Source organism: Anolis carolinensis, chromosome 5 (genome assembly GCF_035594765.1).
Source record: "Anolis carolinensis isolate JA03-04 chromosome 5, rAnoCar3.1.pri, whole genome shotgun sequence".
NCBI classification, from domain to species: domain Eukaryota; kingdom Metazoa; phylum Chordata; class Lepidosauria; order Squamata; family Dactyloidae; genus Anolis; species Anolis carolinensis.
The window spans coordinates 180099124-180156649 of NC_085845.1; the positions used below are offsets into that span (position 1 = coordinate 180099124).

General features: G+C 39.2%; 2 protein-coding genes and 1 long non-coding RNA gene across 6 annotated transcripts; 2 read left to right on the plus strand and 1 right to left on the minus strand.

Annotated features, from left to right (window-relative positions):
• The first annotated feature begins 7168 nt into the window (after positions 1-7168).
• On the plus strand, positions 7169-31329 carry nup37 (nucleoporin 37). Of its 2 annotated transcripts, none has more exons than XM_003220898.4 (10): positions 7169-7300; positions 10798-11009; positions 15169-15293; positions 17150-17222; positions 18801-18895; positions 25470-25560; positions 27529-27710; positions 28582-28632; positions 29551-29644; positions 30811-31329. In XM_003220898.4, the coding sequence occupies exons 2-10, from the start codon at positions 10854-10856 to the stop codon at positions 30922-30924; spliced, it is 981 nt and encodes a 326-aa protein (XP_003220946.1). In that variant the 5' UTR covers positions 7169-7300; positions 10798-10853; the 3' UTR covers positions 30925-31329. The 2 variants fall into 2 exon arrangements, with proteins under 2 accessions (XP_003220946.1, XP_008108774.1); XM_008110567.3 differs by having other exon boundaries at positions 7238-7387.
• A 6821-nt stretch (positions 31330-38150) lies between these two features.
• washc3 (WASH complex subunit 3) lies at positions 38151-56315 on the plus strand. Of its 2 annotated transcripts, XM_003220897.4 has the most exons (7): positions 38152-38329; positions 41960-42058; positions 45897-45962; positions 46292-46420; positions 46552-46659; positions 52874-52938; positions 53800-56315. In XM_003220897.4, the coding sequence occupies exons 1-7, from the start codon at positions 38279-38281 to the stop codon at positions 53882-53884; spliced, it is 603 nt and encodes a 200-aa protein (XP_003220945.1). In that variant the 5' UTR covers positions 38152-38278; the 3' UTR covers positions 53885-56315. The 2 variants fall into 2 exon arrangements, with proteins under 2 accessions (XP_062839123.1, XP_003220945.1); XM_062983053.1 differs by lacking the exon at positions 41960-42058 and having other exon boundaries at positions 38151-38329.
• Positions 39764-44958, minus strand: LOC134299644 (uncharacterized). Of its 2 annotated transcripts, XR_010006880.1 has the most exons (4): positions 44830-44958; positions 43161-43265; positions 42092-42159; positions 39764-40864 (listed from the first exon to the last, which is right to left on the minus strand). It is a non-coding gene; the product is annotated as an uncharacterized LOC134299644 (long non-coding RNA). The 2 variants fall into 2 exon arrangements; XR_010006881.1 differs by lacking the exon at positions 42092-42159.
• Positions 56316-57526: the final 1211 nt, after the last annotated feature.

Below are 57526 nucleotides of genomic sequence, written 5' to 3' on the forward strand. Positions count from 1 at the left end.
TATTGTAGACAGTGGATCCCCAACTACGCCGTGTTGGCTAAGCCACTGTACCAGGCTACGAGAGGTGGAAGAGAAGATCCATTTGAGTGGACAGAAGAATGTCAACAGGCATTTAAGGCATTAAAAGAAGCATTGATGTCATCTCCAGCATTAGGACTGCCCGATTTGGAAAAACCATTCACTCTGTTCGCTGCAGAGCGGGAAGGAACAGCGGTTGGAGTATTGACCCAACCACTAGGTTCATGGCAAAGGCCGATTGCCTACTTGTCAAAGCAATTGGACACAGTGGCTCGTGGATTGCCACCTTGCCTGAGGGCTGTGGCAGCATCAGTAGATTTAATCAAAGAAGCGAATAAATTGACCCTAGGACAGCCACTGACAGTTAAGGTGCCCCATAGCGTTAAGGCACTGTTAGACATTAAGGGACCGCGCTGGCTCACAAGTGAGAGGTTAATGAAATATGAGGGATTGTTGTGTGACAACCCACTGGTGACCCTGGAGACTTGCTCCACTCTGAATCCGGCCACCTTGCTCCCGACTCCAGGAGACACCACGATCCATCAGTGTGCCCAGGTGATGGATGAGGTATTCTCCAGTCGACCGGATTTGAAGGATGTGCCACTAACTAAGGTGGACGACACTCTGTTCACAGATGGAAGCTCCTTTATGGAAAATAATCAAAGACACTCAGGTTATGCGGTTGTTCGGTGGGGGGGAGAGACGCTGGAAGCAGAGTCACTGCCCCCGGGGACGTCTGCCCAGAAGGCCGAATTGATTGCCCTGACCCGAGCGTTGGAATTGTCAAGCGGAAAGCGGGTTAACGTCTACACAGACTCAAAATATGCCTTCACCACCCTCCACGCACATGGAGCACTGTACAAGGAGCGCGGGCTCCTCACGTCTGGAGGAAAGTGCGTGAAACATGCTGGAGAGATTGTGGATCTCCTGGAGGCGGTTTGGAAGCCAAGGCAGGTGGCTGTGATGCATTGTAAAGGGCACCAACGTGGAGACGATCCCGTAGTGCAAGGAAATAGGCAGGCTGATCTGGCAGCCAAAGAGGCAGCTAGGCTGCCCTATATTGAACATCAGGTAATGGCCCTACAGGTAGAATTAACTGAACATAACATTACATATACACCAGAGGAAGAAGAATGGGCCTTAAAGGAGAAGGGTCAGTGGTCAGGAGAACTCATAGTGATGCCAGACGCCCGTGTCTACGTCCCTAAGGACTTGGCATGGCACTTAGTCCAACACATGCACCAAAACACACATTTAGGAAAAATGGCATTGGCAAATCTGCTAGGACGACAGTTGTATATCGATGGATTACATAGCCTAACGGCAGCAGCAGCCCGAAGATGCTGGACATGTATCAAAAATAACCCCAGAGAAGGACCCCTCAAGCCACCAGGAGTCCAACATGTGGGTGGGGTACCCTTTGAAGCTTTAGTCACTGACTTTACAGAAATGCCCCCATACAAAGGATACAAATATTTACTGGTGTTCGTGGACACATACACAGGATGGGTGGAAGCTTACCCTACAAGAACTGAGAAGGCTGTAGAGGTGTCAAGAGCTCTAATGAAAGATGTTATTCCCAGATTTGGCATACCCTTAGAAATTGGATCAGATAATGGCCCCGCATATATTCAACAGGCTGTGCAAGGATTATGTAGAATTTTGGGCATAAAATGGAAGTTACATTGTGCATATAGACCCCAATCTTCTGGAAAAGTGGAAAGAATGAATAGGACATTAAAGGCTCAGCTTGGGAAACTTTGCCAAGAGACAGGATTGCCGTGGACGGTGGTTTTGCCCATGGCATTATTAGGAATCAGATGTACACCACACAAACGGACAGGACTCTCCCCTTTTGAAAGACTCTATGGACGACCCCCTTTGAACTTGAAGGGAGCCTTAGAGACAGGAGCTGAGCAGCACCTCATAGGAGAGAAACAGACATTGGCCCAGGTTCAGGCTTTGGGCAGACAAATGCAGCAGTTAGAAAAATACATTTCTGAATTGAACCCACCATTCCCTACCACACCTCTACATTGTTTTTCACCAGGTGACGAGGTTCTGGTCAAGGATTGGAAGATTGAGCCATTGGGACCCAAGTGGCGAGGACCCTATGTTGTGCTCCTGTCTACCCCCACTGCAGTGAAGGTGAAGGAGATTAAGCCGTGGATACATTACACCCGTGTAAAACTAGCACCTGAGGAGTGGCGGACGGAGCGAGTTCCTGGTGAGGACCTGAGACTCAGGATCATCCGGCAACTCCCTAAGGGGTCAACAAGGCCATGAAGCTGATCCCTTCGGGTGCAACGGAGCGTCGGTGGTCAAGTATGTCGCAGCATGGCCCAACAAAGGCGCTCTCCGGGAGATGGTGGCTAGACATTTTGAGAGGAAAAAGTGGGAGACAAGCTATGAGGAGGGGAGGAAAGCGCACTGTGTTTGGTATATTATTTGTGCTGAGTTTTATTCTCTCTTTTGGAAAAAGAGCACATGGGAATTGGATAAAAGAACATGCCAATTATATGTTTGAGCAGCACGGGAAAGAGGTAGCATTAATATATGAACACCCCCTCACCGTAGGAGATTTTTCATTTCTTCCCGATTTAATTGATGAACCACAGATTGTGTTGGAGGGATTGTCCAAGGCTCAGGAGGGTCCACCTACCGTGTTTTCTAGCATACCGCAAAGGATAAATAAAACTCGGTTTCGACGGTTTAGATACCATACCTCCACCAGGGGTTTGTGCTTCTGTTGTGGAGGATCGGGAATATGGAATTCTGAGTGGAAACACTGGGGAACTAGGCAGGCGTTCTTTTCCCGATTAGGCAATTATTCCCATTGTCGAGACCGGTTCTATCTACATGGACGATTTAATACATCTTATGTCTCACGATTAAATCTAACCGCAACCGAGTGGGCTAGCATGTATCCAGATTATCCCACATTTAGTGTGAATGATTCTATTGAGGGCCTAAAATCTTATATGAACATACTGCAACAATTAACCCAACTGAGCCTAGGTAAAAGCCTCTGTCCGTTATGGCAAATTAGGGATCCAAATCTATGGTTTTTCTTTGATAAATGGGCCACAAATTATCACCCCGGCAACTACCAGTGTGTCGGTGTGGGTTATTTGACATTCCCAGTTCAGGTCTTACACAAAGGGCATCAGCGCCTGAAACGGGACATTGTGCAAACAGGCCCTCTAGGACCAGAATGCTCGGATGAGGTCATTATCAACAAGGCCCTGTCAGGTTCAGAAGCCTCCCGTGTAGGAGGAGGCCTGATCACAGGCTTGTTGACCCTGGGTGCTTACCCAGGGATTGTAGCTCAAGCAAACCGTAGAAGTGTTCTAGGCCTGACTTGCCGCCTTGAAAAGTCCATAAATGCCACTGGTAAAATTTTCCGGGAAATCCAGTCTGAAGTAGAAGAAATCAGCCAGATGGCCCTACAGCATAAGTTGGCCCTTGACTACCTACTGGCGGCCAGGGGGGGGTTATGCGCCATGGTTAGAGGACGTTGTGTAGTGAAATTTCATAACTTGAATAATACTATTGAAGATGACATCGAGTCATTACAAAAGTTAATTTACAATAATGTCCAGGAGATAGAAGGTTGGTCTCCCTTCTCCTGGGTGACTAGCTGGTTACCCTCAATAGAATGGTTGAAGAACATATTGTTGGTAGGGATTTTAGGATTGTTCATTGTTCTCATAGTTATGTGTTGCACTCCAATAATGATGCAAATGTGTACTAGGTGTGTCACACAATCTTTACCTGAAAAAAAGATAGCCATACTCCAAGCCAAGCGGGATTGGATGGAACCATAATGCTTTGCTTCAGCTTTTGTACATGCGCTTCGCAAAAAGAAAATGGGGGAGTGAGGCGGGGGGGGTTAAGGAACCCCAGGAAATACCATATATGGGCAGAGATGGCGACAGCTAGCGACCCGGGTGCATAAACTCACAGAAACATGTGACTTCTGGGAAATCATGTGTTTCTGAAGAAATGAAAGCTAAGGATAAACAAACAGAGCATGCGTACGCAGGCGCTCTGAAAGATTTGTGAGCACGGCACAAAAAGGGTGCAGCCGGCCTGCTGGTCAGCACAGATTGGGCAGCGTCACAACTCTAAGCCAATGAATTTGCTTGTGGGCGGGCATAACCCGAACCCTGTAGTGTGTATAAATGTTCACTCAGCATGCCACTGGCCGGTTCCCCTGGAGAAGCACTTACTTTGTGCTAGGGGGACCCCTAGTGGCCATTAGCGAAATAAAAACTGCTTTCTGGGAAATTCCTTCAGTTGTCCGTCTTCAAAATTCCTCCACTGCGCCAACAAGAACCGTAGCACGAAGGTTCCGCTACACTGCAACTGATAGCTGCAAAGCCACCAGCATGGAGTCTATACTACATACAGTCGTCCTTTCAGAATCTGAATATAAGCGCCATTCCTTTCGAAAACATCGAATCATATCCAAGATTCTTTGCTGGACAGATGACATGATCCTAAAAAAGAATGCTACAAATAAGACAAGATATAAAATAAACACAACTGAGAGAAAGAATCTGTGAACATTCAAATGGAGAGGATGGATTAGAGCAAGGGTCCCCAAACTAAAGCCCACGTGCCAAATGCAACCCTCAGAGGTCATTTATCTGGCCCACAACCCAACTTTAGACTTAAAGTTGCCCTAGGTCTTAAATGACTTCAAGGCACACAACAACAACAACAATTCTAAATAACATCAGCTAAATGCAGGCCCACACTTCCCATTGAGATATTGCTGTTTATGTTGGTTAAAAATCTTCATTTAAAATATTATAATGTTCTTTCATTTTTTATTTTTTGCATGTAAACTGGCTAGAAGACCCCTAGATTAGAGCTTTCCAAACTGTGTGCCACCACATGTTAGTGTGGTGGCTGCAGTTTGTAGGTGTGTTGTATGAACCTAATGCAAAACCTCAGAGTCTGCGTGCAATAAGCAGTAAATCATATTTTAAACAATAAATGAAATGTTTTCATGAGATGTGTTGTATCCACGCATATTTTGTTATTATAATTTATGTGTCCATTATCTATATATATAGACTAGCTGTGCCCGGCCACGCGTTGCTGTGGCTAGGACTTAATTTTTCTTTTCTTTTTGTTGTATGAACGTAGAGGCGTGGATGAGAGGTTGTGCTGTCAATTTTCGAGGTTGTGGGATGTTTAGTTTAGTTGTTTTGTTTGGTGCCGTGATTCCATTACCCTTTTATATATATATAGAAGGGTAATGAAAGTTCAGCCTAGGACAAAACAGCAAAACTACACATCCCAGAAACACCAAACTTGGCAGCACAACCCCTCATCCATGCCTCTACGTTCATACAACAAAAAGCTCCAGCTACTCCAGAAAACGGCCAGGCTTTGAGACTGCAAGGCTATTCACTGCTATTCCACCTGGCCAACAAAAAATTCCCATAAGCCACAGCAACGCGTGGCCAGGCAAAGCTAGTTACTTATAAGGGGTTTGTTGACTCTCTGGTTTGCAAGTGTGGTATGCTCTCTAACTCTCGCCCCAGTTAGTAATCTGGCTGCCGATCTTCCAACTAACTGCAGCTTCCGAGTCACCTTCAAAGGCAACCTCACGCAGAGTGCATTACAGTAGTCCATTCTGGATGTAACTAAGGTATGGACATTGGATACTTGGCAATTGGATCCAAGGTACATTGGATATTTGGCAATAGCCTGTATTAAAAAAGCAGCTCCACTGGCTTCTGACAAGTTTCGAGGTCCAATTCAAAGTGCAGGTGATTACCTATAGAGCCCTATACACTTTGGGTCCAACCTATCTTCGAGACTGCATCTCCTTCTATGAACCGGCGTGGACATTGAGATCTGCTGGGGATGTCCTTCTCTCAGTCCCACCACCGTCTCAAGTACGGTTGGTGGGGATGAGAGAAAGGGCCTTCTCAGTGGTGGCTCCCCAGGTCTGGAATACCTTCCCTAAAGAAAGTAGATTAGCCCCCAGTCTTCAAGCCTTTCGGGCAAATTTAAAAACATGGCTCTCCAGACAGGCCTTTGACCTTGTGTAATCTATGATCAGCCCGATGATCCACCAATTATGTCACTTTGCACTTTGATTTTTTGATTACAATATACCGTTTTCTCCCTCTATTTGCCTTTTATCAATCAGTCTGATTGCCATAATCTTGGTTTTTCTTTGTTTAACTGCAGCCCAGCTTTGGCACTTTCTTTTTTCACCTTGGTTATAAGGCTCCTCCTCGCTTTCAGCCATCAATTGAACGTATTCCCTATTCTTGCACTGCATTACTTTTCTAGCAGGGGGGGGGGGGGGGAGGGGGGGTGGCACAGTGCATTAAAGCGCTGAGCTGCTGAACTTGCGGACCAAAAGGTCCCAGGCTCAAATCCCGGGAGCGGAATGAGCGCCCGCTTTTAGCCCCAGCTCCTGCCAACCTAGCAGTTCTAAAACATGCTAATGTGAGTAGATCAATAGGTACCACTCCGGCGGGAAGGTAACGGCGCTCTATGCAGTCATGCCAGCCACATGACCTTGGAGGTGTCTATGGACAACGCCAGCTCTTCAGCTTAGAAATGGAGATGAGCACCAACCCCCAGAGTCGGTCACGACTGGACTTAACGTCAGGGGAAGACCTTTACCTTTTACATTACTTTTCTAGCCAAAATCTTTGTCCCACAGCCATGTATTTGTTTTCAAAACAAATTCAATGACATGAAGCAGCAGATGAAATCTACACCAGGCCTGGGCAAACTTGGGCCCTCCTGGTGTTTTTGACTTCAAAGTTCAAGTCCAAAACACCTGCAGGGCCCACGTTTGCCCAGGCCTGGTCTATACTGTTGAATTAATACAGTTTAAGCTCACCTTCACTGCCATAAGTCAATGCTATGGAATCCTGGGAAATGTAGTTTGGTGAGGCACAGTACTCTTTGCCAGAGAAGGCTAAAGACCTTGTAAAACTACAACTCCCAGGGTTCCATAGCATTGAGCCAGTCCAAGTGGAGTCAAACTGCCTTCATTCTACAGGGGAGAGGCTCCCTCTGCCTCTCAGCCCCACTGGAGGCCCACGGCCCTCACCTGGGAGACGCTCACTCCAAGGAAGCTCATCCACAGCGCCAAACACGCAGCTGTCCACGGCAGTGGTTTGAATTCGAACGCCGCGCGACTCAACCAATCAGAGCGCGGGACCCGACGCAAACCGGAAGAGACTCTCTCCCGGAAGCGGAGCTGCCTCATGAATTCTTCGCGGGAGAGAGAGGGACTGAGGTGAGCGAGTGAAAGGGCTCTTTCCGTGGGAATCTACTGGCATGGGTCTCTTTCCAGAGAAACCGGCGAACGTTTTCTGAGCCCGAGGTTTGTGAGGGGCGTTTGGGGTCCTGCTCAGGAGGAGGAGGAGGCCTTCTTTCTTATTCCTCCGTCAGGCTGTACTGTAAAATTAATGCAGTTTGACAACACTTTTTAACTGCCATGGCTCAACATATGGGATCCTGGGAGCTGTAGTTTGGCGAGGCACCGGCACTCTTTGGCAAAGAAGGCTAAAGACTAGGTTGGTGTGAGTTTTCCGGGCTGTATGGCCATGTGCCAGAAGCATTCTCTCCAGACGTTTCGCCCACATCTATGGCAGGCATCCTCAGAGGTTGCGAGGTTTGTTTGAAACTAGGCAAGTGGGGTTTATATATGTGTGGAATGTTCAGGGTGGGAGGAAGAACTCTTGTCTGTTGGAGGCAGGTGTGAATGTTTCAATTGGCCACCTTGATTAGCACTGAATAGCCTTTCAGCTTCAAAGTCTGGCTGATTACTGCCTGGGGCACTCCTTTGTTGGGAGATGCTAGCTGGCCCTAATTGATTCATGTCTGGAATTCCCGTTTTCTGAGTGGTGTTCTTTATTTACTGTCCTGATTTTAGAGTCTTTAATAAGTAAAGGTAAAGGTTTCCCCTGACGTTAAGTCCAGTCATGTATGACTCTGGGGGTTGGTGCTCATCTCCATTTCTAAGCCGAAGAGCCAGCGTTGTCCGTAGACACCTCCAAGGTCATGTGGCCGGCATGACTGCATGGCGCGCCGTTACCTTCCTGCCAGAGCGGTACCTATTGATCTACTCACATTTGCATGTTTTCGAACTGCTAGGTTGGCAGGAGCTGGAGCTAACAGCGGGCGCTCAAGCCGCTCCCGGGATTTGAACCTGGGACCTTTGGATCTCCAGCACAGTGCTTTAACGCACTTCGCCACCGGGGCTCCTTAGAGTTTTTAATACTGGTAACAAAATCAGTTGGTGTTATCCACATATCTGAACTATATAGTGGGATTTTTGGTGCTGTTTCTAGGGCTTGTTTTTCAGAGTGTTCCATGTAGACATTTGATATCAACCGGGCTACTTCAAGCAGACAATAATTCTTTCTCCCACCCTGGACATTGCACAGATATATAAACTCCACCTGCCTAGTTACCAACAGACCTCACAACCTCTGAGGATGCCTGTCATAGTTGTAGGTGAAACATCAGGATATTTTTTATGTCAATAACGACTTGAGAGACTGCAACATCAGGAGGTAATGTTTCTGAAATATGGCCATACAGCCCAGAAAACTCACAGCAAACCAGTGATTCCAGCCATGAAAGCCTTCGACAACACAAGGCTAAAGACCTTGCAAAACTAGAAATCCCACGATTCCATAACATTGAGCCATGGCAGTTAAAAAGATTTCAAACTGCAGTATTTATTATCATCATTGTTTTATTTATTATGTCTGCTGTCCTCTCTTAAAAGAGACTCCAAGTGTCTAATGATGTTTATTACATTTTCAAAAAATGCAGCTTCAGTCCCCCAATTAAAAATAAAATCACAGATGCTAAAATGCAACAAAAAAACAATTATGTGTCACTAAAACAATCCCCTAATTTATTTATTTATTTATTTATTTACTAGCTTGGGTACCCGACATTGCCCGGTTTATCAGAAGAGGTCTTTTTTATTTTACAAAGCGCATAAGGTTGTGGGTGTACTACAACTCACATCTTGCCAGATTAACCCCTGAAACTATCAATACTTAAAAGTTTGTCATGTTGGGCAGATGTGTTCTAAATTCATCATCAGTGGGGTTCAGTATGCTCTCCAGCTGTAGGATGAATTACAACTCCCACCATGGTGTGTCAATCCCGTCAAATCCCTCTAGTACGTTCGGTTGGTCATGGATGTTCTATGTGTCAAGTTAGGTCCAGGTCCATCATTGGTGGGGCCCAAAGTGTTCTTTGATAGGTGAACTATAAATCCCAGTACCTACATCAGCTATAAATCAAGGTGAATTCCCCCCAAACCTCTCAAGTATTTTTCTTTGGTCATGGGGATTCTGTGTGCCAAATGTGGTCTGGGGCCATTGCTGGTGGGGGTCACAGTGCTCTGACTTGATGCAGGGTGAACTACAGCTTCCATCATATGAAGTCAGTCCCCCAAACTCCTCCAGTAAGTTTAGTTGCTGCTCAGTTCTGCTCTGTTTGTTATGCAAACAGAGTTGTAAAGAGTAGGAAAGGGTTAAGGAAGAGGCAGTGGGTGGGGTCATGCAAATTCCACACCAATTGAGTGAGTAAGGAACACTGGTATGTTTGTGCTGGAGGAAACATAAAATCTAGGATGAAATTATCCCTGAATGAAAGCATTCCTTGGGTAGTGGGCTGTAGTGTTTGGGAAGGACATTGGCAGGGTTTGGGCTACGTATTCACGGTGCTCACGATAACCTGAAATGTCATTGGAGGGAGTGCTTTTGGTGGCTCCTCAGCACTGTGGGTTATAGCTGTTTATGGAAGTGGGAGGCTGTCTGTGGATGTGGGCACCCCAGCCACGTACATGCGTACTTATTTTCACTTTTATTATGTGTATAGATAGATTTATGAGATTTGTATCTCACCTTTCCTCAATCAAGGCCCAAGGTGGCTTACAGCCATTAAAAACATACAATATAAAAGTTAAGAACAAGTTAAAATCATAAATATTAGCAAATGCTATAAAACCCTTATTAAAACCCCAACAAGATAGATAAAACTACTCTTATAATACGTAACAAAGTTGAATTGCCTTCTTAACCTTCAGATATCATTATCTTTAGTTTCCCCCAAAAGCTGGTCTCATTCAGTAGCTTCCTTTTTGAGAGCTTAGAGATGTTTGCAGGGAGCAATTTTAAAGAAAAATGGGATATACGTAAATTCAATAAATAATTTGTGAAAGCCCACTGAACTAAGTTTTCTCTACAAATAATTCCCTCTCTCCATGCCATAACAGATTTGGTTGAAGAGCAAAAATGTTAACTACTACTGCCTTAAAACAGAATGGCTAAAACTGTAATTTCTTATTATGAAGTTGTTGGAACTTGCAGTTATAATAACTTGCACTTGTTATTATGCTGGCCAGCACACATTTTTGTGTTTCAAATGTTAGACCTGTTTCTGAATATATTTGATCTGCTGATTCCTAATATGGTACCCGTTTCCCCCCATTAGCTCTAGTTTTTGAGATACAGAATATATGCCATATTCTCTTCTTCATCTTCTCGCAATAGAAAATCATGATAACCATATGTAAGAAACTGGAGCTAATGGGGGTCTATCCAATGCAATTTTCTGAACTGGCCCCCTAAATAACCCCAGAGACATTCCTAAAAATCAAGACATCAAAAAAACATTTTGGGGGCTTTGTTATTATTATTACTATAATTATTATTATTTGGAATAATGAGACTTAGTTATCTAACTGTGTATATGTTTGCTATTTAGCTCCTTGTCCAGCTGAGGAGTCTGCTGTCAGGTTACTTAGAATACCTCCACTGAAGATGAAACAGGAAGCTTCCCGGAGTGCATCTTATACTGTGGAATGTGAAGATTATGTGCATGTGGTGGAATTCAGCCCATTTGAGAGCGGAACTGCAGAGTCTCTGATAGCCTATGGTGGCAATCATTATGTGGTTGTTGGAACTTGTAGGTTTCAGGTTAGTGTGCATTATAGTTAACAGTGACAAGGTACCCCGTTCACCATTCAGCTTGTTTCCAGTGTTTGTTAATAGAGATGTGTTGGGAAGGTTGTTGATATATATCCATTCCACTGCCTAATAGTGTATCTCTCTACATGATCTGATCGCTATGTTGGAAGTGATATTAAGAACTCCTCTTCTTTGATATCCAAGCAGAGAGTAACATGAGAAGCAGCACAAGACATCATGGCTGCCAAATCTCATGTATTACAGCTCTGATCCCATTATATGAACTACTTTGTGACTGTCATGGTAATTTTTTAAATGTTGTATCAGTTTCACTGATTGCATCTATATGATGTTGATCAGTAGAGGTCTTGTGACATAAATTAATCTTACTAGATCAAGACCCTAAAAGTTATCAGTAAGAATATCATCAGATTGTATTAATTTGGCAAATAAAATTGATCATATTTCTGGTTATATGTCTGCCACAATTTTAACAAAAATGAAGATGGACTGTTGTAGACATGGCACCTCTTGTTAATAGTACTTTTCTGCTTGTGCAAGCAATGTCTTGCTTTTTAGACCCTTCACCTTGGCTAGTAAAATTTGCCAGAAAATAGTTTGTGAGATATAGAAAATAGATAACAAGTTCTGGATATAGGGAGTTGTTGCACTATTGTTGCACTGTTTGATGTGTTTATGGGCATTAAATGTTTGCCCTATGTGTGTATAGTGTGATCCGCCCTGAGTCCCCTTTGGGGTGAGAAGGGCAGAATATACTGTAAATAAATAAGTAAATAAATAAATATTTCGTATTTGCAATTTCTGAACAAGTTCTTAAATCAGGTGGTATCAAATCAGTTCCAGTTAGTTTGGGATGACAGGTTAATTAGATGCTTTGTTTTTGGAATTTGTCCAAAGCTGAGAACACCTGCACCATGAAACGCACACTTCCACTAAATGATTGTGGACAATAATCAGTTTTATCAAATGTGCCATTTTGACCAGGACCCTGAACCAAGTAATAATAGGGTCATAGCATTGGAAGAGACCACATGAGCCATCCAGTCCAACCCCCTGCCATGCAGGAAAAGCAATCAAAGTACAGTAGAGTCTCACTTATCCAACACAGTCTGCCTGATCCACAGCTGTTTCTCTAGTCAGCAAGGACTGTAAGTTCATTTTAAGCAATTCTATTTTTATTTGTAGTCAATTTGTTAGTAGCCAATGTTTTGGTGGTCAGTGTTTTCAATACATTGCGATGTTTTGGTGCTAAATTTGTAAATACAGTAATTACTACATAACATTACCATGTATTGAACTGCTTTTTCTGTTGATTTGTTGTTTTTGGTGCTTAATTTGTAAAATCATAACGTAATTTGACGTTTAATAGGCTTTTCCTTAATCCCTCCTTATTATCCAACATTCTGTCGGCCCGTTTATGTTGGATAAGTGAGACTCTACTGTACCCCCAAACAGAGGACCATCCAACTTCTGTTTAAAAGTCTCTAAAGAGTGAGCCTCCACCACACTCTGAGACAGAGAGTTCCACTGCTGAACAGCTCTTACAGTCAGGAAGTCACTTCCTGACTAGAGTTTCCCAGGTTTCTATTCAGTCTTCTCCCAAATACCTTTTTAGCATCTACATAACCCATTGACAATTCCGCATATAGATTTGTGTTGAGGTATTAAACTAATAAACAGTATTGTCCCTTCCCTACTTTTATCACCATTTAATCTCCGGGAGGCAACTACAACCTTGGATTTCTGAAGGAAGGACTAGAATGAATAAGAAATACAATATGAAATCTAATGTTAAGGCAGAAGTAGTTTTGGACTGAAAAATGTCCTAATCTGGGTAAAGGTTTAAAATTTGATCTAAATAGTCATACATTGACCTTGTATTCAATCTGGAAGTGCTCTAGGACTTGTTTTTACCCATGGAGGCACATGTGTCATCATGCGTTCTTTGGACCAGTTTAAGCTAACTCACATGATCACAGCAGCACATGCCTTAGTTATGATTCAACTTAACTTACTTTACCGTGCTCTGTTGCTATAGTGCTGCCCTTGAAAACAGTTTGGAAACTAACTGGTATGGATTGCAACAGTAAGAATTGTATGAAAACTAGGCACTTGAACTATATTACTTCCACCTGTTACTTTGGCTTTTAGTTTTCCTTATCCTGCTCATTTGCCAGAGGACAGCTTGGTCCTTGAACTCAATCATTATCTAAATAGCCAAGGGAAAACTTTAACTGCTCAAACAGAAATTCAATAGCATTTTAAATAAAATACTCTAATCAGAGTGAACTCTGACTACACCCTTTATGAATTGTTTATATTATTTGCCTTTTAGTTTTCAGACACAATTCAAGGCGGTGAATTCAGCTTTTAAATTTGTAAGTCATCATTGGGCAAGGTGCAGCCTACACATTGCATGTGAGTCCATCCCCCTCCCTTTTTTTTTGCACACACACACAAGCTCTCCAAGATCAAGAAATACAAAAATATACACAAATATTTTGCTGTCACGATTCCGCAGTGCAGTCAGGCGGTACTGTATTTTGCCACTGAACCCATCTAGAGCAGACTAGGCCAGGAAATGATATCATTTGAGGAGGAGGCTATGACAGCTGAACTCTGTGCGCTGGGGCCAGCTCTTTGCTGTGTAGATCCAGTAACTTCCTAAATGTATTGTTGAAGTCTTTCACGGCCGAAATCACTGGAGTGTTGTGTGGTTTCCAGGTTGTATGGCTGTGTTCTAACAACATTTTCTCGATGTTTTGCCTGTGTCTGTGGCTGGCATCTTCAGAGGATCTGAAGATGCTAGCCACAGATGTAGGTGAAATATCAGAAAAAAATGCTACTAGAACAGGCCATACAGCCCGGAAACCACACAACACTCCCCTACTTCCTAAATGCTAGTTTCTGGGCCTTTGGGGCAGGCTTTATAGAAAGAGCAAGGTTGATTAAGGAAATAACCTGTGCTATAAATAAAAATAAATAAACTTTGTTTACAACCCACCCTATCTCCCCGAGGGTGATTTCCAAACAAAAAGGTGGCAAACATTCAGTGCCATAAAACAATAGAAATAAGCAAACCAAAATAGAACAATAAACAAAACGCATCAATAAGAACATATAATAGCTAATCAAAAAGTTAAATAATTAAATAGATATAATAAATCCCACTAACAGCATAATGAAAATTTAATCAAATAAATGCATTAAAATTATTACATTATTTTCTGCAGCTAGGACAGTTTTTTCCAATATGACAGTTTCTAGACATGTTAAATTAGCAATGTCCCTTGGAAAACACAGCCACTTCCCCCAGTCTCCATGCTACTCTCATAGTTGAACTCTTGTAGACCACATTCAAAATGTAGCCATCTCAGCACAGCTGCTGCCAAATGCACAGAAGCCTTGGCTGTCCTTTGCATCTTCTTTTCATCTTCTATATTTGTATTCCTTTCCAGGAGGGGTATTCTGTAACACTGCACCCCCATCCCTGTTATCTATGGTAGATAAGTAAATGAGGAGTCAAGTAAATAAACCTAAAACAATTTTTTTAAAATGAAAAACTATTGTTTTCAATCTTCTTTAAAATAAAGAGTTTAAAAATATGAAATTGACAGAAGCAGCACATGAAGTTGTTGGAAATCTGCAAATGTATATGTTAATGCATGAATCTGGCCCATTGAGGTCACGAAGAGTCGGAAATGACTGAGTGAATGAAGAAGAAGAAGAAGAGTGAAAATTGGAGGCATAGACAAGTTTATCTGCATCTATTTAGCATACAAATACTGGCACAGACCTATATGATCCTGGATAATCATTAAGATCATGGTTAGTGACTGGACACTTTGATTCACTAGCAAATGTAGTTAGGGTGGTGGATACTGGCATTTGGGCTTTCTCAGTGACCATTCTACACTTTCAAACTGTATGTCCCTTAAAGAGAAGGTAAACATAAGTTGTCTTGAATCCCATTTTAGAAGAAAGGTAAGGTGTAAATCCAATAAATAAAATAAGCATTTTAGTAAAATAAACCTAAAGCGTTTCTGAAACAAAAATGATAAAGTGACTGCTTAGTTTCAAATCTAGTGACCAGGATGCACTTAATATATATTTATTTAGCTTATTTAAGTATTGTGTTCTTTTGTAGGAGGAAGATGCAAAAGTGGAAGGAATACAGTATAAAACCCAAAGAATATTTCATCATGGAATTAGAGTTGACGCCATTGGGTGGAGTCCAGAAAGCAGACTTGATGCTTTACCTCCTCAGATACGGTAATTCTGCTAATGAAATAGTTGTTTTATTGTTCCAAGAGGAAGTCTTTCTGATCACTTTTCTTTTCCTTTGTCTTGGGTGGAGTTCTTGAAGGCAGCTTGATTCTGGAACATCTGAAGTAAATTAAGTTTGAATTCACACAGTAAACTCTAGAGCAAACTGGAAGATATTACACAGAGCAGGAATTCTTACAGAAAAGGTCATTCTGTTTTTCGCCACTTTTTGAACAAACTCCAGCTCACTGGGTTTTGATATTAGATACAGGAATTTACAGCATAGGAAGACAGATTGCAGATGCCTTTCTCTCCTTTGCACAAGGTCAGGAGAAAATGATGTGTGCATCACAAAACCCACCACCAACAGATTAATGATATAGAATCGATTTTCTCAAGTCAATTGTACAATGGTGTTCATTCAATCTTTTTTACCATCCAAAAATATATTGGAGGTTATTATCCATTGCTAAATTTCATGAACGATTTTTCAGGTATCAGCATGTCAAAATGGAAACTTTATAGACTATCAGGGACCATTTGGAGCAGAATGCTTACCTTTCTTCAATAGATATGTTGGGGGCTTACCTACATATTCTAATGGGACAAATCTGCAAAATATTCCTTTCAAATTCTATGAAAAGCACTATCTGTTCAAAGTCCTCTTTTTGTCCTTATATGATCTGAATTTCAGGTATTCATGCAAGTATTGACTCCTTTGATAGCTCATTTCAGGAAATATGGAATCCAACTTTTTCTATACTTAGACATAATTCTTTAAAGAAAAAGTGCAAGGCAGAAAGAGAAATCAAAGAAAGCATCTAGTATCTTCTGGTGACCTTGAGACGGAGTCACAGTCAACTAGCCAAGTGCTTGACTCATCTGGAAGCAGAAATAGACACATCAGGCATATTTGTTTCTGTGAAAAGGAAAGTATTTTGAAATTTTTGGAAGTGTGTGTAAAGGTTGGCAACAGTAAAATATGCAGATGTCACACATCTAGCTCAGATTCTAGGTATGTTAATGTTCATGATTCAACTGATGCCTTGGGCACAATTTAACATTTGACGATTGCAGTTATTTCTGAAATTCCATCAGCTTGCAATACTGTTAAAGCTTCATGCTAGGTTTTCATGAACTGAAGAACTCTATTTTAAGGTGGACTCAGAGAGGTTACAAAAGAGGATGTCATCTGTAGAAATAGAGAAGATGGATGTCAACACAAGCATATAAAATAATATATAAACGAATAAAAAGATCCAACCTTTCTGTCTAAGGTATTACCCACCCCTGTTTTCATTCGGTTTCTTAACTTCTTGTCCAAAACCATTTCATCCACCCACTTCTTTAAAAATACCACAGTTTAAATGTACATGCATAGTACATGTAACTGCTACTGATCAAAACACCCATGAATATCAGCTAAAACAAGACAGACATACCACCTAAAATATGTAACACAAATACATAGTGGGATGCAGGAAGCAAAAGGCAAATTTAGGCACCTGCTATTCAAGTTAAATGGCAGTTGTCTATAAGAGCAACTGTGGCTAACTTTGCTTTTTACCTCCCCCATTCCACTATCCTCTTATGTTATATAATTTAGATGATATGTCTATCTTGTGTTAACTAATTTTATCTAAACAACACTAGATGAATTTTTAGAGCAGGTAAAAATGCTTAAAATAATAATGTACTTGCACATTTAATGACAGTGACTTGATATAGACATTCAGAGAACTGTGGTAGTTTAATTTTTTCCTCTTCATAATGAGCCATATAGATTTACTTTAAGAAATAAATATATCTCTTAGGATTGCTGCCTATGATAACATTTGATATTGTACTGCTGTTCTGATTAGGTTTTGTACTGCTGCTTCTGATAAGAAGCTAAGATTATTCACATCAGATCTCCAAGACAAGGATGAATATAAGGTGAGAAACAAGCAATTACAAAATGAATTTTACTATTTTTGGCCCTTGCTTTTATATTCCTTTATGAATATACTAAGCCTGCCATCCTATAAACCTGACTCTAATTTCATTAAATATACATTTGCAAGACTTGTATAGGAACATGTTACATCTTGTATTTTAGGACATAATATTCTTAAGGTGATATTTTTTGAGGCAGCATGTTTATGTTTAAACTTCAAGGGATTTATTTTATCTATTCTTAATCTATATTTTTTAGAGAACAGAGATTCTAACAGTACAGTTATAAATACAGTGATTCTTAGCATAGGCTATTATGACTCAATTTTCAATACTCCATGTCAGTAGGCCTATGATGGTACTGATCTTTATACCTTGATACTTTACATTTTCACTAATGCTGGTAGGGCTTTGAAAATTATATTTTTCTAAGTGACAAATGATGTGACTAAATGTTCTGTGACTGAATTTGTAGCATTATTGATATGATCCTTTCAGGTTTAAAACATATTACATTATTCTCAGCCAGTAATGAATGAGTTATTCAGGTATCAGCTGACTCCTGTTGGCCAAGGCAAGGGATTATGTTTCTCAAAAAGTATTTCATATTATATCCCTGGCTGCTCCTCAGTTCTTTCACCTTGCCTCACTCAGGAAAGGTTGGATATTCCACTTTTCAATCACCTTCTTGTCTTCATTTTAAGAAAGAGTAAAAAGGACAGTTGTACGTTCCTTTTTTTTTACACTTCTTTCTCTATTCCCCAATTCCTTTGAACATCCTAATACAAATGATGTTGTTTTGAAGAGATACATTTAGTTCAGATTTAGCAAAATAACAGTGGCATGTCCTTGCTAAACCTGCTGATCTGTTGTGGTTATTGTTTGTTTGTATGTATGTATGCTTGTGGGTGGCTGATTTCCAAGACAGCTCCAATTACTAGAGCATTGTGATCCCAAACAATGATGGATCTGGGCCAAACATGGCACACATAGCTAACATGACCAATAGAAAATACTGGGAGGGGGGGGGGGGGATTGATCCTAGAATTTTGGAAGCTATGGTTCACCTGCAACCAGAGAGTACTGTGAACCAAACCAACAATGGATCTGGACCAAACTTGGCATGCATATCCAACATGCCCAACTTTGAATACTGTTGGGGTTGGAACAATAACAGATTATGGGAGTTGTAGTTTACCCACATCCTTATACATTTTCCAATGGGTCCATTCTTAAAATCCAAAACCCAACAATGAATACTTTTTATGTTTATCATTAAAATTACCTAAACTGAACATCAACAGATACCTAAGTTGGTATATTTATAAAATTGTAAATTTGTTAGTGTGCTGCAGAGCAGTTCACACAAGGCTGTTCCCCGTGAATTCTTGGAATCATTATTCTTAAACATGACAGCCTCTTAACAAGATTAGTTCTTTGGAAGCACAGCAATCTGTGGTCTGCTTTTCATATTGTTTCTAGATAAACATTCAGATGGCTGTTTTAATCCTTAATGAGCTTAGATTCTAGATGCTTTTTCCAGTTTGTAGTAAAAATGTTTTCCCTTTCTATTAATAGGTCTTGGAAGGCCACTCTGATTACATTAATGATTTGGTATTTTCACCTAAAGATGGCCAACAAATTGCGAGTGTGAGTGATGACCACACTTGCAGGTATGCATTTTGTATTAACCTATTGTAAATTTTAACTCTGTGTACATCCATATGTGTGAGAAAAAAAGAGTACACTTGAATAGGTCTCATAATATATTTTCTAATGATAAGCCATTTATTTAGGAGTAAAGATTTTTCATAGGATAGTATCTGGCTTAATTTAATTTTATTCGCTGTGTGTTATTTAATAAAGTAATAATGAACATACTAGCATTGCATAACTTGAGTAAGCTCTACATTTATGTCTTCAGTACCTGGTCTACACAGACAAAAATCATATGGTTGGATAATAATTTCTCTCCAGTAATTTCTGTCTCCCAGTCATAATGGGTATATACAGTACTAGAAAGTGTAATAGTTCTAGCATTTTCCTAAATAATTGTCTGCTGTGTTTTATCAAGATGGTTTTTGGGGACTTTTTGGCCTATTTGTTTTTATGGATATTTAATATGGATATGTGGTGTAAGACATGAAAGAAGAGTAAATCCTAAGGGTATTTCAGTTTCTGTTCCTTTTTGCTTTTCCCATGGCATTCTCTGCCAAGACATATTGTTCTGGGAGTCATCCTGCACATTCAAAAACTGTTGGCAGTTCTTTAGACAGTGTTTTCTCTTTCTTATTCTCAGCTCTTCACAATGTTTCACCTCAGTTTTTATTCCTTCAGTGGTAAGAGTAGGCAAGAACTCCTGATGAAATTACTACCGGTAATATAGACTGGTAATGTAACTTGTGTAAGATTCACTCAAGCTGTGCAAACATGTGGAATGGGATATGCCTACCAAAACTGCCGATTTACAGGTCAGGGTATTCCCCTAATAATAATTCCAGCATTGCAATGTTTCTGTTTTCTATCTCTACAGATTTAGCAAATATAATGTATCTATATTAGGAAATTTCCTGCTAAATCACAACATATGAAGCTCTTGTTTTCCTGTGGTAATAGTGCAGTTGTACCCGTGTCTATTGGGAAGTAAGCCCCATTGCACTAAAAGAGTTTTACTCTTGATAAATCTGCATTATATTGCAGTTTTAATCTCTTTTTAAAAATTTGAACTTATCAGGCATTCACTAATGTAGCTGTTATGTACTGTAATGCTTTAATCTTAGCTAAAATCCTCCCTTAGTAAAGAAGATGACATAAGGAGAATACTTGCTGATCCTTAGATTTGTAGTTTTTGATCATTTTTGTTGAATTCAGATGTGTCCTGCAGATTTGGGTTCTTTTTTCCAATTTAATCATTACAAGGATCTGGGCAATATTAAAAGGAGAAATGCTCATTGTACTTGAATACATAGCTGTAAGTAGAAAACGATGGCTGGGTAAAAGTTTATTATGCTTTTCTCTGAATGAGAACAATTATATTGTATCCATGTTTATGGGGAGAGATCTTTTTTCCATATTTTTAATTATTCTTTAAAACAAATATTCGGTAGTTGTGATTGAAAAGCACCGTTCTTGTCAAGCTATTCTTCCCTTCTCTTTTCTTTTTATCTGGCACTTCTATTACAAGGCAGCCCCATTGAAATCAATGGATGTTTATTCCCAGTAAGTGTATTGGAGTGCATAGTTCAATAAAATGTACAAGATTAAATGGATAGAGCAGATTGGTTTTTAGCTGTTGCTCTCAGAGCAAATCAATTCCTTCATATTCTGGCTTGTCTAGATTCCCTCACTTCAAAAACAAACAAAATGATTTAGAGGTTTTGAACTAATGCCTTTAGTAGAGGAATTGCCAGTGCTTCTGAATCAAGCCATTTCCCCAATTCAGTCAGAATGCTTGCAAAGACACATCTGCTATGAATGGTCCATATAACATGAATGATGGGTTTCTTTGATTTTAATAAGAAAAAAGGAAAGCAGCATTGCCGTCATCATTTGTGGTTGCCTAGAAAACCAAGTTAAACACTAATAAGAAAGTACCTTCCACTTTATAAAATTTGTTCCCAAATTCAACTTGGAAGGGCATGAAAATGTTGACTAAATGTCTGGACCTGAGCATTCTGTTCACATAGTTTTATGCTTTTCTGTGCAAACCTCTGCCCAGTGTTTTTATTGTTCCTTTCATATATATATATATTTTTAAAAAATGTGTGTTTTCTTTTTATTGAGGATTTCACTGACTTATAGTGGTCTTTTTCTCTGTTTGCCTGTGGTTTTCCTCCTTCTCATCAACAATTGTTTGTTTCAGAAGGAAATAATTAGGGAAAACAAATTACCTTCAGCTGTATTCTTTATCATCTGTAACCAATTTGCAGTGATAACTGGTTGCAGCTCAGTTTTTTGACTTGAACTTCCCCAGTTTTTGTGCACTTAGGACAAGGGGGAAATATTTGAATGATTGGTCTGATTATTGACAGAGATAAACTGGGAACTGCCTATCCTTCTTCCAAATTAAAGACAATTCCACAATTACTGATTTCTTGCATGGGTGGAATAGGTTATGGGTTCTGCATGGGAAAGATTATGGAAATTTACAGATGACACTAAACTGGGAGGAGCAGATAATACTTGAGCAGACAGAATCGAGATTCAAAATGACTAGCTGATTAGAGAGCTGGGTCAGAATTAACAAAATGAACTGCTGCAATAATGGATGAAAGATTACCATATTTTGTCAGGTAAAAATATAGAATGGCGTGGAAAGGCAGTTGGCCACTTAATAAACCACAGGCTAATGTTTGTCAACAGTCCAATTTAGCAACAGAGTCCAATACAAATCTATTCTGCATAAACAGAAGTTTAGCATCTAGATCAGAGCTTCTCGAACATTTCATGTTGGTGGCAAACTTTTTAGACATGCATAATTATGCAACACAGTAATTCAATTTTACACCAATCCCTTGTAAGAGACATGGACACATACATTATTCACTATTTTAATAGCAAAATGTAGGGATACACGGCATATCTCATGAAAAACTTTCATTTATATTTTTAAATATATAGAATTACTTACATTTCCAAGATTTTTGTCAATTATCAGTAACAATATGGAAATAAGTGCAAGAATGTAAAAAAAGTATAACACTAATACAATAACTGCATGCAAACTGCTATTGCGTCTTTCACATAGACTTAGAGTTTTCTCATTATGTTCTCACAACACACCTACACATTGCAGACAGCACACTAAGGTATTGTGACACACTATTTGGAAAGCTCTGGTCTAAATCAACCATTCTGTTCAGCTTTAGTCAGACCTTCCCTGGAGTACTATTTCCAGTTCTGGGTATCACACTCTGAATATATCTGATCACTATCTCCCAAAGCAGTTACTTTATTCGCATCTTTAAAATGGAATGTCGACAACAAAAGAGATTTAAAGATGGGCTTAAAACTAATCTTTAAAATGTGATATAAACACCAAGAACTGGGAAGCCCTGGCCCTTGAGCATTGTAACTAAAGGCCAGCTGTTACCAACAATGCTGTGGATTTTGAAGAGGCATGAATAGAGGGCAAAAGGAAGAAGCATGGCAAGAGGAGGGTGGACCCTTGTCAGGACCCCCTTTCATTAGGAAATGTATGTCCTCACTGTAAAAGACCATGTGGATCCATAATAGATCTCTACAATCACTTACAGACCCAACACCAAGACACTACCCTTGGAAGACAATCATCCTTGGCTACAAGTGATGGCTCATGATGATGATCACACTCTAAAAAAGATATTTACATGGTGGAATATATCCCACCCACAGTTACAAAGCTAATAAATACCAGATCTATGAAGATGCATTAAAGATTGTTTGGTCTTTTGTTTTGTTTTTAATCTGGAGAAGATAAGTCTGAGAGATGAAGTGTTAGCTATCTTCAGATATTGAAGGAATGTAAGGTGGAAGATGAAGTAAGATTATTTTCTGCTTCTTTAGAGGGTAAAACATGAACCAATTGATTCCAAATATAAGATTGGAGAGTTTAACTAAATATTGGAAAGAATTTCCAGATAACTTGAGCAACTTTATCACCGTGGAACAGGCTATTTTGGGATGTGGTGGACTCCTTTTTCTTGGATTTTTAAAAATTTAGATAGGTTGGCCATCTGTCAAGAGTGCCTTACCTGAGAATTCCTATACTAGTGAGGATTGGACTTGATGAGTCTTGCGGTGCCTTCTACCACTACAACTTTGTGACTATCTGAAGACCATACTTAGGGTGATCATATTTTTAACATGTATATATATATATATATATATATATATATACACACACACACACACACACACACACACACACACACACACACACACTCTGACTATTTTAAAATGTTTGAAGATACTTCGGTTTCTAAAAGAATAGTCATGTTCATATGCACACAGTAAAAATAACCAATAGTACAATGGGTTTGTATGGTTGCATAAGCTTTTGTGAACACTCATGTAATGGAAGAGAGTATTATCTCCATATTCATTAGTTAGGATGATTGAAACTAAAATAGTTCTTGGCCTAAGAGTGAAATGTTGGGCTTTAACTTTCAACATATCTGATTGTGATTGAAGTTATAATACAACACCATATTCTTAGTCAACTTTGTCCAACATTCTGGTTCTTCATGTCAGTCTTTTAGCCATTTCTCTACATCAGTGGTTCTCAACCTGGGGGCCCCAGATGTTTTTGGCCTACAACTCCTAGAAATCCCAGCCAGTTTACCAGCTGTTAGGATTTCTGGGAGTTGAAGGCCAAATACATCTGAGAACTCCAGGTTGAGAACCACTGCTCTACATGCATTTTATTGATTACACGTAGATGTGTTTGGTTTTTCATCACCGTCTTTTCTCTGATATGCAAATGGTTCTCCAGATATTTGGGGCTATAACACCCATAATCTCTCAATATGGGAACTACTGTGCAAAATATCTGGAGGGCCAAAGGTTTCCCTCTTGTTATGTACAAAATCCACTGGCAAAGCTAGGTTGTGCAATGTGGGAAAAAGATGGGGAGGTAGATAGAAAAGGGTATTGGGCTCTATTTCTCTCCAAGGATATTTGTTACAAAGTGTGTTCTTACTACGTTATTTCAACAAAACATAAAGCAGATACAGGCTCTAAATCATAAATTGGAGGAATAAATATATATTTTTGTCACTGTCTTCATCTCAGTTTTTTTGCCTTTAGAAAAGAAATGATATTTGGCCAAAATGATTCACCATTTTGAATTGTACTATGATCCTTTCTCCACATAGTAAAAGCGCACATACAGAAAATGTTGATTTGACTTGGAAAGGTCTACAAGGCAGAAATTCTGGCAGAAGAAGAAAGAGCTTTGTCTGTAAATTACCTAATCAAGTAGATATTCTTTGTTTTCACAAAATGTGTGCAGTTTAAAAAAAAACAAAATGCTGATCTATCCAAATTTAGAGGCCCTAGGATTTCAACAGGGAAAATAAATAAATACTTCATCTCTAGAGGCTTGGCACAGAAAGGCTCATACTGTTAACTAATTATATTTATTTTATTTCACATCTATTTTGTCTAGACTTGCAATATAATTTACTTAAGAATGGATTCCGATTCTAATAAAAAGTTTTCAATACCCTGGTGAGAGATGAACTCAAAAGATCTCTCAGCAGATTTCTTTTTTTCCTGTTTACTTTTTTCCCCATTTCACTGAAGATTAAATTGAACATTTTACTTAGACTGTTATTAAGAATACCTAAATGCACAATAAAATCACATTATAATTTGAAGATTTGTCCAGTTGGACTTCATTCTCCTTGTCTGCTAATCATAAAATATTTTATAGTTTACAAGTTTTTTACAAGTTTTTTAATCCCCAATTTGGAGTTGATACCAGTCTAAGCCTGTGACATATTGATAAACATGTGTGTCTACTTAAGTAAGGGGGAAAGAAGGAATGCTGAAATGCCTTCCATTTTCTATTGGGGAGAGAATTAGCACTGTTTACCTTCCACTTTGGGAGTCCTTAAATAAGTGGTGACATAGAATCATATAATTAGAAAGAGACCACAAGGGCCATCGAGTACACCTGCCATGCATGGAGAAACCATAGAGATACATGGTCTTCTGAACACCTGCTTTGAATAGAGATGATGTTGAATAGTGATGGTCAGATGATGGTCAGAGAAATATTGAGCTTTAAGGCTGGTAATCATTAAACCTGCCTTCCTCTTCAAGATGTTTGGAGTACTGGTCATCTACCATGGACAGTCTTTACCAACAAAATATGAAATTGCAGGAGAGATTTGGGGGCATTTCAGGTCTGCATGCTCTGGATACTCCTTATATTTTACTCTTTCTCATTCATACAAACTGAAAGGTCTCTTAAGCCCCCCTAAAGTTTAATAGGAGTTATAAGTATTAAAGTGTGTGGTCTTGTTGTAAAGAGGCATTAATCATTTTCCTTATTCAGATAGTCATCCTCCAGTCTGTTTAATAAGGAAATGCAAGAGTCTACATTTTCATTGGCTACCATAAGCAATATGGAGATTTCCTTCTGTTGGCTGTGTTTGTGGTCAAAAGAAAGAGCACAATCTGTCTTACTAGCTTTGAATGGAAAACAGTTAACATGGTTGTAGTACTAAATATTTTTGCAACTTTGATATCCTTTGCTGTTAGAGTCTGGGACTTGGAAGGGAACTTGAAAAATTATTTTATTTTATATTCTCCTGGAATGAGTGTGAGCTGGCATCCCGAAGAGGAATTTAAGGTTAGTATTCTACAGGTATTTTGTTTCTTTGCCAAACATGAAAAGACTTCAGTTATGTAAGAATAGTTTTCAGAAATAAAACTATGAAGAATTGTGCCAATATTTTTAGAACTCTTGAAATCTTGGAAACATATAGCTAAAGATACATTTAATATTTTTGTAAAAGAAAGAAAAGAAAGAAAAACCACTGTGGTTATTAATAATAAAAGTAAAAATACCTGTTTCCAGACCTTCCGTTAGCAGTGATATTCACTGTGTGACTAACTCATATCGTACTTTATTTCATACAATTTGGTTGAAAATTCAATAAAAGTCAACCATATATACTTTTCTGACCTCTTAGAATTGCAGTAAAAAAAAGCAACTGAATACACGCATTAAAATAGCTCAGCACTATAATTAACCATTGATCTTCAAATCAATACCTAATTTGAGATTAAAAAATAATATCCTGTTATTTATAATTTGGATTAAAGCTCCTGCAGTGTTTCTTGGATGTTGTGGGAGTTTTAGTCCCAAATATAGAAAGGTTCAGGACTGCCTCACAAAGTTTCTAAGATCCTTAACTTACGTAGGGAACTAGACCTTTATTTTCATGTACTGTGTACAGTAGATGTTGTCTTAGTAAATTTAGTCTGTCTGGTCCATTTTTATTCCTCTTGTTCTCAAAAGCAGCAAAGGTAAAATGCTGTATAAATCAAGCTCCATAAAAACCTAGCTTCCAATTAAAAAAAATAATTACCTTAAAGTAATTAAGTAGTGACCTAAAATGTAGGTACAAGCTTCATGAGGTTTATCAATCCTTCTGCAAATCTTGCAAAACTTATGGAGAAATTATAGGAAACCCATATTCAGAATGGCCACTGCCACTCTACTCTACCTTAAGGCCCTAAATGGTGAGACATCTGCATGCCTTGGGCTCCTCTGCATAGCTGCTGAATGCCGCTTGGGCCAAAAGAGTAGGTAAGGAAAGAAGGAGAGCCGTCTTTCTATAAGGGTTGGGCAAGGAAGGGTAATGGGGTGGGTATGCCAAGAGAGGCTTCTTAACTCTGCCTTGTGACTTCACATTGGGTCCTAATAGGGGCAGGTTGCTTTCCTTGCTCTTTTCCCCACATCCTTTTTTAGGCCACATTCTCATTTTTTCCTCATTTATACTCCTTTCTTTTCTTGTATAACTGTAAACATTTTAAGATTAGCAATACAATTTACACACACAGTCATTGGAACTCCACAAATAAAAATGTTCTGCTTATCTTTAGGTCTTCCTAAATACATCCCTCCTTTTGAAAAGGAGAGGAAAATATTTGTTTGTTACTTGTTCCTAATTTTTACCCTTGACTTATCTATAGTTCAAAGCAAAAATTATAATTGTGTCCCCAAAACCTGTCCTCATGATGTTGACTTGTACATGGGTACATAAGATAATTGTCTCTAGTATATCTCACCTTTAAAGCTTGTAATACATTTATCCTAAAGACTAAAAAAATGTGATTTTGCACATGCATGATTCCTAGATCATATACTATATAAATGTATGTTTTGTGACTTGATGTGTTCATATATAGATGATGTCATGTGTTCATATCTAATTGTTTTAATTGCTTATGTATTATCTTTTTTATTGTATATTGGCATTGAATTTTGCCAGACTGTGAGCCGCCCTGAGTCCCTTCGGGTGAGAAGGGTGGGATAGAAATTATGGAAATAAATAAGTAAATAAATATGGTTGATATGTTTTGTACTTGTGGCACACTACACTAGTTTAGATTAGGTTATACTAAGTGTGCATAAGTGTTATACTTAGTATCTGGAAGAGTGTATTTTCTTTGAATTAGAGATTAGGTCTGGAAAGCACTACATATAAGCGATCCTGAAGTACACTTGTATTATTAATGTATGTTAAAATATTAGGTTTACTAGGAGAGATAACTATTTAAAGTTGCTATTTTCTGCTTCCTTTCTATCTAGTTAATGGTTGCAGAGAAGAATGGAACAATAAGAATCTATGATCTTGTGACCCATCAAGCTGTTTTGTCTCTCACAACTGATCAGACACCACTGATGTCAGCAAGCTGGTGTTTGAAAAATACTTTTAAAGTTGGAGCAGTTGCTGGAAGTGACTGGTATATCTGGGATATTGCTCGATCTAGGTATAGTTTTTGATAACTCTGCTCCTTTTAGTATTTACAATCTTTAATATACTTGTTATATATTTGAATTTCTTAAAAAATTATAAGATAATTCAACTTCACCTTTCTGTCCATCCAATAGGCCAGCATTAAATGCCAGCATTATTTTAACTCAATCACAAGTAATAGGCTACAAAGTTTAAAAAGAATAATGTTTAGAATGAGAGTTTGTGACTCAAGTTTCTATCAGACTCCCTTACATGCTAATTTTGATGTACATCTAATTATTAAACTAACATAAATACATGTTATACTGTGAAAATGAATGGCTGCACAAAATGATTTCTACATGATATAAAGTACTTCCGCATTACAGGTATTTCAGGATAATACCTATAATGCAGAAGTACACTTTATATCATGTAGAAATCATTTTGTCAATTTCATTTAATAAGCGTAGCAGAAATATCCATTCTTGTTTTTAAGTATACCCAGGGGGAAGGGACAAGATGGGAAGATGATGCCTAGGAAATAATTGTTGATAGAACAGTATTGATTTGTCTATCTAGAGAATTAAATCTTTCTTTGCACCTGAAATTGTAAGCAAATTGGGAGAGTTATGCAGATATTCTTTCAATTGTTTTGTATGTTACTCCTTTCACATAATATCCAAACTCGGTATCCAATTTTAAAATGTGTTTGTTAGAAAATAGAATTTTTGTACTTTAAAGTGGCAGCTGTTTTACAGATTGGGCTGATTTGGGACAAAGTTAATATGATTTTCTTGACGTGGTAGTGGTTTCCAAAAGAGGTTGTGCCATTTCACAGTTTTTTGCTGCTTTAAAAAAATAAGAGTGGATGTCTGCTTAAAAATAACTACTTCTTTTTACAGTTATCCTGTGGAAAAGAGACCTGTCCATGCAGATAGAGCTAGATTATTCAGGTATAATGATTCAGTAAAGTGATGTTGAATCTCATGAAATGAGCTTTGGGTAATTAATTTTTGCTTTTCGTTGATGGTCCTGTGAAACTTTTTGCAATTTCAGATGTATTACAACCTAAATTAATTATTGACACAGTTGGCCTTTCCTTGCCCCATGTTTCATCCCCCCCTGCCTTCCCCTACTGTGCCAGTGCTTTCTCCAACTGACTCCAGAATTTGCCATTGTTTAAACCTGCCTTTTCCCTGACAGCTCTTTCCCTTGTTCTTCCTTGGCAGAACAGCAGCACTGAGCAAAAGGGACTGGATTATTCCACTTTCACCTGTCTTCACCCTCTGTTTCCGCTGCTTCCCTACTCCATTTTCAATAGACATATAAGCCTCTTTGCACATTCATAATTTCTCTTAGTCTTGTAAAGCTTTCAATCTCTTTTGAAAATGGTGTAGGGCAGCAACGGTTGTGATGGCTAATAATCTGGGAATAATCAAATTCACAAACCTCATTGATGTATTTTCCATTTACTATTAGCCTGTTGAGAAAGAAGACTGAAGTAGAGAGTGAAAGAATTATATCATAGCTTAAGACATTTTCAGAAAAAAATCTATTTGCTTTTTTTGTTAGGACAATTTTGGAGATTAATTTATATTTCTGTGTGACAAAATGCAAGCAATTGTCATGCTTGCAAACATAAAAGTATCTGTGTGTTGTGAGAGAGAGACATGCTCACAATCTGATTGGAATCCAGACAAAATTAAGCACTGTATTCCACTGATCTTGCGAGGTTGATAACTAACATTTTGCTTGATTCTCCGTTGAATTATGTCTGCTTAACTTGGGGTAGTGACTAACGTATTTAGTATGTTTTGTTTTAATATTTCTTTAAGTAAGAACTTTTTTGATTTGGACCTTTACATCTATAGGTGGTCCAAAGTCAATGAAAAACTGTTTGCTACTACTGGCTATCCAGGAAAGATGACCAGTCAACTTCTAGTTCATCATTTAGGACATCCTCAGGTAAAGGTTTTGCCAGTTTGAGATGTAAAGATCATGTCTGTTTTTTCCAAATTACAAATGGCTCTGTTTGTAAGGCAGAGAAGATTTAGTCCAGTCTAGGTTTCTTGTTTGCTCTGTGGCTCAAAATGAATACAGATGGACTGCATGAACTTTGAAACCACTTTATCAGGACATCTTGAAGAGAACACTGTCTGCTGTTGTAGTGTTATGAATAAAAAAGAAAAAGCTTATAGGCTTTAGTCCAAAACTTTAGATGTTGTATTTTAGATGCTTTACTCAAGAATGTAGCTGTCCTTGTATTTTTTTAATGCTGCTATTAAAACAGCATATTACTATGCTATATTCCAAACTTTTTTTTAAAAAATCCTCATGGAAATCTCATGTTTCAAAACCAAAACCCTCTAGCAATTCTGCTTCTGGGTGTATAGCTATGAATGTCATTAAGCAGATTGAAAGTACATCTGGATCTAACAGGTATTAAGACTTTACAAGTAATGATTGTGAAACTATGATTGAGGCCTCATTTTGGGTGACAAATCCTCAGAGTTGTGGTTTTTTATATCAGTGTGCTCTGTACAAATTGAACTAATAACAAATTGGAGACTTGCAAAATATTCAAGATTTTGTGTGGTATTGAAAGCAGTAGTGGCATCTAGACATTCTTTTACATCATACACATTGGGTTATCATTCAATTAAAAATGTTGTGGCTGATTTTCTTCTTACTAGTGATAACAAAAATGTAAAATCTAAATTAAACAAAGTAAAATGCATAGATTCTCATCTGTCCTTCGACTGACACAGAAACATGTCACAGAAGCAGCAGGGAAAGGCCAGAATGAAGGCAGATAGTTGTTTCAAGTTGTGGACTATAGTGCCAAATTTATAGCAAGAACATAAGAAGGCTCACTAGATTTTCAACTAAAGACATCCCCCATGAATTGTGAGCTTTACAATCCTTTTTATGCTGCTGCAACATAGTTTTTGCCTTCTTGTTGCAAGATTACAAGCAAGAACCCCTGAGATTTATGAAGTAAATTTGGAAAGCAAATGCAGTACAGGAGGTAATTAGTTGAAGATTGTTAGTTTTTAAAATTATGTCTTTTGACATTGTACAACTTGAATAGCAAGAATATCTAAACCATCTTTCTTTCTCTTTTTCTGCAGCCCATCCTTATTGGTTCTGCTCCTGTAGGATCTGGTTTAACCTGGCACAGAACACTTTCACTATGTGCCATGGGAGGAGATCATAAACTTTTTTTCTGGGTGACTGAATTGTAAATATTTATACATGCTAGTTAAACAACTTGGATATGGGGATGAGAGGGGCTGTCACAAATACTGAAAAATATTGTTTTATATTGCCATTTACATCCAAGAAATAAAGAGTGTTTGCATGGGGGCACTTTAGAATTGCAACAGTTAAGCATTACTTCCTTCCTTTTGCAGTAAAAGATAGAAGGGAGGAAATGCTGCATACAGACTCAGCTGGCATGGCTGCAGACCAAAATCGACATTTCACTTAAATCATGCTCATTAGGTAGTTTCAATTGAATTCAAATTGCCATTTGAGGCAAAAGAGGCACATATCACTGTGCCATGACCATATTGTTATACATTAACATTGTGATTGTGTTACTTATTTGAATAAAACTGATACAATAAAATAAACATTGTGCATTCAAATGTAGATTGGGCGCATTTTGTACAGATGTTAATCTTCCTAGTGCCACAAAATGTGCATCCTTTGCCACACATTGCCACTGGGTTATCATTTGTTGTTGGCTTGTATTTTGTGTATCCTTCATCAAGAAACTAAAGCTGGTATCTCAAAATTTATTATATTGAAGCTTAGCATTGAACAATCTGTAACAAACAGAAGCATTGATTATAAACTATGTATGAGGAAATGGTTTTAAAAAGCAGCTAGAAATGCTAACAAAAGGAATCATATTAATAGTGTGGATCCTGGTTTACACACCATTAGAGTAGGCCCATTAAAATTCAAGCTTCAGAGATGGATGATATGTTTGACAAAATCTACATTGCTCCCTAAATATGTATAGTTTATATCTGTACACATGTTGGTTTTGTGAATTCCTTTCCTTTAGGATTCACAATCAGTTTACATAGTGAACACTATGTTAAAAGTATTGTATGCTTATTTTTTAAAAATTACAGTTACATGAGTTCAAACTTGCAACTAGGGATTAGAGAGAATATTAAACACTTATTGACTGAAAAGTAGATATTACTAAGAACAACATTTTGAGGGAATTACCAGGCCCTTCAGCATGACTCTATTGTCAACTTCCACTGAATGAGAGGACCTACAAATACCTAGATAAGTGTTCTCTGTAGGAATGTAGATCCCCCAGCATAACTCTGGTGCACTTTGACCATAAAGTCAAGATGGAGAACCAAGGAATTCCTAAAGAGAAAATATTAATCAAAATTGCAAACAAATGTAGAGGGCCAACTGTATATGTATCCGTTATAGATTTAGTGCCACTAGCCATATCAGAACCAGTGTGGTAAGTGGTTTGATTGTTGGACTCTGAAGACCAAGGTTCATCTGGGTGAGTCACACACACTCAGCAACAGAGGAAAGCTAACCCCTCTGAACAAATCTTGCTGAGAAAACTCTGTGATAGGGTTGCCTTAGAACAAGGGTCCCCAAACTTTTTAAACGGGGCCAGTTCACGGTCCCTCAGACCATTGGAGGACCGGACTATAGTTGGAAAAAAAACCCTATAAATAAATTCCTATGTACACTGCAGATATCTTATTTTGAAGTAAAAAAAACCAAATGGGAATACAGCCTCAGTGTTAATCATAATCATAATAAAAATAAGAAAGATGGTTGGAAGAGACCCCTTGGGCCATCTTGTCCAACCCCCTTCTACCTTTGTGCACCAAAAGCACAAGCAAAGCACACCTAACAGATGGCCACCCAGCCTCAATGTTGTTAATCATCATCATCATCATCATACATCACACAGTCCTAAATGCCAGGGAAGTGTTCAACTTATTGTGATACGAAATCCAGCATATATCTCTATATATAAAAGAGTGATGGAATCCTGGCGACCGACAAAACAACAAAACTAAACACCCCACAACCTCGAAAATTGACAGCACAACCCCTCATCCACGCCTCTAGGTTGATACAACAAAACGAAAAGAAAAATAAAGTCCTAATTAGAGGGAGAGGAATAATTGTTTTTATCCAATTGCTGCCAGTTAGAAGGCTAAGCTCCGCCCACTTGGTCTCCTAGCAATCCACTCAGCCCAGGGGACAGGCAAAGTTAGGCCTCACTTAGGCCTCTTCCACACTGCCTATAAAATACAGATATCACCAGACAACGCCACAGCAACACATGGCCAGGCACGTATATATCATTTGCTGCTATACTGTGTCTTTGTGCCAATAATAATAATAATAATAATAAAGAGGATTGGAAAAGACCCCTTCAGCCATTTAGTCCAATCCCCTTTTGCCTTTGTGCACCAAAAGCACTGGCAAAGCACCCCTTAGTAAATTATTAATTTAATAATTAAAATACCATTATAAACAAGCAAAGCTTTAGAAGGCGCGCAATAGGTGAGGGAGGAGGCGGAAAAGGCGGAGGAGGAGGGAGCCACCATCACGGGGGCCGGATAAATGGCTTCGATGGGCCGCATGTGGCCCCCGGGCCTTAGTTTGGGGACCCCTGCCTTAGAATCACTATACATTGGAAACAGTTTGAAGGCACACACAGCAAAATCAAGGCTCAAAAATAAGCAGTCCTGCAGTTTACCCAAAAGTGTACACCTCTTATAAGTCTCACTCAAAACAGTGAGATGATAACATTCAATTTGTCTTTAAGTAATTCAAATCCCTTTCTCAGTATGAAATCCCATCTGATGACATTGGAGTTCCTTTAATGCAATCTTGCCAGACTTTCTCTCAAAAAAGAACAGTGGAAGTTCATGGGAAATGACCTTTTCAATGTTCATTGAATTCATTATTGAATTAATTCAATGTTCATTGAATAAATTATTGCTCTGATGGAGGATCAAGTGACACTATGTCTGGACATGGCCTTGGACCAGCTTTTTCTTTCTATGCTACTTGCTGGTTAGTTCTGGAGTTGTTTTGACTTCTATGCTGATTATTAAAGGAACACCTTGGGAATTGGTAGATTTATATAAGCCAGCATATGAAATTCATAAAAACCACTGTACAGCAGAGACCACCTGGCTGGCTTGCTGGGTTCTTTGGCTACTTTGATTAATGAGAAAGGCCTAGTTTGGTTGTTTTTTATGTATGTTTGTTTGGAGGACCTCAATCATACCATTATCCTTTAATGGCACACAGCTTGGTTTTTCTTGATTCTTTCCTTATTTTCACTGCTGCAGGAGAGGATTGAGAGCTGTGTAGACATCACTTGGCGAAACTCCCCATCTCCACCCAATGTTCATCTCTGAACTGACTTGTCTTTTTTTCAGTTGCCCTTGAATTGAACTGCAATTCTTTGGTGAGAAAAATGTAATAGATTGGCTCTGGGTCGTACACACAGTTGAATTGCAGCCTTCCTCCACCCACACAGATATGTAAAAGTAAAAAGCAGCCTGTAAGACAGCTTGTAAGACAGATATGTAACCTGCAAAGGGTTTTATCACAATTTAATTCCATGCTAACAATAGCTGTACTTCTTTCACTGCTGCCCTTGAAAAGGATAGTAATTTTTGTTTGTTTATATCAAGTTTGTTCACTTTCTTGGCAACATATAGTGACGCTAAGTATGGTGACACTAAGACAACCCTATCGTGGGATTTTCTTGGCAAGATTTGTTTGGAGCGGGTTTGCCTTAGGGCTAGTGATAAAGGTTTCCCTGAAAACGGGATGAGGAGCTGTGATGGAGCCACTTTCCAGACTTGCACCACAGTTTCAAACCTTAAGCTTATATTGGTCATCTTTACTATTTTACCCTCAAGATCCCTGCCTGACCCAGGTACTTGGGCCTTAAAGTCATATCTATATGGACCAATGGATGTGTTCCATGAATTCAAGTCGGTAAGCATAATCACATCGTCCATCAAAATTTGATAGTAACAGCCACAGTTGTAAAACAAAAAGAAGTTTATTAGGACATATTTAGATTGCACTGTGGTATTTAGTTACTCACAGCTCCCCAGAACTCTATTCAGTTCTTCACCCTAGCTGACTGTCTTTCTCTATTACAGCTTTTCCCAGTCTCTAGAACAGTGGTTTTCAACCTGTGGGTCCCCAGATGTTTTGGACTTCAACTCCCAGAAATCTTAACAGCTGGTAAACTGGCTGGGATTTCTGGGAGGTGTAGGCCAAAACACCTGAGGACCCACAGGTTGAGAATCACTGATCTAAGTGCATCTACACTAGAACTGATGCAGCTGCCATAGCTCAATGCTATGGAATCATGGAAGTTGCAGTTTGGTGAGGCACCAGCGCTGTTGTCAGAAAAAGCGAATGGACTTTTAAAACAATGCCCTCTGTGATTCCACACAGCATTGAGCCATGGTAGTTAAAGTGTTGCTGAACCGCATTAATTCTACTCCCTGACACTACATATACATTGACCATTTAATGCAGCTTCAAACTGATTTTGAAGAAAGTGCAGGTGTTTACACACACAATTCATGGGAACTGCACATTCTCAGCTCCTGCCCTAGTGAGTTCTGATCTTCCCTCAATCAGAGTTTCTTTGGATACTCTTTGATGTATATAAACAAATACCTTCTCCTAAAATTATTATTTTGAACCGGTATTAAAGTAGATTCTCAGTTAACCAGAGCTCAAGGAACTGGCAAAAGTGTATTGTCTGCCATTTAACTCGAATGGCATCTTGAATTCACAAAGCTGTTTTTATAATACATTAAAATTGTATGCTATTAATTTTGCATTTAATTACTGTATTTCAAAATTAATACCAAATTTATGGAATGGTATAGTGTGGGGGGTAATATTAGGCCTATTTTTAATACGGTAGTAGCTCTCAAGCAATCTGAAACTGCATTTATCCCCATTACCTGAGAGTACTATATAGATAGACAGAATATAATGTTTATATGTTTATTTGGTATATATTGGAATATACTAGTGTATGTGTGTATGTATATAGGTATGTGTGTGTGTGTGTGTGTACAGACAGGTGGACAAATGTTGGCTTTCTGGAAGAAACAAAGACCACCAGCATTGACCTCCAGTTAGAGCGCTCAAGGACCAGGATTTCCCAGTTCTCGGTGTCTATGCCACAGTTTTTAAGGTTGGCTTTAAGCCCATCTTTAAATCTCTTTTCCTGTCCACCAACATTACGTTTCCCATTTTTGAGTTGTGAGTATAGTAACTGTTTTGGAAGACGTTGATTGGGCATTCGGACAACCTGGCCAGTCCAGCGGAGTTGATGGCATAGGAGCATCACTTCAATGCTGGTGGTCTTTGCTTCTTCCAGCACGCTGACAATTGTCCGGCTGTCTTCCCAAGAGATTTGCAGGATTTTTCGGAGGCAACGCTGATGGAATCTTTCCTGGAAGCATATGAGTGTGATGTCTGTAGACAGTCCATGTTTTGCAGGCGTATAGCAGGCCTGGGAGGACAATAGCTTTATAAACAAGCACCTTGGTATCGCTATGGATGTCCCAATCCTCAAACACTCTCTGCTTCATTTGGAGAAATGCTGCACATGCAGAGCTCAGGTGGTGTTGTATTTCAGCGTCAATGTTGACCTCTGTGGAGAGGTGGCTGCCAAGGTAGCGGAAATGGTCAACATTTTCTAATGTTACACCATTAAGCTCTATTCCTGGCATTGCAGAGAGATTTGCTGGTGACTGCTGGAAGAGCACGTTGGTTTTCTTGATGTTCAATGAGAGGCCAAGCTTCTCGTATGCTTCTGCAAAGGTGTTTAGAGTGGCTTGTAGGTCTTCTGAATGCGCACAGACTATGTTATCATCAGCATATTGGAGTTCTATAACAGATGTTGTTGTGACCTTGGTTTTGGCTTTCAATCTGCTGAGGTTAAATAGTTTGCCATCTGTCTAATAGATGATTTCCACTCTGGTGGGAAGCTTCCCATCAACAAGATGAAGTATCATAGCGATTAAGATGGAATATAAGGTTGGGGCAATACACACACCAGTATGTATACATACATACACACACACACACAAATTTGGAATATTCAAACACAAAAAGGTATTTCCAATGAATACATAAATTCACCAACAACCCCATGTGTTCATACACATACACACATGGAGGGCCCTTCCAGACAGGCCCTATATCCCAGGTTTTCTGCTTTAAACTGGATTTTATTTATTTATTTATTTACAGTATTTAAAATGTAATATTACCATATAATGAAATAGTACAATATAGTAATTTAATGCTTATATTGTGCTATGCTAATAATATATTGTATGTTCATTTGATTTGTAAGCCGCTCTGAGTCCCCTTTGGGGTGAGAAAAGCGGGATATAAATGTAGTAAAATAATAAATAAATATTTATATTCCACCCTTCTCACCCCGAAGGGGACTCAGAGCGGATCACATTGTATACATACAAAGCATTCAATGCCATAGAAATAGAGACAAATACAGAGGAAATTTTAACCTCTTCTAGCTTCCTAAGGGTATGTTCAATTCCGGCCATATGAGTCCCCACTGCCAGATAATCTGGGATAAACAGAAAACCTGGATCAGATCCTGGGATATGGGGCCTGTCTGGAAGGGTCCCAAAATATAATTATGGGTAACTCAGCCCCCTAAGGAGCCCTGGTGGCGAAGTGTGTTAAAGCACTGAGCTGCTGAACTTGCAGACCAAAAGGTCCCAGGTTCAAATCCCGGGAGCGGAGTGAGCGCCCGCTGTTGCTCCAGCTTCTGCCAACCTAGCAGTTCAAAAACATGTCAATGTGAGTAGATCAATAGGTCTACTCCCCTCCGGCAGGAAGGTAACGGCGCTCCATGCAGTCATGCCGGCCACATGACCTTGGAGGTGTCTACGGACAACACCGGCTCTTCGGCTTAGAAATGGAGATGAGCACCAACCCCCAGAGTCAGACATGACTGGACTTAACATCAGGGGAAACGTTTACCTTACCTAACTCAGCCCCCTTCCACACAGCTGAATAAAATCCCACATTATCTGCTTTGAAGTGGAATATATGGCAGTGTGGACTCAGATAATTTAGGGGCCCTTCCACACAGCCATACAACCCAGAATATCAAAGCAGAAAATCCCACAATATCTGCTTTGAACTGGGCTATCTGAGTCCATACTGTCATGTATTCCAGTTCAAAGCAGATATTGTGGGATTTTCTGCTTTGTTATTCTGGAATATATGGCTGCCTGGAAGGGCCCAACTCCAGGGCGCGTTCTGCTGATAAACTCAAGGAAAAGGAGGCAGGTATGTATTTGAAAACCACTCTGCTAGAGACTTCCGGTGGTCCGAACTACAGCCCCCACGATGCAACGCGTCCCAGAGAGCGGCGGCTTCCGGTTTCGCAGCACGAGCGGCTGGAATGCCGATGGGTCGGGGCGGAGGGTGATCTCGGGATCGCTTCCGCTTTCCGATGCGCTCTTCCGTTGAAGAAGGGGCCTATGAGCGCCTGCGGGGATGGACGAGGACGGGCTTCCCCTCGTGGGTTCGGGCATCGACCTCAGCAAGGTACCAAGGTCTGCCTCAGAGACCAGGCCTCGCCTTCCCGAGCGATGGACGGGAAGGCTACCAGCCCCATCCCACCCCTTGGTGCAGGGTCTAAGCCAGGCCTGGGCCAACTTGGGCCCTCCAGGTGTTTTGGACTCCAACTCCCACAATTCCTAACAGCCGGTAGGCTGTTAGGAATTGTGGGAGTTGAAGTCCAAAACACCTGGAGGGCCCAAGTTGGCCCAGGCCTGGTCTATCAAGTCAATTGCCCTTCCTGTCTTTCTCCACTTGTTAATATTCCTTTCTTTCAGAATCACTTTGATCTCATGTTTGTTTATTGTTTACAAGTATTATGGCTGAAACAGAATAACCCTTACTTTATACAGGCCGCATTTTATCTTGGCATGGACAAACTTTGGACTCCCAACTCCCACAATTTCTAACAGCCTACCAGAGGGCCAAAGTTTGCCCATGGCTGTGAATCTGTAGTGGATTTCAATACTTAAGTTGGGAAAATGGCATCCTTAATTTCTTGATGGTTCAGTGTACATAAACTGTGTCATGCACCAAATTATATTAAAATGTATTAAATTACCTTCAGGATATATGTATAAAGTGTATATAAAACATACATTAATTTCCCCATAGACTTGGATCCTATCTGAAAGATGTTTCCTTCTGCTATGTGTTTATATGCTAATAATAATAATAATAAGCACTTAAAATCAATCAATGCTAACAAAATTACCATCTGTCAGCTGCAAAAGGCCACTCTACTTGGATCTGCACACATTATTTTCCAATACATCACATAGTCCTAGACACTTGGGAAATGTCTGACATGTGATCCAGTACAAGAGCCGGCATAGTGATCTTGTTTGCTGTGTACTAATCTTGTTGTGTATCAAATAATAATAATAATGTGTTATCAAAGACTTTCATGGCTGGAATCACTGGGCTGTTATGAGTTTTCTGGGCTGTATGGCCATGTTCCAGAAGCATTCTCCCCTGATGTTTTTCCCACATCTATGGCAAGCATCCTCAGGTTATGAGGTACCTCGCAACCTCTGAGGATGCCTACCGTAGATGTGGGCAAAACTTCAGGGGAGAATGCTTCAGGAACATGTCCATACAACCCAGAAAACTCACAACACCCCAATAATAACTACCTTATTTGTATCCCATCCCATCTCCCCAGAAAGACTTGGGGCAGCTTACAAGACAATAACAATACAAACAAGAGCAGCACAAAATGTGTGATAAAAACCAAAAGAATATAAATGTGCACCCAAAGAAATTAAAGTAAAACGTAACAATTGAAGTTTAACATAAAACACGTCAAATCAAAATAAAATAAGCAATAAACATAGCCAAAGATTAAAAGTTTAAAACCATAGTTTTAATATAGTTTTGTAATACAGGCATTACAAAAAAAATTAAATAAGTTATCCAGAACATTTCTGGTCCCAAGTATTTTTAATAAGGCATATGCAACCTGTATTTCTGGGCTGATTAGTAGAATAGATCAGAACTGCTTATTGGTCTGCGGAAGCTTAACAGTCACACTATGTGCTGAATTTATAAGGCAGAAGGCTAAAAATCACAACTCCTATTGAGACATGCTTAATACTAGAGACAAATGCAACTGACAGGATAAAAAGAGTGAAACTGATCACAGAAGTTATTTGATACAGGTAGAGGAGCTGAGAAGCTGAACTGTGCTGTAGTTCATAAGAAAATTTTTTAGATTACACTTCTTAGCATTTGTTAACTAATCCGGGAACTATATTTTTCTATCAAATTCTGTCGAAAAATTAAAATGTACTCCATAGTCAAGAGAGACTTTGCTTTTTAACAGGTGTATAATAAAACACTCAAGTAAATACGTTGCCAGGAACAGCCTCACTTGAATAATTGTCATAAGCACACCTTAAAACTGAAAATCTGCTAGATAGATAGGTAGGTGGGGACTGGTAAAGCAGGGAGCTGAGAACTTCCGTGTTCTGCTATGGTGATAATGACTGATTTAGTAGAAAAAATCTGAGAAAAGAGAATTTATGAAGTGGACTTTTCTGAATTATTTCCCTGGTTGGAGTCTTTTGGGGTGATTCATGGGTGAAATCAGGACTCATGTGAATACTATGGATTTGCCTTGTGACTATGAACATTTTTTCATTGCATTTTAGTTTTCACAAACAAAATCCAAAAGCCTTGATTGGGTGATTTCTCCACCACGAAAAGCCCCCTTTCTGCACGCTTAAGACAGTATTGAATTAGTCCAAAGTCCAGTAACACAATGGCTAACCTGTTGTCTATAGGAAGCCCACATGCAGCTTATGAGGCCAAAGTACTCCAGTTCTTGCTTGCAGCAACTATGAGGCTGCCTCTTCTTGCAAAGTAGGGGCTGCATGGTGTCTTAGGATGTGGCTGGGCCTCTTAATATCTTCCAGCTCATTGAGCTCTCAAATGGCTCTCGACTTGATAAGGGTCCCACTAGTGCAATAAAGGATCTGTAATTCATAACTTTTTGCAAGCCTCATCAGACATATTAGAAACCTAAAGAATGGAATCCATTTGTTAGTTCCATGTAAAGTAGACCCACTGTATCAACAGAAATTTGACAGATCAACCCCTATATACGTTTCATGGATTCTCCTCTATGTAGGATTAACAAATTTAGGCAAGAATTGATTTGTTTAAACCATCATTTACATCTCTTCTGAAGGACTTGGTGATTGAAATCTCTGCTTAAGCCATTAGTCTGTTTAATCATTGTATTTCAGTACAACATTTAGGTAAACTTTATTGTTTAATATAACCATAATATACATTCAGATCAATTATTCCTAATTGTTTCTGGTTTTATTTCAGTTGTCAAAAATGGAATTCCTTATATATCCAGACTTCTTAGAATTACTCCATCTTCCCAAATTCTCTGTTTTTTGAGCATCTTTATGTTTATACATTAAAAGAGGCCGTGCTTTGAGAGTGACTGGACATAGTTTATTTACACTTTAATGCAAAGTTATATAATTATTCATAATGATACCTTAGAGGTAGGCTTTAATCATTTTAAGAAAACATTAAAAGGTAGTTTACATTTTTCAAATAAAAGCCAACACATTTTAAAAGTTAATTTAAAACAAAAAATGTGATTTAACTCGAAGTATTTGTGTAACTGTGTTTAATATACTTCTAAAATCCATCCTGTGTGTTTTTCAATGTAAGACTTGATGTATTTGTAAATTGCAGCGAGCTCAATGGAAGATCAGTTCCAAATGCTGTAGTCCTAACTTTAAATTTTGTTCTCTTTTCTGTTTTCTGCCTGGTCCTTTCTTCTAGATTCAGTTATATTTTAGAGTTGCATGCATTGCTTAGATTTTAAAAATGTGTTTGCGCCATTTTTACATACTCCATACTTGGAAGAGACAGCAACCATGTTAAAGGATAAGGTTACATTTGGATGACTTGGAGCTTTAGTTTGAAAATAATACATTGAAATTCAGTATATCAGAAGCAAAACCAAGCCAAATGTATACATCCAAATTTGTGGGAGGATATTGGCTAAGCTCTGTTGCCAAAGAAAAGGACTGGGAGATTATACTGAATCAGTCTCACTGTTGCATGTTTGTTTGTGTTTGTACAATGCAGGTTCCAGCCATTCAGCAGAAGAGAACAGTGGCGTTTCTAAACCAATTTGTGGTTCACACAGTTCAGTTCCTTAATCGGTTTTCCACAGTATGTGAGGAGGTATGTAGACATTGCACGACATCACATACCTACCTTTAGTTGTGCTTGTATGCAGGCAGATTTGTACTGCTTATTCTTTAGTTTGCAGCAAGCTTCACGACCTGATAAAGTGTCAGGGAAGATTGTCAACTTCATTCATTTTGGGAGATACTAAAGGCGAACAGTCAGATAAAACAGAACTTCCATTGAACTTACTGCAATTTACAAATACACTGTCTTACATCCTAAAAGCATGCAGAGTAGACTTTAGAAGTATATTAAATACCTGAATGTGGTCAGTGAAACAGAACAGAGGGATGCACAGCAACTAGGGGACTACTTGGCAAAAATATCTGCCATTGTTGAGCTTTTTCAGTATTTAAATTATTTGATATGAAGTAATTTCAAAGAGCTAAAAACCAGTGAGTTTTTAGGATTTTTCTTAATTGGCAGTCCTGTATAGCTGTGGATGGTCTTCTTTTCCTTCAAGAATGACATCCATCCTGAAGAACAAAGAAGCATCCATTTAAAAAACAAACAAGAAATAGCTAGGAACCACATTTTTTTTTTAAAAAAAACCCACTAACATCTGTTCCCCCCCCCCCCCCCCAATTATGTTTGCTGAATGGTATGTTTCTCAGGGTGTTAAAAACATTTGGCTCTGTAAGCCTGGCAAAAATGTATTATCGTGTCAGGAGGCAGTGAAAGTACTACAGGTCTGCCAGCAAATGCAATAGCCAAAGCTGGTTGCATATGGCAACAATTAGTTAAACCCACCACATCCAACTGCTTTAGTTCTTAAGCTTTTAAGAAATGAACCAACAGTTTTAAAGAAATCTTTCACGTGTTGCATCTTTTTCTTCCAAGCATTTACAGGTAGGGCTGGAAAATATTTGTAGTATTTCATGAGTATTACCAAGAGCACTCCTGTCTTGAGTGAAATGGGCCATTAAATGGTATTCAGTTGGTTATGACACATCAAGTGTATAAAAAGGCAGTGAAAGAAGGTATTTGCTGAGTGTTTCTTAGACTTTGGTTTCCACATTTCTTTTGTTTTTTACATGTCTGTTAAGTGGTTTATTTTACCAGGTTTATTTAAATGTAGGTTGTTTGCTTTAGTTACCTTTGTTTTGTAAATGGTCATCCCAAATGCTCTCACAGTCAAATGGTAGCAGGTCTCAGCATGTGGCTTCCCAACATTTGAAGATTCAGTTTCCACAATATTACTCTGTGTAAATAAATCAATAAACTACAGATATTCCTCAATTAATGTATTTCATGAGAAAATTGTAGTCCCACTCTCTCGTCTGCTTTGATCAAATCTCATATGGAATACCGTGTCCAGTTCTGGACACCACAGTTCAAGAAGGATGACTGAAATGATCAAAGGTTTAGAAACCAAACATGAGGAATGACTGAGGGAGCTGGGTATGTTTAGCTTGAAGAAAATAAGGTTGAGAGTGGACATGATAGCCATGTTTAAATATTTGAAAAGATGGCATATTTCTGCTGCTCTAGAGACTAGGACCCAGAGCAAAGCATTCAAATTGCAGGAAAAAATATCCACCTAAACATTAGAAAAAGTTTCCTTATGGTAAGAGCTGTTTGTCAGTAGAATACGCTGTGTCAGAATGTGTTGAAGTCCTCCTCTGGAGGTTTTTAAGCAGATGCTGTATGGTCATCTGTTGGGGATCCTTTGATCGTGCTTTTCCTGCATGGATGGTTCTTTTGGTCTGCCAATTCTATGATTCTAATTCTTTAACAGAAAATTTGGGATCAGTAAAAAATAACTTAGAAAAAAAAGTGATTTTAAGCAATTGCTTTAATTGACATGTTTTAATGATGTGTTTTTAAAGTATATGTTGTTTTGTTGATGTGTTCAGGGCATCGAATTGTGCCCTTGTTGTAAGCCGCCCTGACTCCCCTTCGGGGTGGGAAGGGTGGGATATAAATAAATTAAATAAACAAAAATAAAAATGTTTCAGTAGACTTTATTGACAACTAGCAATATGCACATATCAAAAAAATTGTGTCAAGAGCAACTTGAGAAACTGTAAGTCACTTCTGGTGTGAGAGAATTGGCTGTCTGCAAGGACATTACCCAGGGGACACCCAGATGTTTTACCATCTTGTGGAAGGCTTCTCTCTTGTCCCTGCATGGAAAGCTGGGGCTGACAGATGGGAGCTCACCCTGCTCCCCGGATTCGAACTGCTGACCAAAAGGTCAGCATTTCATATCAAATGAACCAACCAGGTCTGGTAAGCCTTCCATAAGTAAGCAAGAATGCTTTGATTCTGCTAGATATCATTTCGTGACTTCCTCCAAAATGGGTCCAGGAATTACTTTTCCTTCCATTCGACTTCACATTTCTTATGATTACCATTTGGTAGTCAATGTCTAGGTCTATGTTTGTTTGTTTTTAAGGGGGCAATAGAGATGAGTCAGGCTTACCTGCTCTTCCAGGTTCTCATTGTTCTGTTGTTCACACATGCTCAGTAATGGACTCTGGAAGCAGCATACAGCTATCATAGGCTTCCTTTGTCCCATCTCAAGTTTTATTGCATTATTAGCGTATTTACCTGGTGTTTCCCTGGTGTCAGAGGGGCCACTCCCCCCCCATTTCATCCCTTCTTTCTCTTTCCCTCCCCATATAGCTTTTCCCATTTCTTTTCTCCTCCTCCCTCCCTTTCTTTTTTTTTTTCACCTCACTTTCTTCCCTTTCTTTTTCTCTTTCTTTCCTCCTTTTCCTTCCCCTCCTCTTTCTCACTTCTCCAGCTCTGAGAGGGCTTACCTTACAATGTCTCTACGGTAACATAATTCTCTTTGTGGCTTTTTCCTCCATCCCTCTCTTCTCATACACATGCCACCTTTCTTTCCTGGTGACATCACAGAGGGCCACTTTGCCTAGCAACAGCCAATTCTTCACCTAGCAACAGCCAATCTGATGACATCACAGAGGGCCACAGGATTGTCACCTAGCAACAGTCTTTGTGGGACAGACAGACAGATTTTGACTTTTATATAATGAGATATACTATAGGTACACTGCAGCAACCCCACATGGAAATTCTGTGTTTTTCCGACCCTCCTTCAGTATCCTCTCAATGCAAATCCATCTGTCTAAACAAAGAATGGACACAAAAAGACATTCCCATGTATAAACATTTTGCAAAATTGAGCTTCTTTTTCAGAGATGTTATTAACTGGGGATGCAGATAGATAGATGCATAATCTCCAGATCACCATTTGGTGACATGACAAAAGATCTCTGTATCAGACTTGTATTGGCCAAGTCTCCATATCACAACAAACCCGGAGAAATGAACCAACAACAGGCCATTTTCTCTGGAGAATCAAAAGAACTGGGTTCAAATGCTATTATAAGCAAACCAGGGGCATTAGTTTCATACATGTGGCAAGAAGGAATTGCTTCCAGGCAACTAAGGAAAGAGGTTGTATGAAAGCCAACACTTTTATTTTTACCGTGTTCCTTAAGCCACAATTGGTAGATGTGAGTAATTTGGGCCAAATGAGCTATTAAACGTTTTTCTAAGTTAGTAAATATTTGCAAGGTTCCTCAGAGTGGTAAGTGTACTATTGCTTAAAGGTATCCAGTTCATGGCCCAATAGTTGTATTAGTGATTAGCACTGTGGTATTATTTGTGATCAATCATGAGGTGTTTCCATCTGTGTGACAAGACTTGTGCTATACTTGTATTATGTGCTGCACATTTTTATCTGAAAGATTGAGGTAATAAGTGTCCATGGGGGAGGAAAACCTTACAGAAGAGGAAGGGCATAGGAGAAAATCGGCAGTGAATAAAGTATTGTGTAATGTTTCACTTCTTCTTTTCCCAGAAATTGTCAGCACTTTCTCTCCGTATTCAGCAAATTGAGACTACACTCAATATTTTGGATGCAAAGGTTTGTGCCTGATACATCTCTTCTTATTAGTGGTCATTTTCAGCATATTTAAAAGATTTGCTTGCGTAATTTGTAAAGTGCAGTTTGAATCAGAATTGTGTTCATCTGCAAACAAACATAAGTATTTCTTCAGAATAACTGAATTAAATGAAAACAGATGGGAAATAGCTGGAGTGGGGCAATGTGGAGGTGAACTTTTTGAGAACATCAAGGCTTAAATGACAAGCATTTCATCAATGTAACTGAATTCTGGGGAATTGCTGACTAAGCAGCTAAGAATTTTTCAACCAATCCAAAACAAATAATTTCTCATTGCTTCCCATATTCAGCTGTCTTCTATTCCGGGCTTAGAAGATGTCAAGGTTGAAGTATCCAGCACCAGCGACAATATTACAAATGGCCCTGTCTCACAACTCCCTATAGATCCACAGTCAACAAACATTTCACCTCATTCAGAGGTAAAAATCAACATAAAGCAATTGGACACTTCCTGATTGGAGATTTATTTGCAGTTAATTTTTCTTTAAAGACCACAAAGCTTTCCTGTGTTTTTAAAAGATTGACCCACAACATTTTCTGCATATGATAGGGTAGTTCACCTGAAGTTGGACAACAGAAGACAGAAGAAAACACCAAAAATATCACAACTGTAGCAAAGGATCCACGCTATGCCAGATATCTCAAAATGGTTCAAGTGGTAAGCCAGTTTTATTATCTCAGATTTGTCATAAATACCAAATGTGACTACATTCTATAGTAAATCTGTCTTTGAAAGCAGTCCTCCTGACTCCTAATCTATTGTTTGCACAGGTGTTGTTTTATACGTGCGTTGTGTGCACTGATTCATATACAGCCAGGCTTCCCCAACACACTGTGGCAGTGACCTAAGAGTTGGAAAAATGGTTCTAGTTGTGATACGAAAGATACTATGTAGCTCAGTGGTGGCCATAGTAGCATAGGATTTAGTTGCCTCTCATTTGGATTATTGTAACGTGCTTTTTATGAAACTAATTATGAAAAGTGCTTGCTCCAAAAAGCTGCTGATAGATTGTTAACCGGGCTGGCTACAAGGACCATAAAACTCTTGTTGCAGCAGCTTCAATGGCTGCTGGTGTATTTCCAGATACAGATCAAAGTGCCCTATACAAGTCCAGGTTGTGTTCTGGACTGTTTCCCTAACGAAGATCTTTTGGGGAGCTCCTTTTCTCTGTGCCACTAGCCTGACAGATTTAATCAGATGAGAATATGGGAATGGGATGTCTCAGTGGCTGATCCCAGGCTCTGGAACCACCCTCATAGAAAGCTAGCATCTATCCTGTCATCTTTTCATAGGCATGTGAAGATCTTTAGAGCCTGACTGCTGAGGCACAAAAGTCCTTTTTTCTGCTATATTGTTTAATTTTTATACTTTTTATGATTAAGCTTTTAACTGCATTTACTTTTATTGAAAGTTTTTTTAATATATATTTCTAATTCTTCTATAATGGAGGTGGATGGGTCATTCATCTTTTTCCTTGGAACACAAGACATTGGCCTTCTGTAGCTCCAGAGCGTCAAGAAGGCTAGAAAATGCGGTTAAACAGGAGAGACCAAAGCCATTCAGGTTTCTCATTCCCAAGAGTTGTTTGGTGGGGCAAAGGCGAAGGATACACATCCACATTTTCCTTTGCTGGAGAATAAAATGGAAATAAGCCTTCATGCTTTTTCCTAAGAGATGCTTTTTGCCTTCACACCATGCAAGTTGGTCTTATTTTTAACCAGCCATTGGCATAATTCCTCTTATTGGACCATAATGTGCAGACTTCTTGAAATTAAAATGGAACTAACAGCTTAATTGGATTGCTTGTGCCCAGCAGTTGCTGTTGAGTCAGGCTTCAGTACAAAGCATTCAAATTCAGTAAGTCGTTAGGATATTCCATTGGGCTGTTTTGGCTCACACAATTTTCCTGTGAATTTGGAATGGGGCACTGGCATTGTATGGCTTGATAATTACCACTGGACCTGGAAAGACTGATGTGGCAACTGAGCATGCCTGACAATTCACTACCACATTCCCTAACCTGGTGCCCTTTATTAGAACCTGGGGCACTCTGGATCCATCCTACTATGGCTCCCATAGTCCCATAGCCAGCATAGGTTATCCTGTTGGGGTAAACTGCTGTGATGCATATAGATCTGTTTAAGGGATGCCCATTTCCTGAGTTTGAATTAGTTCGTTCTCGTTTGAAGATTGAGTTGCAGAAAGTGGACAAACTTGCTCCTTTTCACATGCCGTGCCTTCTGTGTCAATAGAAAATATTAGAAGCTGATCTAGAAGTTTTTTGCCTTTCCCCTGTGCTGGCAGAATGTGCATTTTAGGCAAGAACCTTATTTATTTAATGTATACCACCTTTGCACCAAATAAATATACAAGTAGCTAATTATAATCAGGACAACACTCAAGAAACCTCAAAAAAGTTTAAATGGGCAAGTCACTTCTGGTGTGAGAGAATGGGCCATCTGCAAGGATGTTGTCCAGAGGACCCCCAGATGTTTGATGTTTTGCCATCCTTGTGGGAGGCTTCTCATGTCCCCACATGGGGAGTCGGAGCTGACAGAGGGAGCTCACCTGCTCTCCCTGGATTCAAATCGCCGACCTATTGGTCGGCAGTCCTACCAGCACAAGGATTTAACCCATTGCGCTACCAGGAGCAATTGCAATTTCTCAAATCACTCCTGATACGAAAAAAAAGAAAAGCTTGAATGGGCAGAGTGAAAATATAGTCTTTACACTCATATTTAAAGCAGTGAACATGGAGCAATTCACTATTCTGAGATTAATGTATTCCTCAATCAACAAATAACACAGGATAACCCCTCTTTTGTGTGTTCTTCAAATGAGCCTCAGCCTTCTCAAGATTCATTCTCAAGTGGGCCTTTTCTAAGGAAAACAGGCAGCTCTTCACATTTGCGAGTTTCTCTTTCACGGATTTGGTTAATTGTGAATTTGTACAAATTTCTTACCTAACTCAACCTCCTTGCTCCATTCCTTCTATTCCAGTCTTTCTTCATCTCCTGTACTCTCCCAAGATCCACTGGCTCACCCCACTCCTTCTGAGAGGAGAAAGTTGGAGCAAAAGGAGTGGTGTGAGACAGAGGATGACCAGAAGTAGCTTTAATAGGTGGCCAAGGTGTCTTGGGAATGGCAAGATGGCAATTTTGGCAGGACAGGAGACAGAGGAGAATCTGGAGCACAATTTGGCAAGGAGTGGGTTTCTCAGAGCAGCATGAAAACCTGGCAGAGGCTTCATGGCAGTAAGGTCAGGGCTCTTGGTGGGAAGAGTCAATAACGTGTATGTTAGAGAGAGGTTACACTTTTTTATTTTTTAACCTTTGTGGGGATCTTGCTGAGTGTACTTGTCCCATAATGCCTTGCCATGATGAAGTCTGAACCCCTGGAGGGCCAAGGAGTTTCCACTTGGCAATCTGAGGCAACTTACCAGTTTTAGGGCAGACCCCATGCCTCCACCCCTTCCAAGCATGTGTTCAGGTTTGTTGCATGGCAGTTAGAAGGTACAGTTTAGTCTCTAAGGAGATGGATTTATTCTGACCCGATAATTAGATAGCCCCACTAGCAAATTTAAAGTAATATTATTGATGGCAAAAATCCATGGGAAGCAAATTGCTTCAGTGGGTGTGACAAGTTCAGATGTGTGGTGCAAACCTCAACATTGAAGAGAGTATAATACCAAGAGCCATCTGCAGCAGTAACCAAGCCAGCTCTGGCCCTTAAGACAGATATGCTTTCTCTTTTAAATTGCAAGGGAACGCTGTGGTTCTCCAATTTTAAAGGTGGGCCTGGAAATGAATTATCTCTTGCTTGGGACAACTTCTCCACCTGTTTCATAAAACCCTAAGCTAACCATTTATAGGCCCCCAGAATATGATCTTAAATTCTTCTTGCATTAGTTATGTGATCCAATTCGTGTGTTTTTATTTGACTATAAATCATTTCAGTGTGATATGTATGTTAGATAAAGTTTTTGGCAAGCAAAAACTCAACTGCATCAAAACATAGATATGGGTTTCATCTCATCCATTTCTTACTTCATATTTCCCATGACACTTCCTGGGGTTGAAGCCTAGGTGAGAACCTTTGGGACTCTCATTTTAAACCTTGCCATTGCTTGAAGTCTCTCAAATGGGAAGAAAATATTTATCAGAATAGAATCAAGCTACAAGGCTCCATCCCCACCCATCCACTCCATGCTTTTTCCATATGGCAGATGGAGACGCCCAGTCATAAAAGATCTGCGTGACTCTATGGCAACTCTGTGTATTCCCACTGTTAAACTGCTGAACTTAATTGTTTTTATTGGAGATCACCAGTTTTTTTGTGGGGGGAGCAGAGAGGAGAAAGCCCCAAATACCGGTGTGTACAGGAAAATATTAATCACCAAATTAGCGCCACTTTTGCTTGCCAATTTTAACCGCTTTCTCTGCTTTCCACAGTGACGCTAATAGAGACACTGTTCTCTGGAGCGCCAGCCATGGCTCTCTGCTCCTTTTTAATGCCTTCTGACTTACCTTGGCCAAAATGCATATGTTCTGTGCCAAAACCAACCACATACTACTGTTCGCTTAGATGTTGAGGCCTCTCACGTCCTTTTCAGACCTCCAGTAGACCTTGGAAATCAGAAATTGGACATTGTTATTTTTTCCTTTTGACCTTTTGAATCAATGATGGCAAAGCAACAAGTTTTGTTGGAGCTTCAACAGCAGAAATGCAGAAGCAAGATTTTCTTGGATTGCCCCTAGTCGAGGGTTTGGACTTCAAATTGGTCACGGGCCTCTTGCTAGAAAAAATATGAAAAGAGGTTGCTTCAGTTTGAGGGAGAGCAATCTCTAAACTGTAGGCAAGTTTTCAATGAAAGACTATGCAGAGTTCACTAATGCCCACCACTATTAAGAATTTGTGTTTCAGCAGAAGTCTTGAGGTGGAATTTGGTGAAGCTGTTCTAAGTTAAAACTCTTGCTTGTGATTATCAAGAAAGGGTCAAAGGAGATGAAAAGGAATGCTTACCCAATCTTGTACATAGAATAGAATAGCTTTATTGTTACTGTACATTGTACAACTAAATCAGCACATATCACAAAACAACATACCCATCCCTCAAATGTTTAAACATTGCAAAATACTTAAATCTTATTTGCTGAATTAAATATATTAATTCACATGGCAAAATCTACTCCAGACAAGAAGCTCAGGGTGCTAGTCCCATGAGCTGTATGACTTCTGGTGCTCCAGGGAAACATATTACATAAGCTTGCTAAAATAATAAAAAGGGGTTATTACTCCTGAACTGTGTATTTATAACAACCGTCCAGTCATATAGGTAGAATTCAAAGACTTATTCATGTAAGTTTGGTATATTAGACATTTTATTACACTTTTGAGACTGAGAGATAGAAGATAATTTTTTGTGGACTTAAGTTAGTCCCAAAGCTGCTACAAGGTCCCATGTGCTGATAGTCCAGACTAACACAACCATGTCTTTGAATTCAACACACATGATTATATGTCAGATCCATACTTCTCTTCACTCACCTAACTGCCTCTACATTTTAGAATGTTACTGAGTGCTCCTTGGGAAACACAGTCAACAATGTTTTCCAATATCACCAAAAAAGAATTTTCTAATCTGTTCACATTCCTGTTAGAATACCATGGATCATAGAGACCATTCATACTGTAGAATTATAGCAGTTTGGCACCACAACTGACATCCATCCTATGAAATCCTGAGTTGTAATTTGTTGTGGCAACATAGCACTGAGGGAGAAGTGTAAATACTGCACAAAAGTGCAAATCCCAGCGTTCCATAGCATTGAGCCATAGAAACTAGTGGTGTCAAACCTCTACAATTCTCATATCATGTCATTTCTGTTGGTGATTGGAGTCAAAGAATATTTGAAGGACCACAGATTTTTGCGGTCCTGTCCTAAACAATGCCTGTGCATTCCAGTGGCTAGGAAATATGAGCAAAAGGATTTTACTGCATTCATGCTTTGCTTGGGAGTTTCTCATAGGTAACACACTGGTGATTGGTGGTCAGAGTTCTGGGCTAGATGGATCTTTGTTTAAAATGTCCAGAATATGATGTTTTTCCTGCATGTACCAATTCTGTTCTCTGCATCTCTTGTTGGGTTGCAGTTAGTAAATCAAATGCCATCAATGTGGAATTGGACTTTGCTCTACTATTGACGTATTTATCCATTTTTTATTTTCTTTGCAGAATAAGTTTCTTATTTTCTTTGGCACTTCCACTGTGATCATGTTGCCAAACAGTGATAATGTGATTTGGACCCACATTGCACATCTGGTATGCGTAGTGGCTAGAAAACAACACTGAGTGCCTTCCATCAATTTCAGAAGGCATGAGAGAAGAAATTCACATCAAGAGTGGCAGCTGAAAGAGGACACGTACAATAGTTGCCTCACCTCCTTATTTGGGATTAATTAAATTAAGGAGTTGCCTAACTGTTGACTCTAGAATAAACCAAGTTACAAGAGAACTGATTTTTTCCCCCAAAAACCCTCTATCTCTTATACCTGTAAATTAGGAGAGTGCGGTGTGTGGCTTTCCTGATGCTGTTGGATTGCAATTCGGCCAGTGCAGACAATCACTGGTGATGAGAGCTGTCATCCACACTCATGTAGAGGGCCACAAGTTGGTCATTCCTTCTGTAGAGCAGACAGGAAAACTCGTTTGATCACCCTAATTATGTTTACTGAATAGCATCAATTTCTCAGCTTAGGGTTTTTGTTTTGGTTTTTTTTTTTTTTGCGGGGGGTGTATTTTGTTTGTGTTTAGCAGAACATTGCATTTTGAGTGAGGTATTATGGATTTAAAAACATTTCTCTTTCACAGGGTGTTCCTGTAATGGCCATAAGAAATAAAATGATCTCTGAGGGGTTAAATCCAGATCTCCTTGAGTAAGTGGCTATTTCTTTTTAGTTTGTTAGTTTCATGGAAACCTGGTGGAGTTGGGGTTTGTAACTAGGAAGGGGGTGAATTAGGGGCAGCCTTTGAGGCCAAAATTATGGATTTTGATATGACCTGTGAATAAGACATGGGTCATACTGCTGATAGCATTAGCATAGGTCCTAGATCTAGGAGAATATCTAGATCTAGGTCATGCTGCTGAGAGGGGAAAGTTCAGCGTCACTTAGGGTGGGCAACCACTTCCCCCATTTCTTTGCACAGGCATTAAAAACCCAGAAGTGGCATAGCAGTGGAGAGAATAGACGTGCTTGATGCTTCTTTTAGGTTCAAACGATAGCATTAACATTGTACTTTATTGTACAGGTTTGGGAGGCCAATTGCTTGACTAACATTTCTAGACTTATATACATTATGTTGTTTTTTTAGAAGTTTCAAGATAATTAACCTAATTAACCAAATAAGAAATATAATTTGTTGTTTGGGAAACGTCCTGCATTATCAGCCTGAAGAAAAAACTCAGAAGCTATGCTTCCTCTCTCAGGGGACGCAAATCTAGTACAGGATTCCTATTGTAACTCCAGTGGAACCTTATACCAGATTTACAGCCTCCTTGCACACTCTACGTACTTTGCATCTTATTGGCCCTCTTCATACAGTTGATGCAGGTATTCTCTAGAAAAACCAGTGCTACTTAGTTGTGAATTGCTTTAATGTATTTTCATTTTTTGCTGTATTGCTGCTGCAGGCTAATGCAGCTTCTCTTCCAGAAGCTCTTAAAGTCTGACACATAATTTTTATGTCTGTTGGCATTCTAAACTATGGAGTTGTGATTTCTCACTTTTCCCTTTCAGCACACCAGATGCTGCAGTGCCTGATTGGGAAGATGAAGCAAACGCAGAAGAATCCTCTGACAGTGAATGCTCCTTTAGTGACTAGAGGCTTCAGGATATGGGGTTTTGTGGGGTGTAGGCATCCATGGTTTTTCTTCAAAGGCCCTTCTCAAACTTTATTTGTAAATACTTTAACAAGGATTGCTGGTGGCTTAAGCCAGATCAGGTATGCTTTAAGAAAGAGTAATGTTGCACTGGGATCTTCTCATTGTCTTCCATAGAGTTTTAAATGGAGGCCCCAGTTGCTGCTGAAGGGAGACTGGCAGGATGTGCACTGAAATTTGATATGTGGTGGCCTTTGCTTAGATTGTGGTTGTTCCAAGAAAGCTCAGGGTGAAGTTAAGGTGTGAGAGAGACTCTCATGTGTATAAAGCCAACAAAATTCTGTCACTCAGACCATTCTCTGGGCAAAACCTTGTAAATTACCTCAACATGTTTTGGCTTTCCCCTCCATACAGCTAACTAAATGCTGATGTATTATTTCTTGCACTGTGTTCTTTCATTATTGAATGAGAATTCAAAATGCCATTTACGTATATTGGGATATACATACACATTCTGTTTGTCCCAGCTGCCCCAGCAATTTAAGGCATAGGCTTATGGCCTGGGAGTGACAAAAGAAAAAAAAGAGGAGCGTGGTGGTTCTTTGAAACAAACAAACCTTTATTCCGTGAGATGAGACTGCTACACAAAGATGCTGCACTATTTTTTCCCATTGTCTAGCTTTTAGCTCTTAAGGTAACGTAGCAGCAAAATTTTGCATTTTGTATCACTGCCAGGCAAGTCGACAGGACTTTAATGAGATTTCTGTGTCTGGTGTAGCATTTCTTGTTTAGAATTTTGTTCATACATATTACAATAAAGCCAAGAAAGAAAGATTCAGGTTGCCTATAGGGAGAAACCTTATTTTCTTAGGGAATTTTAATATAGTAAAGCAAATATTTCTGTGACTTAGCATTTGAAAGGTTGCTACAACCAAACTGCTAATGGGAAGTACCTGCTTACACACATGGAGACCTACCACTTATTTCAAAACATATGAGTTACATTATTAAAAGATCTGTTGTTAGGTTTTCAAAGTGGATGTGTATTAATGGATGGGGAAAGAAGAATGAGAAAGAGCCTTGGCAATCAAATACAAAGGACCCTAAGTAAATTTTCAACATTTAGTCCCATTCATACTACACAAATATAATGCTCTGAGTCCACTGTAACTGGCATGACAACACCTCGTGGGAGTTCCGAGCTCATAGCTGGAAAAGGGATTGAGGATCTCTGGTTGAGAGTTTTAGATGTTTCTCCCTAAACTGCAAATACCAAGATTCAGTGGAATATTGCCTTGGAAATTAAAATGGAATATAGGACTATTCTTGAGGTGATTTTCATTGGTGATCTTAAGTTGCTTTAAGATGACTTCATAGTGTACTCTTTGAACATGCTTTAAATGTACACATATGGGTCCCATTTGCCAGGCCAATAAGCCAGAATTCTAGAGAACCTTAAAATTCACAAGTAAGAGCACTGCCTAATTCCTCCTGCTTGGCTTCTCTTACCAACAGAAGTGCCTTCAGTAGCTTTGGACTCACTAGGAATAGCACTACATACACCTGAGCAAGTATTTCTGCTATATTGCTGCGATGAGAAGCTAGACTATGGCTTGTTTAGAAATAAGACAGGAGTCTGATATGGGCATAACAGTAAGTTTTTTGTTCCTGATAGATTCTTGATGGTTTTCATGGGAAGAACCATACAGTGCGATTAGAGGAATATGTATTAGCGTCCCTGCAAACCATAGGATTCGCCCACACAAACACAAGGACACTGGGGAAAGGATACTAATACTATGTATACTCAATAGGAAGCTGCACTTGACCATGAATTCCTCAAGCATGTACATATGGCAGATAGCTGTGTTCACATCTCACACATCCTTTAGTTGTTTAACTCATATCTATCAGTTGCTACTTTCCTAGTTGGCCTGAACACATTGCTACTCAGTTATTTCCAATTCGCTTTGTGCATGCTAACTATATGTTATGTACAATGAAAGCCAAGATGGCCATTGCCCATAAGTGTTCAGTTTGAAGTTGAGCCATGAGGGGTCAGGGATTTATGGTTCTCAAGTCAAAAGAGTTCCTGCTGCAGCTGCAAAGTCAAATCTCACACCACTTTTCTGGTTAAGAGAAGACATTCCAGGGCATTTGTTTAAGTCTGAAAATATGAATTGTTTTGGAATAGGTCAAGACAATTTCTTTCAAGCAACAAATCTAAGAGTTGAACTCGTATCTAGATTTTTTTTCTTTAGAAAATGCAACTTTCATAAACCATATCTGTTTGTCAGCCTGAAATTACTTACAGTGGTTACATTCTTGTTACCAATGCTGCCTAATAATACAAATATTGTATACACTCTGAACTTGATCCTCTATATTTGAAAAGCATGCATCCATAATTAAAGTTATCTTTTGTAAATCAAACTTGTGGTTTTTTGTCCTACATATAGATGCAAGTATTAGAGCAATCTGAAAGATCACATTTTATTTTGAAACTTTTTTTCTAATTTTTTGGCTTAAAATTAGATAGTCCGCTTTTCTGCTAAGAATTGCATTTAAATGGGCTTTCAATAGTAAAGGAAATAGAAGAAAATCATAATAGTCTATTCTTTTAAAATTCCCCAACAGATTCACGGTTCCCAAAGGCCAACAACCTTAAGTCACAGCAAAACCAAGTAAAATAGGATTCCTAGCTGCTCATTTAAGAAAGCTGCACACAACACTAGAGTTCTTTAGCAGAGCCTTGAAGAACCTCACCTCACTGGACTAAAAACCCAAGGATTATAAAGCATGGAACCATAGCTATTAAGATGACATCAAATTGCTATAATTATACAGTGTGGATTCATCCTTAATTTTCTCTTCATTTCTTGACTTCAATCTCCATTAAGGCTGAGGTAGAGAAGTTTAAAAAAATGAATGACTTTATAATCTACTTTTAAACTATTTAAGTATTCTGTGGTCAGTTTCCTCATTTTCCAAATATTTAGCTATGAACCTGCTTTTGCTCTTTCTTCCTCAAGTTGTACCAGTAATTCTAAGTCTTTGGTATATTCTGCAAATATTATTTCATCTGCAGATCCTAAATTATTAATGTTCTCCTCATATACAATTTTCACATCCCCTTAATATAATCCGCAGAACAATGTGCAGTCCCTCTGTCTTCAACTGTATTGTATGTCATCTTCTTAACAGATTCTTTTATGATAAGGAAACAGGTTGAGGAGATGATTGGAAAATCTAGAAAGCTAATAATCAGAAGACCAGTGTGTCAAACCCCAATAAATCTCATTGGGTAATGCACAAAAAGCTATTAATGACATATCTGGAAGCATCATTTGTTCCAATGTACCAAAAAATCTAATGGGTAATGGCATCCACTTAAACGAAATAAGTATCTTTTCAGATTTGGTGTTTGTTCAAGATGGATGGCTCCTAACACTACTGAAATAGTCATTGGAAGGATGTTGCCCTGGGGTCGCCCAGATGTTTTGATGTTTTCACTATCCTTGTGGGAGGCTTCTCTCATGTCCCCGCATGGAGCTGGAGCTGATAGAGGGAGCTCATCCATGCTCTCCCCAGGCTGGATTCGAACCGGCAACCTTCAGGTCAGCAACCCAACCTTCAAGTCATCA

Coding starts and splice junctions, on each gene's coding strand:
- nup37 (XM_003220898.4), top strand. CDS start 10,854: ATGAAACAGGAAGCTTCCCGGAGTGCATCTTATACTGTGGAATGTGAA. Junction 25,561..27,528: donor ATCCCGAAGAGGAATTTAAG/GTTAGTATTCTA, acceptor CTTTCTATCTAG/TTAATGGTTGCAGAGAAGAA. Junction 27,711..28,581: donor TGGGATATTGCTCGATCTAG/GTATAGTTTTTG, acceptor TTCTTTTTACAG/TTATCCTGTGGAAAAGAGAC.
- washc3 (XM_003220897.4), top strand. CDS start 38,279: ATGGACGAGGACGGGCTTCCCCTCGTGGGTTCGGGCATCGACCTCAGC. Junction 38,330..41,959: donor CGGGCATCGACCTCAGCAAG/GTACCAAGGTCT, acceptor TGTACAATGCAG/GTTCCAGCCATTCAGCAGAA. Junction 42,059..45,896: donor TTTCCACAGTATGTGAGGAG/GTATGTAGACAT, acceptor TTCTTTTCCCAG/AAATTGTCAGCACTTTCTCT.